Raw genomic sequence first — 72,089 nt, 5'->3', positions numbered from 1 at the left:
TTCAAAATAACCCATGACTCCCCCCACAGCCTTCATTTGCTGTTTCAAATGTATTAATGGTCTGGAACTTTCTGTATGATCTTGGACCTCTCTCTAATGAAAACGCTCTGTGCTCGGGTCTCAGTGCGGTAATCAGCTGAGGCCTCGATCTGCAGCAGCCGGACCGCAGCAGCGATGCAGTTCTGGCCTCTCACATCCAACATTATACAACAATCATAACATCTGTCCAGCTCCTTGAGATAAACCCATGACAATCACTGTAGCGCTCTGCTCAGTGGTAAGATAAACGCTATTAACCTGCAGAGCAACATGAGCGTTCAAACTCCTTGAATCTGAATTCACTTCAAAGACAGCAAAACATGTTGATGTAAAGTTCCTCAGACTCTGTTATGTCTTTCAAAGCAATCAAATGCTGACCATCAGGTTCACTGTGCTGAAGTTCTTCTCTCCAGTGGTGACCGTTTGGTGGTAAATTTCACTGGGGTTTTTTCTTCCCAGTAACATTGGATTCTGTTGCTTCACCTATTGTACGCTCCAGGTGAGAGAGACCAGATGTGGACAACAAAAGATCTCCTTTTGTTTGGAAGTTGCTCTTTCTGAGCTCATGAGACTTAAAGAAAAGTTCACCCAAAAATGCAAATTCATTATTTACTCACCCTCATGCCATCCCAGATGTGTACCTTCTAAGGCAGCATCCTAATACAAATGGGACATAAAGGTGCACTCAGTAAGATTCCATCGGTCCCAGTAGTACTTGTGGTTTTGGACTCTGACACCCATCCTCCTGGATACTGGAAGTTTGTTTACTGAGTGCTGCAGCTTTACACTGAATATGTTTGTTTGTCTGCTGTTTTGTTACTTTTAATCTGTGTTTTTCTCCATCTCATAATACACACATCCCTATAATGAACATATACATCATTTGTGCCTACATGTAGGCAGTTCACTAGGTTTTAGAACAGCGCTTCTGTGTTATATGGATGTAATCAAGTTTGTCTAATACATTTTGACATTTATGTTTGTACTTTTATGATGAAACCATTAGTTCTGGCTCTAAAATCTGATTGCATAACCACATTCAAAGCCATTGTAGAATTGTCAATATATGCATCCTTGTAACTACAACTAAATTTACATTAATAATCCGCTAAATTGCTCTTGCTTGGAAACCATAAAGAGCCTACAGTTTGACGAATGAACAATTTTACATGGCAGATTAATTGTTCATTGTTATTATTTTAATTAAGAAAAATAACGAATAGGAATAGTTCACCCAAACACAAAGATTCTGTCAATATTTACTCATGTTGCTCCAAACCTGTAAGATTTTCTTTCTTATGTGGAACACAAAAGGTGATTTAAAAAAATACAAAATAAAAAAGTCTTCACAGTGTTTATTTGCCATAATGACAAGTGAATAGTGACTCCAGTCTACCAAGATCAAAAAAGGACAAAAAACAAGCAAAAAACAACAACATAAAATCGCAGTATAAAGTAATAGATATGGCTCACACGTTGTATTCTAATTCCTCAGGAGAAATACTATCACTTTTGCAATGAACAGAACTAAATTTAAGTCATTCTTCACTCACAAATCAACTACAGGCTGTTACTGAAGTAAACCGTTTAAATCAAATATGGTGGCTACATCGATAGCTCATTGGGTCTTGCGACATGGTATCATGACGTTTGGTCACGAGACATGATGAGAACAAATAAGGTTTGGTGTTATCCATGTAACCACTATATTTAATTTAAACACTTTTTTAATGATTTGATTTGAAAGTAAACTTTTGATTTTGTCATTCTTTTCATTGCACAAAGTGATTGTATCATAAGAAAATAGTGCATGAGCCTTACGGATTTTTTTTTCAGACTGGAGTCACTGTTCACATACATTATGTCAAATAAACCCTGTGAAGACTTTAAAAATTCACCAAAAATGATTAATTTGCATCATGCCTAACAAAACCCATTTACCATGGAAATATCATGTAATGCACTCTCTCTCGTGGCTTATCGCTTTATTATATGCAATTTATTTCTAGTTAAAAGTGGAACCTATTTTCAACACATTAGATTATTTTCTTGACAACCTTGACTGACCTTAAAAACGCCGAAGACTGAACCCATCTGAACGACATGCTCGTGGATAGCAACCGCGCACCTCTCACTGGCTCTACCATAAAACCTGTTCTTCAGATACAACACGACTGTAATGTTCAGCAGTGCCATGAGTTCAGAATGAAATGTGGTGAAAGAAGATGAGAATGAAGTCAACGTGAAGCACATAAAATGTGTGTTAACATGAAGTCGGTCCCTCACCGCGGCTCCAGTCTGACAACTTGACGGACTCTTTAATAGTGATTCACTGCTCATATCTTGAGAGATAAAAATGGATTTCTAAAAGATATTTAATAAGAACATAAAGCATTTAACAGGTACAAAAGCCTCAGGGTGGGCTTCTAGGTGATGTTTGGTGAATGAAACTGAAGCGTTTTAAAACTTTCACTGACTTTCATGTAATTCGTCTGCTACATTTCACAGTGGAATAACAACCATGATCCAAAAAATTGTTTAAATTCTCATTTGAAGCGCTGTGACACTCTGTCAAACCTGATCCAATAAAAATATGATTCATCTTTACAAATATTCAGTTCTGCAAAAGCTCTGTTGAAGCCAGTGTCTTTTATGTGAGCATCAGGTCTATAGAGCTGGCATTTAAATGTTAATGTAAAACATCATGTAGCCATTTGCACGTCTGTATGGCAGATGAGTGTGTAATCCAGAGCTCTTATTGATCAGCAGCCTCATACTATATCTTTAATGAGGGGATTTAATACTTGTTTAAGAAGCACTAGTCTGGGTTTGAGTGCAGTTTGTTGCAGCAGCTCATAACGGTGGAAACACAGGCTAAAATCTCCTGCCGGTGAGGCAGCTCATTTCCAGGGTTGCTATTAGTGGATGATGTCATTGCATTCAGGCGAAATAACAACATGTGCATTATGATGAAAAGAAGGCAGTTTATGGAGATAATGAAGTCAACCTTTCTTTTCTTTTTTTTGGTAACAATTACACTCTGTATAAAGTGGTAACCTGCAATTGTTACCTTAAGGAGCTATTTCTACCTGATTTAACACTTAATATAAGTTCCCCTTCTGTCACCCACTCGACATTGTGTCGATGTAGTGACACTAGGGGTCACTCTTGGGAGCCCCAAACACCTCTAATCATTGAGAAAAGGGCAATGAGAATTGGCGAGTGGAATTTGCATGCCACTCCCCCGGATATATGGGTGTAAAAGGAGCTGGCTCGCAACCACTCATTCAGATTTTTTCTTCGGAGCCGAGCAGTTATGTGTCAGCGAGCTGCATTCCACTGCCGATCCATTCACCTCAGAAAAAAGCGTATGCTGTTGGATATACGGCACATTTCAGCGGCTTTCTCTCCTTCTGCATGCTTAGTGCAGACTACGCCCCTGGGGGCTTCGACAGCGCTACTGAGAGAGTATATTTTTCTGCAGAGTATATTTACCTCTGTCAGAGCAACACATTGATGTGAACGTCTTTTTAAAGATGTGTCTTTTTAAAGATGCCTTTCCGTCTTTGTGTGATTCCTGGATGCGGTCGTTATCTCTCCACCTCCGATGGCCACGGGCGCTGCCTCACTTGTCAACGTTGCGGTCGCGTCTTTCCTTCCTTCTACCTACAGGTACGAGGCCAGCCCGGCTGGCGCTGGAGGCAATTTGGGGATTCAATGGGTGCAGTCTTGCCGGGTAATTTCCCGCTGACCTCCCATTCCCCAGCACGCTCGTCTGCCCCCGTCGAGTTCCGAGACGAGACCAGCTCGCCTCACGGCCAACTTAACATCTCTTTTGGGGCTCGCGAACAGGATGAGTTCTCGATCACTGCGTCGGAGGGCGCACTGGCGATGTCAGACGCCGAGGACTCAACTGGGCTGCCACCTTTGGGCCTGCCCGCCCAGTCTGAGGCCGACGCAGAGCTGACCGCCATGCTTGCCTGGGTTGCCGCGAGTGTCGGGTTGGACTGGAACCCTCCACCCTCCCCTGAGCCCTCACGGCTAGATGACTGGTTCCAGGGCTCGGGGCACCGCTTACAGCCGTGCCCCCCCCCCCGGTCCCCTTCTTCCTGGAAGTGCATGATGAGCTGACAAGGTCGTGGAGGGCACCTTTTTCTGCCCGAACCGGACTTTCCAGCTCATCCGCTCTCACTACCCTCGAGGGCAGGGCGGCCCACGGGTATGCGGAGATCCCTCAGGCGGATAAGGTGGTTGCGGTGCATCTCTGCCCGCAAAATGACGTCACCTGGTAGGATCGTCCGGCGCTCCCCTCCAGGGCCTGTAGGACTATGTCGTCTCTGGCGACCAAAGCCTACAGTGCCGCTGGACAGGCCACCTCTGCCCTGCATGCCATGGCCCTCCTGCAGGTACACCAGGCCAAGGCACTGAAAGAGCTTCACATGGGTAGTCCTGATCCCGATGTGATGCAAGAGCTGCGCTCGGTGACCGACCTCGCCCTCCGGGCAATGAAGGTCACAGCGCGAGCACTCGGGCAGGCGATGTCCACCTTGGTGGTCCAGGAGCGCCACCTGTGGCTGAATCTGGTCAAGATGAGGGATGCCAACAAGGCTCGCTTTCTCAACGCTCCCATCTCCCAGATCGACCTATTCGGTGACACCATCGAGGACTTTGCCCAGAAGTTCTCGGCAGTGAAGAAGCAGACTGAGGCGATACAGCACATCTCGCCCCGGTGCGGCTCAAGATCCCGTACCCCGCCTGCATGCCGAGGGTGTCCCCCTGTGGCGGCGAAAGCCCCGGCGGCTCTGCTACAGCCCAAGCCCAGATCTCGGCCCCAGCGTAGAGCCCCCCGCAGGAAGCTGACACCCCCCGCCTCACGACTGGGTGCAAGGACCCGGAAGGGTCCTAAGCGCCCCTGAGATGAACCACCCAGGGAGGGAGATGTCCGCTGCTACCATGGAGCCGGTATCCAGACCATTCCGTCCCCCGGTGGAGGGCCGGGAGGTAAATCTTATGTTCTCTTTTGTTTTGTGTTCGCCACACCCCGAACGGGCTGCGGTACCCACATCTAAAAAAAAAGAGTGGTTTCCTCACTCCTTGGGTCACACACTCAGTGTTTATGACCGCCGTTATCACGGCGACCGGACACTGAGCATCTGCGAATTGGACGTCGCGAACGTGGGCCCCAAGCCTTCACGTGCGACCGCACCACACTCACACCCATGGCCAGGCGGTTGTGACAAGCTACGAAGATGGTCAAAAAGTCCCTCCTCCCCCGTCGCCGACCCCCCCGATGCTGGGTACATGGAGCAAGGTAAGTACTTCGAGGGCCCCCTCAGCGCAGCCACGAGTTCGAGACAAAACAAGGCTCCTCGACGTGGTGTCCCCTGCTCCCCCCCGCTGCAAGGCCCCACCCACAGGTACGTTAGACGCGATTGTCCCCTTAGTGCCCCTTGCCTGGAGCTTGGACGTGTGTTTAGCGCTTTCCAACCGCGATCGTGACCCTTCTGCACAATAGAGCCTGTCCCTCCAGCCGAGATGAGGAAAGGGTTCTACAGCCCTTACTTAATCGTTCCAAAGAAAAGCAATGGGTTGCTGCCAATCTTGAACCTGCAAGTTTTGAACCGGGCCTTACACAATCTCCCATTCAAGATGCTCACGCAGAAGCGCATTTTTGCGTGCGTCCGGCATCAAAATTGGTTCGAAGTTGTAGACCTGAAGGATGCGTACTTTCATGTCTCAGTTTTACCTCATCACAGACCCTTCCTATGGTTTGCTTTCGACGGTTGGGCATATCAGTACAAGGTCCTCCCCTTAGGCCTGTCCCTGTTCCCTCGCGTGTTCACGAAGGCCGCAGAGGCAGCTCTTGCCCCATTAAGGGAAGTGGGCGTCCGCATACTCAACTACCTCGATGACTGGCTGATTCTAGCACACTCTCGAGAGTTGTTGTGCGCACACAGGGACCTGGTGCTCAGGCATATCAGCCGTCTAGGGCTTTGGATCAACCGGGAAAAGAGCAAGCTCTCCCCGGTTCAGAGTATCTCTTTTCTCGGCATGGACTTAGACTCGGTCTCAATGATAGCGTGCCTCACAAGCGAGCGCATGCAGGTTGGAGTCATTCAGGCAGAGAACAGTGGTTCCACTGAAACACTCTCAGAGGTTCCTGGGGCATATGGCATCCTCGGCGGTGGTCACGGCGCTCGGGTTGATGCATATGAGACCGCATCAACACTGACTTCAGACTCGAGTCCCAAGATGGGCATGGCGCTGTGGCACATATTGCGTGGCTATCACGCCACTCTGCCACCACTTATTCAGCCCTTGGACAGACCTTGCGTTTCTGCGGGCAGGAGTACCCCTACAGCAAGTGTCCAGACGCGCCATGGTCACCACAGATGCCTCCAAGTTGGGCTGGGGCACTGTGTGCAACGGGCACGCAGCCACTGGCTCCTGGACAGGACCACGGCAGTGTTGGCACATCAACTGCCTCGAGTTGCTGGCTGTACTGCTCACCCTGCGGAGGCTATTGCCGTTGATCCAGGGCAAGCATGTATTGGTTCGGTTGGACAACACAGCAACAGTAGCATATATAAATCGCCAAGGCGGCCTACGCTCTTGTCGCATGTCGCAACTCGCCCGCCATCTCCTCTGGAGTCAGCAGCGGCTGAGGTCGCTGCGGGCCACTCATATCCCAGGCAGCTTCAACGCCACAGCGGAAGCGCTGTCACAGCAGGCGACTCTCAGCGGAGAGTGGAGACTCCACCCCCAGGTGGTCCAGCTGATTTGGAGTCGATTCGGCAAAACACAGGTAGACCTGTTCGCTTACTGGGAATCCTCCCACTGCCCACTCTGGTATTCCCTGACGGGAGCCCCCCTCGGGACAGACGCGCTGGCACACAGCTGGCCCCGGGGGCTGCACAAATACATGTTCCCCCCAATGAGCCTACTTGCACAGACCCTGTGCAAGTTCAGGGAGGACAAGGAACAGGTCACCCTCGTGGTGCCGTACTGGCTCATTCAGACTTGGTTCTCGGATCTCACGCTCCTTGCGACAGCCCGTCCCTGGCAGATTCCCCTGAGGAAGGACCTCCTCTCTCAAGGACAGGGCACCATCTGGCATCCGCGCCCAGACCTTTGGAACCTCCACATCTGGCCCTTGGACGGGACACGGAAGACCTAAGTGGCCTGCCACCAGCAGTGTTAGACACGATCACTCAGGCCAGGGCTCCCTCTACGAGGCAGCTTTATGCCCTGAAGTGGCATTTGTTCGCGAGTTGCTGTTCTTCCCGAGGTGAAGACCCCCAGAGATGTGCAGTCGGGTCAGTGCTTTCCTTCCTGCAGGAGGGAAACCTGCAGGGTTGGGGACCTGCAGGCATTCTCTGTCAGCAATACTTGCCTGGAGTTCGGTCCGGTAGACTCTCACATGGTCCTGAGACCCCGACCGGGCTATGTGCCCAAGGTTCCCACGACCCCCTTCAGGGATCAGGTGGTGAGCCTGCAAGCGCTGCCCCAGGAGGAGGCAGACCCAGCCCTTTCGTTGCTGTGTCCGGTGCGTGCTTTGTGCATCTACTTGGATCACACGCAGAGTTTTAGACACTCTGAGCAGCTCTTTGTCTGCTTCGGCGGACAGCGGAAAGGGAGTGCTGTCTCCAAACAGAGGCTTGCCCACTGTATCATGGATGCCATCACTCTGGCATACCAGGCCCAGGCCGTGCCCGCCCCTTTGGGAATACGTGCACACTCTACAAGAAGTCTGGCATCCTTGTGGGCACTGGCCAATGGCACCTCTCTAGCAGACATCTGCAGAGCAGCGGGCTGGGCAACACCCAATACCTTTGCGAGATTTTACAATCTTCAATGTTGAGCTGGTTTCATCCCATGTTTTGTCAGGTACGAACAGGTAAGTTTGGTAATACGGAACAGCTGGTCAGGTGTATCGCTTGCGTATAGCACCTTTCCCCTCTGTGAGGCCAAGACGTGCGCTTCTTCTCCATGTGAGTTCACGAACCGTGAACCCTGGATGTCCTTCCTCCCTAGCCCTGTGGCTCACGAATTCAGCAGAAGAATTAGCAACTGGACCCACTACAGGTACTAATATGCCCTGTACTGTAATAGGTGCTCCACAGGTGCCGGTTACTCCGGTAACCCCCTGTGATGTATTTTCCTCTCCCTGTCGGCAGACCCGCGTCTCCTTTGGGCAGAGCCCTCTCTGCCCCCAGTTGCTGTATTTGTAGAGCCTCTCCCCTTCCAGGCAGGACCTACCACGTGCCTCTTCCATGTGCGGCTGGTGAGCCCACGTGACGTATTGCCACATGTTACCTCTCCTTCGGGCAGGATGTGGTCTCCGTGGGGTCTTTTCCCCTGAAAGAATAGGAAAGGAAAAGAACACCTTCCCCGGCGAGTGTAATAGCGTCAGATGGCCCCAGCCGAATCTAATACTCTGTGGAGAGAAAACATAGAGAGTTACGTCGCTTCCCCCTCTCTGGGATGTGGGGAACTACATGACGTCTTGTGGGGTGTTGGGGGAGGTTATGTGCAGACTGATGCACCTGCTATTATGCACGCAGCAGCTTGCTTGCACTTGCGTCGGCAGTTCACGTAACACGGTCCAGCTGTTGTGGCGTTTTTCTATAGAGCCCCCTAGTGTCACTACATCAACACAACGTCGAGTGAGTGACAGAAGGGGAACGTCTTGGTTACTGTTGTAACCTCCGTTCCCTGATGGAGGGAACGAGACATTGTGTCCCTCTTGCCACAACGCTGTACTATCTGCTGAAATGGCCGGGACCTTGTCTCGGCTCCTCAGCACAAAACCTGAATGAGTGGTTGCGAGCCAGCTCCTTTTATACCCATATGTCTGGGAGAGAGGCATGCAAATTCCACTTGGCAATTCTCATTGGCCTTTTCTCAAAGACGTTTTATTGGTTTAAGATTGATTCAGGGATTAGATTTTTTTTTTTTTTTTTTTTTTTTTTACTTAAACCAGTTAATTTACCACATGAAGCACATTCTTTAGGCACTTCTGGAGTCTCAGTTACAGTATTTAAGTTTTTATATTTCATTTAAGTATCAACTTTTTCATATGTTTCTCCTACACTGCAGAAATTCACTTTATTAATTAGTATTTTTGTCTTGTTTTCCAGTAAAAATATCTAAATATTCTTAAAACTAGATGTATCTACTTGACAAGTTTTTAAGTCTTGTTTAAAAAAAAAAAAAAATCTGATTTTTTTTTTTTTTTTTTGTGAACTTTAGGCTTAAAACAAGAAAACAAATTGTTAATAGTGTTAGAAAAAATAACTTGTTTTCCTTTTGAATTAAATGTATTTCTCTAACCCCACTGGCAATTTTTTTTTTTTTTTTTTTTTTCAAAACTTAAAATCTTATGCAATCAAAAAAATATATATATTTTTAAGAATGTTTAGATATTTTTACCGGAAAACAAGACAAAAATACTGGTTAAGAAAATAATTTGATGCAGTCTAAAATTCCTTAAGGCAAATGATACACGGCAAAAAAAACAAAAAACAAAACTCTAATCTTACTAAGTATTTTTGTCTTATTTTCCAGTAAAAACATCCAAACATCCTTAAAACAAGAAAAAAATAAAACTAAAATACTTAACAGAATGGCAAGGTATTAAGGCTTGTTTTCAGAGAAATAAAAAACTTAGTGAGGTATATGTTTAAAAAATATATATTTGCCCTTGGGGTAAGAAAAATAAAAAACATTTCCTTATCCCATTGGATTTTTATTTATTTATTTATTTATTTTTATAAGCATGAAATGTACTAAATTGTGTAAACAAGACTTAATATCTTATGTCATTCTGCTTCTCAGATCTGAGCACAGTTTGAGACATTGTTGAGATCTCTTGTGAAACTCTTGAGGAGATACGTGTGAGATTACTGTAGTCTTTTTCTCAGGAGAAACATCTGAAAAGCAGCAGACTTCAACAGAGGTCTCCATTTGCTCTTCATTTCATCTTATTGATGTCTAGGAGAAACAATTGAGGTATTTAAGCAATCTCATTTGTGCTTATTCTTTCCTATAGGTACGGTCGAAATTCATAATCTACTTGGAAGGAAACATTTTTGCGAGCAACAATACAAACAAGACGATGACGTATGAATCTGGCAGATTGCGGCATTGTGTATATTGAGTATAATCAGTGAATTAAAGTCATAATGCAGAGCGGTGTATTGATTATCTTCATATCTCACGTGTGAGTTATCATCAACAGCATCATTAGCATCTGCTCTGCAGTGATATGGCAAATGGACCTACTATTGATCCAGAAGAGCAGATGGAGAGAGAGAGAGGGGTCAGGTTTGGTGGGGCAGGAGGGTAAGAGGGCATGAACATCATGATATAGAGGAGATCTCCTTTGGGTTTTGCTCTAATGTGACATCTCCTTCACCTCAGCAGAGAAACCCCTCAAGACATTAGGACTGCTCATATGACAGACTGCTCTGGATAGTACACAGAAAGAAGTGGTTTTATTAGCTTAAAGAATTATTTCTATTTAACCCTTAACATTAGTTGTATTTGTTTACCCTAATGTGTTTATGTTAAATAATATTTTTGACTTGAATAAACCAGTTAATTTAGATGTTACCACATAAAACATTTTTTGTTTAGGTTTATATTTTAAATCAAATCAAATCAAATCACTTTATTGTCACACAGCCATATACACAAGTGCAATGGTGTGTGAAATTCTTGGGTGCAGTTCCGATCAACATAGCAGTCGTGACAGTGATGAGACATACGCCAATCTACAATAAACATCAAATTAACACAACACAATTTAAACATCTGTTATACATAATTAAACTCGACTTAAAACATCAAATTAACACAGCACAATTTAAACATCTGTTATACATAATTACACAACTTAAAACATCAAATTAACACAACACAATTTAAACATCTGTTATACACAATTACACTCAACAATATACAATAATAACATACATTGCACAGTATACAATATGCTGTTTTTGTTTTTTGTTTTTTTTTTTGTTTTTTACTATATAGATACTATATAGATACACATTATTCAATAAAAATTAAAATATATATGAAAAAAGTATATATATAGAATGTACAGTATTGTACTGTATTGACATTCAGGCTGTCGGTTGATAGTCAGTTGTTAAGAGAGACATAATATAATGACAGTAATATAATTTATGACAGTCCGGTGTGAGATAAAAGAGTAATAAAGTGCAGGGATGATGTATTTTGATCGTGGGAGATCAAGAGTTCAGAAGTCTGATTGCTTGGGGGAAGAAGCTATCATGGAGTCGGCTGGTGCGTGTCCTGATGCTGCGATACCGCCTACCTGATGGTAGCAGTGAGAACAGCCCATGGCTCGGGTGGCTGGAGTCTCTGATGATCCTCCGAGCTTTTTTCACACACCGCCTTGTATATATTTCCTGGAGGGAGGGAAGCTCACCTCCGATGATGTGTTTGGCAGTTCGCACCACCCTTTGCAGTGCTTTGCGGTTGTGGGCAGTGCTATTGCCGTACCAGGCGGAGATGCAGCCAGTCAGGATGCTCTCCACAGTGCAGGTGTAGAACCGTGTGAGGATGTGGCGGTTCATTCCAAACTTCCTCAGCCGTCTCAGGAAGAAAAGGCGCTGATGAGCCTTCTTCACAACGACTTCAGTGTGGACGGACCATGTGAGTTCCTCAGTGATGTGGACACCCAGGAACTTGAAGCTGCTGACTCTCTCCACTGGTGCTCCATTGATGGTGATTGGACTGTGTTCTCTGTCTTTTCTCCTGAAGTCCACCACAAGCTCCTTTGTCTTACTGACGTTGAGGGAGAGGTTGTGCTCCTGACACCAGTGTGTCAGAGTGTGCACCTCCTCTCTGTAGGCTGTTTCATCATTGTCAGTGATCAGACCTACCACCGTCGTGTCATCAGCAAACTTAATGATGGCATTGGAGTTATGTGTTGCCACACAGTCATGTGTGTACAGGGAATACAGTAGTGGGCTGAGAACACAGCCCTGCGGGGCTCCAGTGTTGAGGGTCAGTGATGAGGAGATGTTGCTGCCTATTCTAACCACCTGGCGTCTGCTTGACAGGAAGTCCAGGATCCAGCTGCACAGCGAGCTGTTTAAGCCCAGAGCCCGGAGTTTCTCATCTAGCTTGGAGGGCACTATGGTGTTGAATGCTGAGCTGTAGTCTACAAACAGCATTCTCACATAAGTGTTCTTTTTTTCCAGGTGGGAGAGAGCAGTGTGTATTGTAGATGCAATGGCATCATCAGTGGAGCGGTTGTTACGGTAAGCAAACTGCAGCGGGTCAAGATTGAGTGGTAATACAGAGCAGATGTAATCTCTGATTAGTCTCTCAAAACATTTGCTGATGATGGGGGTCAGAGCAACAGGACGCCAGTCATTTAAACAAGTTATTTTCGATTGTTTTGGAACAGGCACAATGGTGGATGTTTTAAAGCATGTGGGGACTACAGACAAAGAGAGGGAAAGGTTGAAAATGTCCGTAAAAACACCAGCCAGCTGGTTCGCGCACGCTCTGATGACGCGGCCCGGAATGCCGTCTGGACCCGCGGCTTTGCGGATATTCACCCGTCGGAATGATCGGGTTACATCCGCTACAGAGACGGAGAGTGAACTAACCTCTGTAGCTTGGCCGTGAGAGCTCTCTCCGCGAGGGCGGTGTTATTTCCCTCGAAACGAGCATAAAAAGTATTTAGCTCATCCGGTAGAGAGGCAGCGGTGTTCATGGCGGAGTTTTTATTCCCTTTAAAGTCCGTGATGATGTTAATTCCCTGCCACATGCTTCTAGAGTTGGTGGTGTTAAACTGTCCTTCAATCTTACACCTGTACTGGCGTTTTGCTGTTTTGATAGTTTTTCGGAGGGCATAACTGGCTTGTTTATGCTCCTCCGCGTTCCCGGAATTAAAAGCGGAGGTCCGCACATTAAGTGCTGCGCGAACATCGCTGTTGATCCACGGCTTCTGATTCGGATAGATTCGCACAGTTCTGGTCGGAATCACTTCCTCTACACACGTTCTGATGAAGCACATTACGCTATCAGCGTAAAGCTCGATGTCGTCATCAGAGGCGGACCGGAACATCTCCCAGTCCGTGCGATCAAAACAGTCTTGTAGCGTAGAGTCTGATTGGTCCGACCAGCACTGGATCGTTCTGAGGGTGGGTGCTTCCTGTTTCAGTTTCTGCCTGTAAGCGGGCAGAAGCAGAATGGAAGAGTGGTCCGATTTTCCAAATGGTGGGCGGGGGAGGGATTTGTAGCCATCCCGGAACGGAGAGTAGCAATGGTCCAAAACCCGGTCCCCTCGTGTGTTGAAACTAATGTGCTGGTGATATTTTGGTGCGACTGATTTTAAACTGGCTTTATTAAAGTCCCCGGTCACAATGAACGCGGCCTCAGGGTGCGCGGTTTCCTGCTCACTTATACTCCCATACAGTTCCTTGAGTGCCCGGTCTGTGTCGGCTTGTGGGGGGATGTACACAGCAGTGATAATGACCGCTGTGAATTCCCTCGGTAGCCAGAATGGTCGACACAGAAGCATAAGAAATTCCAGATCAGGAGAACAGAAAGACTTGATAGAATGTATGTTCCTCTGATCACACCAGGATTTGTTGATCATAAAACATACTCCACCACCTCTGCTTTTACCTGAGAGGTCTTTCGCTCTGTCCGCTCGGAGCATGGAGAACCCCGCGGGTTCAATGGCTGAGTCTGGAATCTCCGCAGACATCCAAGTTTCCGTAAGGCAGATAACGCAGCAGTCCCTCGTCTCTCGTTGGAAAGAGATCCGCGCTTTCAGCTCGCAGAGCTTGTTATCCAGAGACTGAACATTTGCCAGTAGAATAGTGGGTAGCGGGGGTCGATTTGCGCGGCGTCTTACTCTGATGAGAACGCCGGCTCTGTTTCCCCTTTTCCTCCTGCGTTTCCGCGGCCGTGCTGCCCAGACAAAGGGCTCCGCTTGCGTGTTTGTAAACAGCGGGTCGGCATTGAGGAATGTGAAGTCCGGTTTACGGTGTGAGATCGCTGAGCCAATGTCCAAAAGTGTTTGTCTGTCGTAGACAATTTTAACAGAGAATTGTCAATATAAAAATGGTTTTGCTCAGACATACTTGTGGTTGCTGAGCAAAACCAACATACTATTATTGTACAAACTAGGTTAGCGTTTTTCACAACCACTCAGAACACCTTAGATACCTTACGTTTCTTCAAACTTCAAAACTGCAAAAGTATCAAAACTACATAAGGCTTTTATAACCGTCCAGCTACAAACTCACCTTCCAACTCTTTTTAACTGTCAAGCTGACATTTAAAGTCTGGACAAGCTTTCTTTTTCTAGTTAATGAGCTGTCATTATACACACACAATCCCTCAAACGCAGGTATCTGTAGAATTAAAATAACTTTGAGAAAAAAGATAGGGACACAATACTTCCTGTGAGGAAGGGGATATCCTGAGGCGCTGTGATCTACACCTCAAGTGCTGACAAATAATATCTTGTGTTTTTCCCACAGTGCCTTTTCAATGTACTTCTGGACAAACACAGAGTTCAGTGACCATCGTAAGCTCAACTCTTTTCATAATACACACGTCCATGTTTAAATGTTCATTGTTTGATGTTTGTACACATGCTCTGAGTAAATCAGGACACATTTCCTTTGACATCATCTCATCCAGCAGCCAAAGTTACTCCTTTATTATTTCTCTGTGCCCGTTTGTTTTGTAACGCTTGATTACATGAGAATGTTCACAAATACACGTATTGTTTCCGCACCATGAACGGTGTCATAAATATTTGCTGTGCTCTAAATATTTTCGCAGGCAATCAAAATCCTTTCAGCGTGGCAGATCCATGTGAACAAACACCAACACAATAAATGTCTCTAGCATGCTGGTGGAGGAAAACACGTCAAAGCTGTGCTCATCGAAGAGTTCCTGCCTGTCAGGTAAAGCTGACTGGAGGCTAAGATTAGTGAGGATTTGTTTGATGTAGCAAAACCTCAACACGGGATAGTGAAATAGTTTCATGCAACATTCCAAACTTGCTGTCTGTCAACTCCTTTTGCCTAGGACAGATGATTATCAATCCAGCGGTCTAAGGTGCAAATCTGACAGCAAACAAACCCTTGTTTTGTCAGTCATGTAAAAAGTATGGGTTTACTTACTATCTGTCTTGTGGCCAAATAAAACGAAATTGAACCCCACAGATGTTCAAGAAATGCCACAGTTGGGCTGGGCCAAAGAAAGTGATTTTACTAATAATTTCATCGTTAACTGCACAAGTCCTTCCTCTCATGACACAATCCTATGAGAAGTCCTTGAGTGAGAGCCACGATGAAGCATCCAGCTGCAGAGGAAGTGCCCTCGAACCCAACCTCAATTTTGACTTTCTGCTGGTTTGAGTCGCTGCAGGTGGATCCTCTGTCTCAGCTGATACCATAAGCTTGTCGTTTTATTTTTGACAACACTGGATATCACTGAATTGTGAAAGAGAGGTGATGTGAAACTCAAGAAAAGCAGGAAACACATTTTTCAATACAATTAATTTCGGGAAGCATGTTTCACAAATGTCTGCATTATTAGTTGACCTCAGAGAGAAGGTCAAATTTCACTAAATGTTCAAGGCAGAGGAAGAGTATTAAGGAAGGGTGTCGTTCAGCCCATAGGAAAGAAAAATCACAAACAAGATCACAAAAAATCTTTTTCATATCTCAGTGTTTTCTCCTAGATAGTAATGAGATCTCAACAATGTCTCAAATTGTGCTCAGATTGTCAAGACACTAAAGTCTGCAATCAAAAGTCAAAGATCTTAATGTATTTTCAGGACCATATGATCTGAGCTATGCAATGCAATTTTTATAGCTTTATACTCTTACTATACTGTATGTGAACAATTGACTTATTTGTGTCTATTTTTATTTCTCCTAAGGGAGATTTATCTGAAGCAATGTAAAGTGAAACATTACTGCAGAACTCTATGAACTCTCTTGAGCTATGAAAGAGCAACCACTGATCAGTAAAATATTCCTTTGGGAGCATGCAATGCATCAAGACAGAATCAGAGAGAAAGAGAGAGAGAGATTTGTGGAATAATAAAATGTTGGTAAATGTTATCTCATGTTAAACAATCTGTCAGCAGGGGCTGTGGTTAATCTCAGGTTGAGCTGGACAGAGGACAGGATGGCGGACGGTCACAATTGTGCAACAGAAGGAGACTGTGGATATCAGGTAACCTAAATACAGGTTTGCTTCTGGGTTTATTTCTATAGTATACGTAACCTGAGAACATAAAACGAGATACTGAGATGCCTCTGTAGGTAAGCGACACATTCACGTACTGTATCTGTGTAAAGGGAACTACTACGAATCAGATGACTTGCTCAAAATACAATTCTGAGAGTCATTACAGTTGCCAGGAAACAGAATTCCATACCGTTCCTCATAAGTTTTTCCACTTGAGTTGAGAGGAAGTATGTGTGTTCTGCCACAGGAAGTGAGGTCGGCCCTGGTTCTTCACACCCCACCGGGTAATGAGTGGATGTTTGGGTTTCAGCACTGATCCGTGCTCAAGTGTGGCCTTTCACATGAGGGCAAATGGAAAAAAAATGAATTACCACCTCATAAAACGCTGTTATTGTTAATAAGGGGATGAGGATAACAAGGTTAAAGTGAGACGCTGATTGAATGTGCTGCTAATGCTTGTCTGCGGGAAGTCAACAGAGATGAATCAACAGCAAGGAAAATTATCAAGTGAATGTTAGACCTACTTGATGTTGGATGACTTGACACAGGTACAAACTCGTTGAGTCAGAAACTGCCACTAAATCTCCACAAAGACTGGCAATTCAATAAAGGACATGGTGGAACAGCCACTCTAACGGGAAACTGGGCTCCGTATTTCCCTCAGGGGTCTGGAATAAAGTTGTGCTGTTTGAGCCATGAGAGCAGCCCTGACAGGCACTGGCATCTACTTTGACATCCCCTCATCTGTCCCATGATGCCATAGGGGTCTTTGGAGGTCTTGAGGGGAGGACACAATTAGGAATGGAATCGCCTGGTGGCCCAGCAGGCCTGATGAATATGCATGCTGCTTTAACTAAATGGGGCATATTCATCAGAAAACTGACAGTGGCACTTTGACTTCTCAGGACTGTCTACCTGTCATAGGCATTGATGTTTGAGGGGATGAAACCATAGAGATTGGACAGACATGCTGTATGGGGAGACACAGGAGCCTCAGGGATCTGATTAATAACATGCTCTGTGCACATACTGTATGAAAGCTTCATCACTTTAATATTTACTGTGGAGAGAATGAAGTTGAATTGTAATGTGAGGCATACATGCATATTTCCTGACATGATCATTTTTAGTAGACATGGGGGAAAAAGGAATCTTGACGATCGAGATGTTGGCAACAGGCTTAAAAACTACAATCAGAAATTGCTGAAACTGGTGGTCCATTATTGATTATACAAGACATGTTTATGCAAAAGGGCTTCTGTATGGTTCTTTAGATTGACCTTACTATGTTTTTGAAGGCAGAGCTATGGCTCTTGCACTGGAGAAAGCACTGATGAATTGTTTGACGGGTAGGAATGTGTAAGATCCTTTTTGAGGGTGTGCAAAGAGCCATGTCAGTCATGTACCATGAATTTGATTTCCAACTGGACTCACCTATCTGAAATTCTTATTGATCAACGGAAATGCATCAAAGTCCATTGCAGCAAAACAATTTTACAACTTTTGCTTGCATGAGACTCTTTCACAAACACTTTTTGCAGTATTCTCTGATGTAGAGTAAACTCTAGTGTGTATGTTCCCTTAATTATTATCCTCAGAGTGCAATTTTGATGAACTCTGTTCGAAATGCTGTTTCATGAAGTTTGTTGGTAAAACTTTCTCTGGGACTCTTTATGAAGAATATGTGCAAAATTCTAATGATTCTTTTTGGATCCTCCCTTAACGTGAAACTCAACAAAGTTGCCTTCTTAAGAAAATACATGGTGATAAGCAAGACAAGAGAGAAACAGAAAGACAGACAAAAATAGGAATGGGGTGTCCTTTAACTAAATGCATGTCACATTGCGAGGTACGACATTGGGCACTTGAAGCATAGACCATTTAGTTGATTTCATTGGTAGTGGTCTGAGTTGTGTGTTTTGTGTTTGGGTTGTCGAGTTGAAAATTGTACTTGGTGAGGACATTGTCCTGCTCCTGCAACATCTGACGTTACTGGTTCCTGGTTTAAGACCCATACATTTTTTCAACCCAGTTCTGTGGAAATGTACAGAACAATTGGGCCTTTTTTAGTGAAAAGGGGATAAAATAACCCAACTACCCTCTTATTTGTGTCATTTAAAAGAAAAGTCCATGAAAATACTCCAGAGATGCTCATGGGTGTAGAATTCCCCTGTGGTAGAGAGAGTCTTGGCACTCATAGTTCAGATTCCTGGGCATACGTTAGAAAAGACAACCCCTTCAGTCTAAATCAGAAGGGAAAGAATACTGAGCACATTTTAACCCTTATCCCTTTCTCCATTGCTTCATAATTTGCTGTACTTTTGTACCACCTCCACCACTCCTCCCAGAGTCAGGATACTTTCCTCAAGCTGATTAGGGTTACTTCAGCGGACAATGAGTGAACCACTGGCCTTTTGTTCCACATCATGTTCCTTCGAGGGCTTTAGCGAGGACGTGAGCTTTCGCCTCATAATAATAATATTTACCAGATACACATGTGACTCAACATATGGTATCACTCTCTGCCCGGCTGCATCATCAGCTTCAGCATTCCCTAAAATCATTCCTCAGTTTTTCCTCCTTACAACACATAATCATTTGAACACTCTCACACAATTTGTTGCCTTCTTTTTATTTGTGATGTGAACATTCTGGCTCGTAGTGAAATGGATCTCCTGAGGTGTCGGTTAATGGGGGGTCAGGTGAAGGCATTGACTGGCTGAGATGACCCGAGATGCCTGGATATGTGTTTGATCAGGTGATGTCCAGCTACACCGAATGCAGGTGCCATGATCAGCCTTTCAGTTCTGCAGGAAGTGTTACCGCCTGGACTGTATGCACCAGGGAAACATTGATGCTATGGATCTTGTGTTGACATGTTAATTGTGTTTCTCTGTAAGGATATGGGAGGGGACAGGAGTTCAACACATAATGTGACACCGTCTTTGCAGTGTAAAGGTAGCTTTGATTAAATATATGCAAGAAAGAAAAGACTACAATTAAATATGCAAATCACTTGATGACGTAACAATTTGAATGCATTCTATCAGTGTGGGTCAAAGGGAGATTTTCAAATTGTAATCTTAAATTTCTTGAAAAGTGTAGTTTACAACAACAACAACAACAACAAAAAGCTAAATAGCACACAAATAGTTAAATGACCGATTAAACAAAGTTTTAAAGGGTGTCTTTGAGTTAAGTGGTTTCGGCTTAATTAATTGTTTAAGTTTAATATTTAGGTTTAGGGGTTTTGAACAAACCCTCACCAGAATGTTTATTGTGAGCAATGTAAATTATATCTCTTTCCATTCAAAGTCACACACAATGGCAGACTCAATTAAGTCATGAAATGAAAGATAGGAAACCAGGACAGACAGGACAGACAAAAACCCTCTGTTGATCTATGCTCCTCTAATATGCCCGTCATTCTAGTGGCACCGACCCAAGCTCTGCCCCGAGTCCACTCAGACCCCTAGAGCGCCGGGAGAGGGAGTCTTTGGTTAAGCCAGCCACCACTCATCAAAGAGAGCGGAAATGTCAGATTGATGACATCATGAATAATGTGATGGATTTATCTTCCAAAATGCTTCCATCTCCTCCACCGCAGAACTGCGCAGCATATGTGAGCGAGCACTTCCTCTGTAACATATTTGTTTGGGTCGTTAGAATATCTGCCAGCAAAATATGGTCAAAAAATTGCCAACCTCTCCTGTGGTCTTTCATGACTTCATCAGCTATATATGCATTGTGTTTGACCTGACCAGTGGATCCATATTTCATGCACTCAGTATATTTGCCAAGCACTAAACTTGTTAGTTGTTCAGGGAAAATATTACTCCAGAGAAAATAAACCATTCAAAGATGAGGGCAAATATTTTGGAAGAGGATCTGGATCCGGGCCAGACATGTGGGAATGCATGCGAGCACAGGCTGGAGCAGCTCCTCGTGTGGTGTGATTTGAGAAGTTGAGCTCACCTGTGCCTGAGGCAGCGCTGTCACTCCAAAACATCCGCTGAATGGGTGTTGAATGAAGCTGTCTTGTTTGAAGCGCTGCAAAAGCTTATCTGCCTTGTTTATAAATGCACATCCATCATTATTGTGTGGCAGGAATCATTAGCACTTGAGGGTCAGGAAGGAACGTAAAGCCAGGGGGTGCTTAAAGGGTGGTGGAGGGGCAACTGGTATTGGTAACAGGAGGGGTAAAATGGTTCAAGGGGAAAGAAACAGAGTGCTCATTTTGTGTTCTATGTCTGAGCTGTGAAAGTTGTCATTGCTTTAAACAGTTCAGTTTTTCTTTTTTGATTATTGACTTCTGCCTCGAGTTAAGACCAGTATTAGGGTGTAATTCATTTATAGTAACACACATTCCATCAGAAGTCTTTTTGCAAGTAATGAGTGAAGTTATGTTTTCAAATCATTAAACTGTGTTACTTTTCTTTCCTGGATCAACATCTTTTGTTGTTCCTTGAACAAATACTATCAATAAATGTTGTTGAGTCAGGAACCCATCCGGTTTGGCAAAATTACAGTCACAGTGGTAAGATGTCTATACATCTAGATGGCTATAGTGACTTAAATCTGAAGGATGTCATTTCTGCAACACTAGTGCCACCGAACGGAATTGCAAAAATAAACAATGTTTTCAAAACAGCTTTCCAAATATGCCCCTTGTCTGCTGTTGTTTGAACCATCAGATAGTCCCGGGTCTAAGCGGGTCTCTCAAAACAAACACAGGAATTGTATAGTGCCACTGAGACAAAGCATTTAAAGTTTTAGAGAAAATTAACCTCTGAATGATTTACTCATTTTTGTCTCTGCATATTAAGCTGGGATAGAAGGAAGTATTGTAACACTGAAAAAGTTACATACTTGAGCTTTAAATTGTTGTTGAGTGCTAACATGTCTGAGCCATGAACACTTACAAAACAAAAAACAAAAACAAAAAAACACTTGCTAGCCAAGTTCCCATACTGACGGTGAGAAAGAGGAACACAAAAGTAATACAGTGCTTTCTGTAAAAAGTATCAATGTAATGTAATCAGTTACTTTTTTTGCACCATGGCTGGCTGAGCCATTACATTTTTACAGAAACCAATCTCCTCTATTTCTGTACTGGTGTGGACAGGGGCAAACGTAAAAATTTCTAAAAGTGGGGGAAACATGTCATATCGGTTGCTATACCCCTAAGTGTGGAGCAAGCACGTCAGACAGAATGAGTAAAATGAGTCTGGGAACACAGTGTTTTTACCATACTGGGCATTATACTGACCAGCCTGTCCATTCTGAGCATAACTGCTGGATGTAGAAATTCCGTTCAGAATGAAACTGTAAGACCCCTGTGGGATAGCTCACCTTACTACAGTAAAATCACAGCCAAACCTTCTACTGTCCAACCATATCACAGACAACATGTCAGGGCAACCGCTAGCATGGGGACTAGTTTAACAGCTCAGGTTTAAGTCAATATGAATTATACGGTATAAAATAAGCCTCTTTCAGTGCTCCTGACTTCTGCATGAACACACTGCATGTAATGATTAAAATGGTATGCATGGTTAAATAGAGCTCATTAATTCTGTTTGGAGAAAAATAGTGACTAGCTCTGCAGAATAATTTGAAGTAGCGTGAGCGCTATGATACACATGGAGGACCATGAGTGACAGCACAAGACAGGTCTGCCTCTCATTACCTTCACCTGTGTCACACATACACACACACACATTTGCTCAGCTATCGAAATAGGGACATACCATAGACTACTATTGTTTTTATATAAAGTTTTTATATAAATCTGTAATTAGTATAAACTTACCCTAACCCACATCCTAAACCTAACAGCAAACTTTTTGGATTGTCTGCATTTGCTGACACACACACACACACACACACACACACACACACACACACACAAACACAAACACAAACATTTGTTTAAAGCTAATTATAATTACTAATGACTAATCCTAATACAAACCTAAATCTACCCCTAAAAGAAAACTTTTGTATTCATAAAATATATTAAAAAACAGTATTTGGCTGGAGCTCATGCTGGACCACACCCTCAGCAGGTATCACTCTATAGACCTGTTTCATGTGTCGTCACTGTATGACCGCGCTGCCATGTTTGTGACCAATATTCCATGTACATTCAATGTGCTGTGCTGTGGGATGCGACAAAAAACTTCTTCAGGAGTTAAAAGCAGCTCCTACATTCATACAAACGGGATCATCACAGACGTTTTTAAATACTGTGACTAAATCAGACCAGAAAATAACACAAAAACATTTGTAATTTCTGAATGAGAGATATTTACGGTGATGTGCTGGTGGGCGTGTGTGTACTCGCCAGTCACACATAAGACTCGCCATGTACAGAGATGAATCGTGGATAAAATATTTTTAAATGTCTGCGATAGTTCAATTTGCCAATATTTGTGCTGTCTTCAGACCTGTATGAACCTTTCCTGGGACTTGGCATGGACCAAAAGCCATTTTTTATGTTTTTCTTGATATCGTATTTCAGGTGTTTTTCCATTCACCGCCATTGTTTCCTCCCGCTGATGGTCACAAAAATGGCTGTTGCTGGAAAAATGTATGTCACTGAAACAGGTCATTACACACTGTGTGTGTGTGTGTGTGTGTGTGTGTGTGTGTGTGTGTGTGTGGGGGGGGGGGGGGCTATCGTATGACTTCAGAACATTTGGAAAATAGCACATAAGTCACATAGCACACACTTTATTACTTTTTAAAATTTGTTTAATCTTTTTTTGGCACTTGACTGCATTCATCCAATTCTGTGTCATTTTGTGGAAAAGAGCAGAATGACCATTCTGATAAACATCTCCTAAAGGCCCACAGGACACTGCCGTAAAACCATGTCCTCTGGAAATCTGCCTGTCTTAGCTGAAGAAGAGATGTACATATGAAGAATAGATCTATAGTTGAAGAAGAGCCGTATAACTGAAGAATGGAGGTAAAGAAAAGAAGAGACAGCAGAAGAATGGATGTATAAATAATGAATGTATTACTGAAGAAGACATGCATAGCTGAAAATGGACATACAGATGAAGAACAGACATAGCTAAAGAATGGATGTGTAGCTGAAGAATGTACGTATAGCTGAAGAAGGGATGTATCGATGAAGAAGGGATGTTTAGCTGAAGAATGGACGTAGAGATGAAGAAGGGATGTATCGATGAAGAACAGATGTATACCTAAAGAATGGATGTATAGATGAAGAAGGGATGTATTGATGAAGATGAGATGTGTAGCTGAAGAATGGATGTATAGATGAAGAATGGACATACAGCTGAAGAACTGACATATAGCTGAGAAATTTACATATAGTTAAAGAAGAGACGTGTACCTGGAAAAGAGACGTATAGCTGAAGAATGGGCATATAGCTGAAGAATTGACATAGTTGAAGGATGGACGTAAGATGAAGAATAGATGTATAGACGAAGAAGAGATGTATAGCTGAAGAATGGAAGAAGAGATGAAGAATGAACATATAGCTGAAGAACAGATGTATAGGTGAAGAAGAGAGTTGAAGAAGAGACATAGCTGAAGAATGGATATATAGCTGAAGAGTAGACAAATAGATGAAGAAAGGATGTATAGATGAAGAATGGACGTAAAGCTGAAAAACTGACATGTAGGTTTAGGGTTAGCATAATGAAGTGACATAAATGCATAAATGAAGAGACGTATAGATGAAGTAGAGACATATAGATTAAGAATGGACAAATAGATGATAGAAGGACATACAGATGAAGAATGTAAATATAGATGAAGAATGAACATAAAGCCAAGTCTCATAAGCAACCAAATTGGCCTGGATGCTAGGGGGGGTAGAGTCACATGGGATAACCTCCTCGTGGTCGCTATAATGTGGTTCGCTCTCAGTGGGGTGCGTGTTGAGTTGTGCATGGATGCCGTGGAGAATAGCATGAAGCCTCCACATGTGCTATGTCTCCATGGTAATGCGCTCAACAAGCCACATGATAAGATTTGCAGATTGACAGTCTCAGACACGGAGGCAACTGAGATTCGTCCTCCACCACCCGGATTGAGGCGAGTCACTATGCCACCATGAGGACTTAGAGCACATTGGGAATTGGGCATTCCAAATTGGGGAGAAAAAGGGCAGAAAAAAATAAATAAAGAAGTATTGCTGAAGAATGGATGTATAGCTGAAGAATGGACATATAGATTAAGAAGAGACATATAGCTGAAGAATTGACGTATAGATGAAGAAGATACAAATTGCTGAAGAATGGACATTTATATGAGACTGAATGCATAGATGAGTGACATATGGATGAAAAATGGAAGTATAGCTGAGGAATGATTTATAGATAAAGAAGAGATGTGTAGCTGAAAAAGAGATGTATAGAAGAAGAATGGACATTTAGATGAAAAATGGACATATAGGTTAAGAATGGACATATAGATGAAGAGACAAATAGATGAAGAAGAAACATATAAGTCAAGTCATTTTTATTTCTATAGAGCCTTTCACAACACACATTGTTTTAAAGCAGTTTTAGAGAAGATCAGGCATTAACAAAAAACAAGACTAATATCTATAATGTCTTAGAGTCATCATTGTGTAGCTGAATATAGCTGAAGAATGGATGAAGAGATGAAGAATGAACATAAATGAAGAAGAGAGTTATAGCTGGAGAATGGACCTATAGCTGAGGAATGGAAATAGATGAAGAGACATATAGATGAAGAATGGACATGCAGATAAAGAATGGATAGATGAGGAATAGACATATAGATGAAGAAGATCCATATAGCTGGAGAATGGACATTTACTGTAGATGATGAATGGATGTATAGATGAGGAATAGATGTATAGATGAAGAAGAGATGTATAGCTGGAGAATGGACATTTACTGTAGATGAAGTATGGATGCATAGCTGAAGAATGGACATTTAGCTGAGGTGTGGTAAAGCAAAGAAAGAAGGAAGATTTAAAATTTCCGTTTCTCACTGTCATGTTTAAATGTGTTTTTTTTTTTTTTTTTTGCTCATGTTTTGTTTTCATGCCTTTTATTTTGAAATTAGTTTACTTCCCATACCTGTTTCTGGTCATGTGTCCTTGTCATGTGATTTCCTGTTCCCCTCATTTGTTCCTGTTCTGTGAGTATCTGGTTCCCTATCTGTCACTCACTCGACATTGGCGTCGATGTAGTGACACTAGGGGTCACTCTTGGGAGCCCGAGACACCTCTGGTCTTTGATAAAAGGCCAATGAAAATTGGCGAGTGGTATTTGCATGCCACTCCCCCGAACATACGGGTATAAAAGGAGCTGGTATGCAACCACTCATTCAGATGAATACTACTGTTCATTCACCTCTGCTGGATCTGACAGCGCATTTCAGCGGCTTCTCCCTCCTCTGCACTGGTGCACTGCAGAGAACGCCCCTGGGCGCTTCGGCATAAAAACTAGAGAGTATATTTTCTGAAAGAGCATTTTTCCCCTATAAAAGAGTATATATTTCTCTAAAAGAGCGCACACACGGAACGTCTTTTTAAAGACGCGTCTTTTTAAAGATGCTTTTCCGATTGTGTGTTATTCCTGGTTGTGCTCGTTATCTCTCACCTTCTAACGGTCACGATCACTGTCTTTTGTGTCTGGGCACTGCTCACGCGGAGACAGCGTTCGTGGATGGTCATGTTCTCATTGCGAGAATATGTCCATGGCAACGTTGCGGTGGCGGCTCGTCTTCGTAAGAAAGCGAGCCACCCCAGAGGCTCCCGCCTCGGTCCTTTTACCCACGGGTTTGAGACCAGCGTGGCTAGCACTGGGGGTGATTTGGGGACCCCAATGGGACCGCCTCCGCCGGGTATCCCCCCGTGGACCTCCCATTCCCCAGCACGCTCGTCTGCCCCGATCGGGCTTCCGGGTGAGTCCGCCGGCTCGTCTCACGGTGAGTTTGACCTCTTATTCGGAGCCCGCGAAAGTGATGAGCTCTCGAGCGCAGCATCGGAGAGCGGGCTCATCCAGTCGGAAGCCTCAGCTGGGCTCCTCCCTTCGGGGTCGATTGCCCAGTCACAGGCTGACGCGGAGATGACGACATGCTTTCCCAGGCAGCCGCAAGCGTCGGTTAGAGTGGATTTCACCGCTCTTCCCTGAACCCTCACGGCTCGGTGATTGGTTCACCGCTCAAAGCCACGCCCCGCCCCCGTTCCTTTCTTCCCGGAAGTGCATGAAGAGCTGACAAGGTCGCGGGAGGCACTTTTTACTGCCCAGTCCCGATCTTTTCAGCTTCCCCGCCCTCACTACCCTCGATGGTGGGGCGGCCAAGGGTTATTCGGCAATCCCCCGGTGGATAAAGGCGCTCGCGGTGCACCTATGCCCGCAGAGCGCCGCCACCTGGCGCGGGTGCCCAAAGCCCCCGTCCAAGGCCTGTAGGTTTACGTCGTCTCTGACGGCCAAGGCCTTCAGTGCCGCTGGACAAGCCGCCTCCGCCCTGCACGCCATGGCTCTCCTGCAAGTCCGCCAAGGCGCTAAAGGAACTGCACGAGGGTAGTTCCACCCCGGGATTGATGCAGGAACTGCGCTCGGCGACTGACCTCGCTCTCCGAGCGATGGAGGTCATGGCGCGGTCTCTCGGGCGGACGATGGCCACACTAGTGGTCCAGGAGCGCCACCTTTGGCTCAACCTGGTCAAGATGGGTGAGGCCGACAAGACACGATTCCTTGCTGCCCCCATTTCCCAGGCGGGCCTATTCGGCGACACCGTCGAGTACTTTGCCCAGCAGTTCTTGATGGTAGAGCAGTAGATGGATGCTAGCCGGCATATCCTCCCCCGGCGCAGCTCAAGATCCCGCACCCTGTCTACTCATCGCCAAGGGCGTCCCCCACCACAGCCCGCCCCTTCGGCCCGGCCCCGGCGTGGAGCCCACCGCAGGAAGCAGACGCCACCCGTCTCGCGGCCGCCCAGAACCCGTGAAAGGCTTCAAAGCACCCTTGAGACGGGCGACCCAGGGACAACGAAACCCGCTGCTCTGGATCTGGTAAGCAGATCTTCATCTTTTTGTTACCTTTTGCATTTAATTGCGCTGCATGCCCAAGTGGCTGCAGTACTCAAGAGCTCAGCAAGAGCGGTTTCCTAGTTCCCTGGGTCACGTATCCGGTGTGTACGGCTGGCATCACGACCACCGTCCACCACTCCATTTGGCATGTTGGTGCTCCAGCGGCGGTCTCCCGCCCCTGAGCGCCCAGCTGTGGCACAAATCCGCCCCCGATGTGACAGTCTCCACGGGTCATGAGGACAGGCCTCTTCCTCCCCTGTCCCAGGCTGTTCCGGGGGTGGTCACAAGGAGCCAGGTGAGTGCTTCGATGTCCTTAGACTCAGCATGGCCACGACGTGGTGTGGCACCTCGAGCTCCGCCCCGCCACGAGGCCCCACCTGCCGGTACATCCGATGATGTTGTCCCTTTTGTCCCCCTTGCGCGGAACTTGGACACATGGCTTGCGCCTTCCAATCCATCACGAGGGCTGGTCCGGACCGTCCGACTCAGCTGCGTGATTCACTTCGCCGGGCATCTGCCCAGGTTCAGCGGTGTCCACTTCACCTTGGTGAAAGACGAAAACGCTGCTACCTTGCGCGGAGATCGCTACCCTCCTACGGAAGGACGCGATAGAACCTGTCCCTCCAGCTGAGATGAAGAAAGGGTTTTACAGCCCCTACTTCATCGTACCGAAAAAAGGCGGTGGGTTGCGGCCAATCTTGGACCTGCGAGTACTGAACCGGGCTTTACACAGACTCCCGTTCAAGATGCTGATGCAAAGACGCATTCTAGCGAGCGTCCGGCATCAAGATTGGTTCAGCGTAAAACCTGAATGAGTGGTTGCATAACAGCTCCTTTTATACCCGTATGTTCGGGGAAGTGGCATGCAAATACCACTTGCCAATTTTCATTGGCCTTTTATCAAAGACCAGAGGTGTCTCGGGCTCCCAAGAGTGACCCCTAGTGTCACTACATCAACACCAACGTCTTGTTCCCTCGATCAGGGAACGGAGGTCACACCAGTAACCATGACGTTTCATGTGTCTTGTTATCTCATTATCAGTTCTGTTTTATTATTGGTTAATGTTTCATTGTCTTGTTATCTTGTAATCAGTTTTGTATTTTCATTGGATGTCTGTTAACTTGTTTACCCATTCTGTGTATTTATAGCCCTCATATTCTATAGTCCTTTGTCAAGTATTGTTGGTGTAATGTTGTTTGTAACAGTCAAGTCATTTATGTTTGTTTTATTTCACATTTTGGATTTCCACGTCTTGTAAATAAACTGCACTTGGGTTCTTCACATCATCTCGTCTTCATCTTGCTCCTGTTTGCCTGCCTACAATGTTACTGAATACTCAACTGACAAAATGAACCCAGCAATTAAACTTCTGCGGTTACGCCAGGGGAATCGTTCCATCGAGGAATATGTGGAGGAGTTCTGACCTCAGCTATCAAGTGGACTTTAATGGTATTGCCCTCAAAGATATTTTTCGTGTGGGCTTAAATGAGCCAGTCTGCTCCAGGATGCCTGGAGTCAATTGGACTCTTTCCAAGTATATTGACTTTGCCCTGTTAATGAGTGGTTTGGCCTTTACTGTTGGAGTAGTGGATAAGGAACACGGCACTCCTACACTGGCCACCACATCCAAATCCACCTTGTCGGAGCCCACCACCATGCCTGCCACGGTCAACGAGCCAAAGGCCACGCCTGCCACGGTCAACGAGCCAAAGGCCACGCCTGCTACGGTCATCGAGCCAAAGGCCACGCCTGCCACAGTCAACGAGCCAAAGGCCACACCTGCCATGGTCAACGAGCCAACAGCCACACCTGCCACGGTCAACAAGCTAATTCCTGAAGCCTCGTCCATCCCAGAGCCAGCGTTGCCAGCCTTGTCCGTCCCAGAGCCAGCGTTGCAAGCCTCATCCGTCCCAGAACCAGCTTCAGCCCTTGAGAATTTTTTTTTTTGGGGGGGGGGTTGGGGTGGGCACTATAGTACCAGTGGTCTTTGAGCCACCTTCAATTGAGACCACTTTCTCCTCAGCCTCAGTGGTCCTAGAGATTTCCTTCATAGAACCTCCCATGGCTCCGACCCTCAAGCCTCCCATGGCTCCGCCTTCCGATTCTCCCACAGCTATGCTCACGGCCATCAGGAAGCAGAAGAGGAGAAGGGCTCCTACTCCACAGGCACTGCCCATGCTCACGACCACGGAGGTCATTCCCCTGTCACTGCCAGTGTTCATGGCCATGGAGGCCGTTCCCCTATCACTGCCAGTGCTCACGACCACAGAAGTCGTTCCCTTGTCACTGCCAGTGTTCATGACTATGGAGGTCATTCCCCTATCACTGCCAGTGCTCACGACCACAAAGGTCATTCCCCTGTCACTGCCAGTGTTCACGACCACGGAGGTCATTCCCCAGTCACTGCCAGTGCTCACGACCATGGAGGTCATTCCCCAGTTGCTGCCAGTGCACACGGCCATGGAGGTCGTTCCCCTGTCACTGCCAGTGTTCACGACCACAGAGGTCGTTCCTCTGTCCCTTCCTGTACTCACAAGCCATAAAGGCTATTCCCCCTTCAATGTCAGTGCCCATGACCATGGAGGTCGTTCCCTCATCACTGTCTGTGCTCACGATCATGCAGACTGTTACCTTGCCACTGCCAATGCTCACAACCACTAAGACTTTCCCGTCACGGCCAGTGCCTGAGCCATCCACGGCTTTGCTCCCTGAGCCTTCCACGGCTAATTATTGCTGAATCTGATTATCTGCCACTCAATTCATGTGTGTCACTTCTTGTATATGAATATCTGAGACAAAAGCACTAGAGAGTAGAGAATAGATGAAGAAGAAATGTATAGCTGTAGAAGGGAGGAGCTTGTGTGTGACTGGCAGAAGGATTACTCTGCAGCATTCTATAACAGTAAGAATATCCTGCTGCAGATGGAATGCCAACAGAGCCTCCAGTTATGGATGATTGTAGGGCTCAGTTCACCAGAGAGGGAGAGACTGATGAATTCTCTGGACAGTGGTCCTTGTGGGTCTGTGCTGCAGATGAGATAGAGTTCTTTTGCAGGATGTCCTGATACATTGGTGTGCCGACGAGCAGAGCAAAGACAAACTGAAGGCGTTTTCTCAGAGATTAAGCCACTTTTTTATGGTGTAACATCATAATTTCTTCTAATAACACTTATTAAGCATTAGGCAACTGAAGACACAAGTTTGTTAAGTTTAGCAAGCAATTTTCCCACATTCATCCATTATGTAGGTCTTCAACTGCACAATTGTGCGGGGTCTTCGTTGCTGTATTTTGTGCTTCATAATGCACCACACATTCTCAATTGGAGACAGATCAGGACTGCAGACCGGCCAATCTAGCACCTGCACTCTCTGTTTATGCAGTCATGCGCTTGTAATCTGGGCAGTATGTGGTTTGGTGTTGTCCTGCTGGAAAATGCAAGGACATCCCTGGAAAGATGGTATCTGGATGGCGGTATTTGTTACTCCAAAATTTTTACATATCTGTCTGCATTAATCGTGCCCCCACAGATGTGCAAGTTACCCATGCCATGGGCACTGACACACGCCTGGCCCATACAGACAATGGCTTTTGGACCTAACACTAATAACAGCTTGGATGTTCCTTTTCCTCTTTGGCCAGGAGAACATGATGGATGTTGGCACTTCTGGACAGTGCTGATGTAGGGCTTCTCCTTTGCATTGTAAAGTCTTAACTTGTATCTGTGGATGCAGCGGCGAACCTTTGGCTGACTGACAAAGGTTTACCAAAGTATTCCCGAGCCCATGTCATTTTATCCATCACAGACACATGATGGTTTTTAAGACAGTGATGTATGAGGGATCAGAGATCATGTGCATTCAGAACTTGTTTTCAGCTTTATCCTTTACGCACCAAGATTTGACTCGATTCCTTGAATGTTTTAACTATATTGTACACTGTAGAGGGTGAAATGCCCCAAATTCTTCCATTTTTTTCTTTGGGGATCATTGTTCTCAAAGTGCTGGATTATATGCTGATGCATCTGTTGGCAAATTGTCGAGCCTTAACACATTCTTGCTCTTGAAGAACTGGGCTTTTTTTGGAGGCTCCTTATATACTATGACACAATTGCCTCACTTGTTTAACATCTTCTGTTTCTCATCACCTTGTTATTTCAACTCGTCAGATTGTTATTAGTCCTAAATTGCCCCTGTCTCAACTTTTCTGGAGTGTGTTGCAATTATCGATTTGAAATTAGTGTTTATTTTCAAAAAACAAACAAACAATTAAATTCAAAATGTAAAACATCAAATAATGTGTTGTTATAGTGCTTTCAATATAGCACAGGGTGAATACACTTACAAATCACTTCTTTTTGTTTTTATTAGTGTTTTCTATACTGCCCCAACTTTTTCTGAATTGGGGTTATCTGTCTTTTATGAATTATATATAAATAAAAAAAATCACATTTAACTGCATTTACTTTATAAAGATGGGTTTATATGGAAAAACTGGAGATACAAAAGTCAAGATGGCTTGTTTCAAGACTTTTTTTAAACCTGCAAAACAAATAACAGAAATTTCTTTCTCGATTGGGCCGTTTAGGAAATAAATCACTTTGTCAATCAATATTCTTAATAATTAAATGCTTGGCAGTCTGTTTTCTGTTTGCAGGCTGCCAATATGCAGGATATTTATGACTACAGCAAAGCAGGAAATCAATTTTTAGTGCTATTCAATTTTTGGCTGGAAAGCGAATAATTTGAATACGGCCATGAGAGCTCGATTAGAGGATTTCTGAATTTATTCTGTATTCTCTCTCAGGGCTGATCAATGCATTGCTCTGCTGTAGCTCAGACAAAAACACTCTCACAGATGGCTGCTGTATATTCAATCGTTTTCCTTCTAAATAAAATAATAGTGTGTTTATTTGTGTTTTATTGGTCAGATTTGTGTACAAGATATATTGTGAATATACTAATATTATTCAGTTTATTCACAGATATATTCTAATATCTGATTTCAACAGAGTGTAGACATCTATGATTGACTCTGATCTCCAGCTGTGTACACATTTTCAGAACTGATTCTTGTCCACGACTATACTGCAAAAATACCACAATCAAATATAACATGATCTGTTACTCTTCACTGCAAAAAAAATATTTTTGTCTTGTTTTCCAATGAAAAAGATCTAGGCATCCTTAAAACAAGAAAAGAAAATTAATTGGGAAGCAGAATGGCATATGAAGTCCTGTTTTCAGATAAATCAAGCAAAATTTCATGTGGTTTATGCTGAAAACATGAAAAAAACATTTGCCAGTGGGTTCAATCAACCAAGTTTTTTTTATTTATTTTTTTTTTACCCCCAATGGCACATTTTTTTTATTTTTATTTTTTTATATAGGCATTAAGTATTACAAAATTTTGTTAGATTTTTTATAACAAGACAAAATATCTCATGTTACTTTGCTTCTCAATAAATGTATCTTGTTTTAAGAGTGTTGTTTTAAAAATGAGACAAGTAAAAAAATATTTTTTGCAGTGTAGTGAATTTTAAGTTTTATAGCTGTCAATTTATTTAAAAAAAAATACATTGACTTAAATAATACACAGATGAATTAATCATATTAATATGAAATAATTACATATATCTATATTTGCTGAGAAAAGCACCAAATTGAAGATAATTCAAGACTTTACATCATTGTGTCAGATGTGTAAATCATAGAATAGACATTACAAAAGCTGACTTAGAGGTCAATATATTGTTTGTTTTATTTACATATCATTAAACAAGCCTTTCACTGGCCAACTCAAGACAGCAATCCATTTTGCTATTGAGTTTGTTTATTCACTGTTTAGTGTTTACAATGCGTTTAGGCTATGCATTCCGTTAATATGGAATTCACATATGGTCAGGGGACATGATTAAATGCATTCATAATTTGTTTATAATTAATTGTACTTTTTTAATAATTTTCACAAATGTATTGAAGATGTGACATGAATTACAGCATGAACATGCTGTATACTCAGGGTTGGGGAGTAACGGAATACATGTAACGGGATTACGTATTTAAAATACAAAATATAAGTAACTGTATTCCACTACAGTTACAATTTAAATCATTGGTAATTAGAATAGTTACATTCAAAAAGTATTTTGATTACTGAAGAGATTACTTTGCATTTTATTGTAATTTGTTACATTTAATATTTAGTCCTTTCAGATGGAAAACATTTATACATATAAATGATGCGATTCAAAGTGCATTTGAACAGCGGCGAAACACTTTCTTATGATGTGTTACATTCATACGAGCAGACAGAGAAGTAAATTTGAAGTAAGTTTGGAGCAGAAGAAATAGAAATAATTTTATCAAGAAAATTCACGTGGGATCACCTTTGATATTAGGGCAAAAATCGTATTCTTGATAATAATTTTTGTATTGTTTTCCTGTAAAAATATCACATTTTTTACAAATGAAATTTTACAGCATGTATTCTGTAATCTGTAGCAGAATACATTTCAAAAGTAACCCTCCCAACCCACTGCAATCAGACATGGAGTTCATGCTGCTAAACAGCCTAGCGTGTCAATACAGAGCAATGCAAATGTACAACTGCTGCAGTCATCAGACGACACGGAAAACAAATGCTGAGTGCTCGCGTTCCAACGCAAGAGTTAAAACAGCAGAGTTTTACTGTCAGTACTTTATTTCTGACCCTCTCAAACTCTTTATTGGAGCTCGACAGGAGAAAAAAGAGCTGCTGATGGAACTCAGCCATTCCTATGACCCTGCGACCTCTCTGGCAGGAAGACCGGAGACAGGTAGATATATGGCCAGTTTGTTATTGTGAATTCCAGATCTGGTGGTTATCTGGGAACGTTTTTAATCTGGGATTCCTGAGACGGTTCACGTGGGGTGTCGCTGCAGCCTCGCATTCACCTTTCCCTGACCTGCGGGAAAAAAGATCGAGAGAGAAGAAAAAAACGGCACCGTACAGATTCCAAGGCCAGATCGGGTTTCGTTTTAATGTCCGTTTGCATGTGGGCCAGTTGCTGGGGGGGAGTGGGGGGAGGGGTGTTCCCACATCAGCCATTCACTTCACAGAGCTGCGGTGATGTCACAGAGCCTGACGAGAAACAGCCGTATGGAGCATTCCAGTGCATTTATTGTTACTGTTTACAGATGCATCGAAACGCTCGACCTCTCCGAGTGCATGATGGACAAGACAAACATGCGTCGCCACAATCGCTCCAATCAAAGCCAGAGTGCTGCGTCCACACAAAGACACGTGCATCTCTGTGACCTGAGAGCTTTGATTGAAACCAGATAAGAGTCAAATTGAAGTGTAGCGCACAGTAATGAGATTCTAGCAGTATGTTTTTGGATTAGGCGATTACAGACCCCCTCCATTAATCCATTGTCCAGGTTTCACTCATGAGTTTACATGTGCTGAAATACACACAGTACTCCATAAGAGACTTGAACATAAATAAAAGGAAAATGTAATAGGTTATGAAAATATATGTATATGTATGTTTAAATGTTGTCTATGTACTACACAATCTCACTTTGGTTGCTTCGCGTCTCATTAGTTCCCTTTCGTGGAACTCGAGTTGTTTATGATCGCTATGGGACACCAGCTGAGTGTCACGTGGTCTGAAGCCCTAATACAATCATGCCAGTTTATTGGCTGATGGCACTTAAGCAATGCCCCCTAGGGAGCTACATCACAGGCTCCATAAAGGCGCGTGCTTTTGTGCCATCAAGTCAGATTTTCTGTTCTTCAGTGCACAAATTGTCTAAGCCCATGTTTGTTTCTAGCGACTCATGTCGAAGTGAGGATTATTTTCCTCCTTTTTGAGTGACAAAAACATAAGGACATCATTTCAAATCAACGAGGACAACGGCGCTTCGTCAAGACTCGCAATTTCTCACCACGAGGCATTATCCCCACTTGTTCCAGTTCTATAGCCCCCACATTTGGAATTCCATGTGCTGGAGACGTTTGAGAATTCAGCTTTGTGTCTGAAAAGATAGGAGTGTGAACGGACACCGGAATCCTCCTCGTGTTTGTCGCCCTCCCCCTGAGCGAAAGCGTGAGTTTCATCGGACATGTTCTGAGGCCTAGCTCAGTGGCTATTTTCCGATGAACTACGTGTGTGAGAGGTCATGCTCGTCGTGAGCCATCACCATTAAAAAACACTGTATGAGAGAATTCATCGTTGAACGGTAAGGAAATAAAATGGGCCTCTTTGTCCATATTGTCTTTTTCTGTGTCATTCTGGGAGAATTTACATGAATAAGGCAATGGAGGAGCTGCCTCAGCCTCTCTCTCTCTATCCTCCCTCGTGAGCCCAGCCGCAGAATGAGGGTGCTGGAATGAGAGAATATTCCCCAACTGAGTGATGGCGAACCAACGTGCGGAGTGCTTCGTCGGTGCCATTTTTCTCTCTGGTATTTTTCGGGTACTCACTTCAGGGTATTTTTTATACAGGACATGCCTGGATATAATACAGGCAAAACATTATTTACTCTCAGTCAATCGCCGCAGTAGTGAAGGCACAGGGGTCTCCTTCTGCTGTGCCGCTGACTGTAGAACAGTCAACAAAAGTAAGCCAAGAGCGCCATCTAGTGGTTATACTTTGCACTACAGGAGAGAGCCATGCATTAATTCCTCTGTATGCCCATCTAGCGGCTTGGCAGTAGTTACAAAACATTTTGAAATGGGTCATTCGAACAATAGAGCATGGTTAAATCACGGCGGCTTGTGTCCCATTCTGGATTTGAGATTTTTAAATTTCACTCTAATGAAATTTCAATTCAGAATGTTGACGCAGAAACAAATAATGTCACAAGTACAGCTGGGGGACTGGTTTGTGACAGTAGATTTGAAGGATGCTTATTTCCATATTCAGATTGTGCCGAAGCACAGGCACTTTCTCAGATTCGCTTTTGGGGGCAAAGCGAAGCAATTTTCCACCCTTCCGTTTGGACATACTCTGGCACCACTCACTCTTACGAAATTCATGGATGGAGCTCTGACGCAATTGAGGCTTCAAGGCATCTGCATTTTGAATTATCTAGATGATTGGTTGGTGTTAGCTCACTCAGACAGTCTGACTGCCCAACACTGAGATGTTGTTCTCAGCCATTTGAGCAATCTAGGGCTGCGAGTGAACCTAGACAAGAGTGCCCTGTTGCAAGGCAACAGACTATGTTTCTATGTATGGAGCTAGACTTATTGGAGATGCAGGCGTGCCTGTCTCCAGCTCACATTCTGCTGTTATGCCAGCATCTAGCGATGTTCAGAGTGGGACGTGTTCTCTCTGCTAGAACATTTCACAGGCTTTTGGGACTCATGATCACGGCGTCCACTGTCATTCCCCTGGGCTTGCTGCATGCAAGACCTTTTTCAGTGCTGGATGAACTCCACAAAGGGACTTCAACCACTGAGGCATGCGCTTCGTCCCTTCAGAGTGACGCATGGGTGCAACCAGGCTCTGTTGCCATGGAAATGGACCCGTTTTCTGATATCGGGCATTCCATTGGGACAGGTGTGTCACTGCTAAGTGGTAATGACAGACGCCTCCTCCGTGGGTTGGGGCACTGTATACGCCAGTAGCTGGATTGAAACATACACTGTCTAGAGATGATCACGGTGCTGCTATGCTAAGACTAGCACATTGCATCCTTCTGTGGGCACAGAACAATGTACTGTCTCTACAAGACGTACATGTTCCGGGCCGGTTGATTTTAGGGGCGGATCTCCTGTCTAGGCAGGGTCTGTTTCCTGGAGAATGGACATGACATCCTTAGATTGTAGAATAAATCTGGAACAAATCTCTGAAGTTCAGCAGAGCGGAAGTGGACCTGTTCGCATTGAGCGAGACGCACTGTCCCATCTGGTTTTCTCTCTCGCCCTTGGCACCGCTGGGCATTGATGTGCATTTATGGAATTTATGGGTGTTTCCCCTCAACAGGGTGCTTTTTTGAATGATGGTTTATCCCCCTCTGTGGTTGATACCTTTCTAAATGCTAGAGCTCCATCAACAAGGAGGCTATATACATTTAAGTAGCGTATTTTCACTTCTTAATATACAGCACAAAGTGAAAATCCAGTTATTTTGCAGGAGCATTTCTGAGCCGGGTTACCCCGGCAACATTTAAAATCTATGTTGCCTCTATAGCGGCTGAATTTGCGCTTATCAATGGAGTCTCTGTTGGCAGACATTCTCTTCTCTCTTGTTTTATGTGCGGGGTAGGCAGGTTTAGACCTTTTCGTCCTGTACGTGTCCCTTTATGGGATTTATTTGTTGTGTTTGAGGCGCTCTTGGGTGCCCCGTTTGAGCTCTTGACAACAGCTATTGATAAGTTTTTGACTCTTAAAATGGCCCTGCTAGAGGCATTGGCATTGTTTATGAGAGTAGGTGATTTGCATGCCCTGTCGATCAATACCTTGTGTATGGATTTTTCACCAGGGTGTTCAAGGGTTGTGTTAAGACCTCATTTGGACTATTTGCCAAGGTTATTTCTATGACATTTCATGTAATTTTCAGGCTTTCTCTCCTCCCCATTTGCGTCGGAGGAGCATGAAAGGTTACATATGCTTTGCCCAGTTCGGGCGCTGCAAGTTTATGTTGACTGTACTAGCCAGTGGCATAACCCAGAACAGCTGTTTGTGTGCTTTGGTGGCTGCAGCAGAGGTGTTTCGGTGTCCAAGCAAAGACTGTCACATTGGCTTATTGATGCAATTTTCGAGTGCTTATGAAGTGCACGGTTTACCTTTGCCTTTGGGTATTCAAGCCCATTCTACAAGGAGCATGGCATCCTCATGGGCTTTGGCTAGAGGTGCGTACTTGGAGGACATGTGTATGGCAGCAGGGTGGTCCTCTCCACATACATTTGTTGGATTTTATAATCTGGACAAGGGTTTGACTCCTGCTTCACAAGTTCTCTCTGCTGGAACAGGATGATATTCATATTTACTTTTATTTATATGCTTTAGCTCGCTTGTGCGCCGCTGTATGCTTGCCACATGGGCTTAGACAGTTGGCAGCTATTGTTCACGTGGTGTGAATGTAATTCATTCCCATAGCGATCATACACAGCTCGAGTTCCATGAAAGGGAACGTCTCGGTTATGTACGTAACTTTGGTTCCCTGAGGGAAACGAGGCGCTGCGTAGCTGACCATACTCTCTAGCACCTGCATAGGCTCATACCTTTTGCAGAAAATCGGACTCGATTTATGGAGCACGTGACATAGCCCCCTAGGGGGCATCGCTTAAGCGGCATCAGCTAATAAATTGGTGTGATTGTATAAGGGCTTCAGACCACGTGACACTCGGATGGAGTCCCATAGCGATCATACGCAGCATCTTGTTCCCCTCAGGGAACCAAGGTTACATATGTAACCGAGACGTTTTCAGCATCTCAAGTCATAAACAATGTGTTGATGATATGTCATGTAATTGTAGTTTGAAACTCGTCTTATGATCCCTGCATTCTGTTGTGTTCAGTCCAGCTGTTTTCAGGGGTCGTCTGTGGAAGGTGCTGCTTGTTGCTCGTACTGGTTTTACGAGGCGTGTTGCTCTTTACAGCTGGAGTTGCACTGACTGCCTCCCGCTCCTAAAGATCCATAAAACATACCTGTACATCAAGCTTTAATTGCTCTGTTAGCAGGAAATTTCCTTATAACTGAATTTATGTTCGGTTGAGGGTACGATTAATTCAGTTTTTAACGTGTTATTTTTATATAACTAATCTTACTAAATTAAATTATTAAATTGTCAGTCCTAAAAAATAGTCCATTCAAACTCTATGGTATTTTACTGTCAATTCATCTTGTCACTTGTTAGAAGCTAGCCATTTTAAACAGATTATAACATGTAGGATATGACATGCCCTCACTCTTGAAAATTTTAATAAATGTTATGACCAAAGACATTTCTATCTTTTGCACAATTCACTACTTTGGTACTGTGTTGTCTGGGTCCTGAGGCTTTTACGCAAGTACACAAATGTGAATGCTTGGACAATGCATTACAAACCGTAAGTGTAAGCGATAATAGCCACTCTGAAACTTCTGTGGGACTTAACTACGTCTTACAAAGACACTGGCTGTTTTTCAGTGTTCTTACCTTCTCAGGCAGAAAGTGCATCAAACTCGTCTGATGGCTGACCAAAGAATTTGATGGCGGCTACATTTTTGTTTGCTTATTAATGTTAACAAATGTAGTTAACTAATGTTTACAACTGGAACCTTATTTTTAAAGTGTTACCAAAATCTAAATACTATGTTTTTCCTTTGAATCAAGTTTTGTTATCTTACCCCATTGGCAAATATGCTTTTTTTTTTTTTTTCACTCAACATGATCACACAGGGAGTTGGCATGTTGTTTCTGGGAGTTCCAGTACCCTAGGATTGGCCACAGTATGCTGATTTACAGATATGCATCATTTCCCATCAGACAATTTTCATTGGCTCCAGTGTTTTTATGGTGGTTTGGGGGTGGGTGGGTCAGTTTATAAAATATGCATTCCTCTTCACTGTATTACAGCCTGTACAGCTGAAAACAACTCACTTCACAACTCACATTTTACTGGAAAACACAACAAAACACAGTAAGTAAATACATTTTTGCATTGATCACTTATGAAGAGTCTCCAAAAAATTTTGCTCTACCATGACATTCGTTGACCTGAAAGAGAAAACTGACTGTAGAAGAAAACAGTTTACACGAACAGCCTGTCTACACCAGACATGAGTGTTGTGTCACGTCAAAAGAAAAAGAACCCCATATATAATCAATGATGCTGTCTACACTGAAAGCGTCAATTGTGGTATGCCCATTGTTGCGCGTCTGTTGTGCCGACAATAAACGGGTGCCGCGTTCCATTTTGCACTGCATGCATTGGTGCTCCTACACAAATTAAATGGTTTAGAACGTTCTTGTTGACACGTCCAGTGTAGACAGCCTCAAGCTGTTGCTTCTCATCAACCGATGCGCCCCGTGTAGACAGGGTGCTATGCGCGCTCTAGCACCCCTTGAGGCAATGCTGAGAATGCAACTTGTGTTGGGTTATGAATTGTGTTCTGAAACATTTCAGAATGCAACAATGAGAGAAACTGAATGTATTTTTGTATTTACTAGAGCATGTTTCTTACATTATTTATCCTGTAGCATCCTTTGAGAAATTATTTTAGGTTAAACTGTTTCTGACTTCATCACACCTTGTAAAAACTAATGTTCTAAAATGATCTCTCCAGGTTCTTCAAATATGATGAAGTCTGTTTACGGAAAATTCTGCTTCCTTCAAGATCTTTTTTCCTAAACTATGAAGGTTAAATATCTATTCCAATTTAATCCTGCCCTTTTATTCCAGGGTGAACATATGGAAAATTGGAGTTAATATTTCATTTGGAATTATCATATCAAAGTAGATTTTAAAATCACCATAAGACTGAGGTTGACATTGCCTCACAAGTTGGTTTTTACATAATATTTTCTCTTGGATCTGGGCTTGACATAAATAGTGCTATACTGACACATTTAAAGTTTGTTGGCATGTGAATGCAGAGAGCCACAGAATTCATAATTTAATGGCATCCGTAACTGCAGGGACATCGTCGCGAGTGCAGCCCGCAGCACACTTCAATAACAGCACATGTGAATATTGTGCCTTTGAAAAGTTTGTCAGCATGACAGCGTCACTGGTGTTTTTGACACCATCTGTCAGACAGAAGATCACTGCCTCTGTCAGCGCTTATCAGCTCATGTTCCCCAAGTTTGTGCGTGCAAATATTCCACCAAATATTAACATTCTTCAAGCCGTCTGGGGAGAAATATGAAAATGTTCAATAATCTCTCTCTCTCTCTCTCAGTTTTATCTGCAAGCATCCATCATCCGAGAGCTTGACAACATGGATTTTCATCCCTCACTCAAATGAAAAAGAAGGATATTAATGTTTTGATGCTCATCTTTTTGAAGACGAACTACCGCTGATCATCTATGACAAGCCGGCCGATATGATTCTTTGCTTAATATTCACCCAAATTATTTAATTTCACCGCAGGTTATACAGTGGCGTCAAAGCTGACTGCAGATTAATTTGTTTTGTGTGAGAAACAATAGTGTGGGGCTGCGGGGGCAGCTTACATGCGCCGTTTAATTGCATTACAAGACCCACATTTAAGAGAAGAATGCAAAATAGCAGAGGCGCGATTTTACGGACGCAAACAAGGGCGTCGATCTCAGATCGATTTGAGCATATCAGTCACAATGCCCTATCAGCGAGGTGCAGGGTAACCTGATTTCAGTGAGAGATGCAGAGGGGCGGAGGGGTTCCACGTGCAAACAAAAGCTCAGAGTTAATCGCTGCTTGGAAAGCCAATTATGGAGCAGTCGCTTGACTAGGAAATGATTCCACGATCCACCAGCGATGTTTTCCTGCGGCTGTACTTGTCAGGTGTAATCATTTTGTTTTGCTTAATGTTTTATGCAAATGTGCTCAGGGTAGATCTGGTGAGGGGTTTGTGGGTGTGCGATTCTTGTGCATCAAGGGGGTGTGTTGTTGTTTTTTTACTGCTCTGAAAAAAATATTTGCATTCCTCTGAACACTTTACCCTGATTATTTCCTGTTTGCATCAAGGATTTGAGTGTGTGTGTGTGTGTCTGTGTCTGTGTGTGTAAGAGAGATCACAGGATGCATCAGAGGTCTTCCCTGAAGTATGATGTTTTACTAGCTTAACGCTGCAGGTTCCTGTACTCACCTGATGAATTGTACTAACACCAGCCTCTGAACATTCACTGATAAACCTGTACTGCAATGATGACATGTCCACATATCTGATATATCAGGTGTTATTCCAAGGTACTCTGATGTATAACATGATATATCCTAATATATACTGAATAATTACCATATTGATGTACCATATGGTACTCCCAGGAATACCACTTCAAAGAATACCATGGTACATGTCTAAAACCAAAAAAAATGTGGTATTATAACAAGGTTGACAAGATTGGGTTTTCCAAGCATCTTGGAGATCTTACAGAACACAGTTATATGTATTTAGGCTTCTGTCTTATCATGTAATCTCAGACTGACTCAGTGATGTTGAGATCCATCTGTTGCAGGACTCCAGCAGTGTGTTAATATTTCCTATTGACATGCTAAAGTAGAAGCAATAAAATAACCGTCTTATGACAAATGTTTTTGTGAAATATCTAGGGCTCTATTTTTGTGAGCATGCAAAGCACAGTGCTACACGCTACAACCGTGCGCTAAGTCTTTTCCAATGTTTGTGAGAGTGCTAATTCTAAGCACAATTTTCATTCCAGCGCAAAGCGCAAGTGGGCGTGGGTGTTTGTGTTTGCACTATCTGTGTGTGTATGTGCACAAACTATGGGTGTATTGTATGTTAATGAAGTGGCACAAAGCATAATTTGCTATTTTCCAGAGAAATAGTTCATTGTTTTAAGACGTTTCAGCAGCAGGTCTGTTTTCAGCACAAAGTTTAAACTCAGTTCCTGCATTTGCAGTTTGGAGATTCCACCAGCAGGTGGTAATAAAGTTCATGTCCAAACTCTGAAAATATGGTGGAACATCAAATTATGTCCCAGACAATCACTGTTGTTGATGTTTTATGAAACAAACATTTATGAGATTTGTGTTAAACTATCTATAGGTCATGGTTTATTTTCAATTATTATGTTTATATTTACAAGTGTATTTATGATCTACTTTATAATGGGATTTTTCCTCCTGTCGAAGAGTGATTTTTAAGTCACTGCAAAAGAGGCTGGTGGAAGAAGTTGGAGAGAGTAAAATGTCTTGATTTGGTATGATTTTTTTTACCGTTATTTTTGGTAAAATTTTTCGTGTTTCAGTAAATGAATACAGTTTTTAAATCGACCGGTAGAAATGAGGTGCGAGCTGATACAATCACTGTTAATACTAACCATGTTTTGTGTGTCACTTGATCAATATGATTAATAATACTTACAATCTCTATAATTTAATTTAATAATACTTACATTCTCTATTCAAATCCTGATGAGAATCACATTTTCTATGCATATAAAAGAAGCGAGTCACTGTCATAGAAATATGTCTGATATTCAACAAGGACACAGTTAATGCACAAAAGAATGTAAGTCCATATTTCTATTCTTCTAATTCATTGCACACAGACCATTTACACTACCAACTTCTTATGAATGTGCTGTCTTTGTTTATATCGCTGGTGTTTGAGGGAATGGACTATATAATAGGATGCAGACAGTGGAATAACTGGAGAAGAACCTCAGAATTAAATTGCACTTGAACCAGCCCATTAATACTCTGTTCACACAATTTTGCCAAACCCACTTGCGCCTAGATTTCAAACTTCATGGCCATGTGTACTGACTTTGCATGTATGATTATTGCATAGCACACTTAAAATAGGGCTTTTGCACAGTATTGTATAGAATCTGACAGGACTGACCAGAGCAATCAAAGCACTGAATTAATGGCTAAACCCAATTATTTCGCTGAATAAATAGAAAATAATGATCAGTTAAAAATAGGGCTGCAACGGTACACAAAATTCATGGTTTGTTACGTACCTCGGTTTTGGGGTCATGGTTTGGTACGGTTTCGGTACAGCAGGGAAAACAAAGAAACTTTCTTTAAATTATTTATTTTGAAAACACTGTGGCTAATGGGCAACAGTTCTTTTTGTGAATGCTCATTTTTACATTACTGCACTTTGCATATTTCTTCAATGAAATTACAATACAAAACTTAAGAGCCTCTTATATGCACATTGTATAAAAACATAAATAATAATAAAAATAAAAAAGTGCAAATATAATAATTGTAGCAAAATTTTACCTTTCAGCTCACCACTTATCACTCAATTGTCACTTTTTTTTTTTTTTTTTTTTTTTTTTTTAGGGAGATCAGAATATACACATTATCAGAGAAGAGGGTGGATCTGTTAGCATTGACAATGTCCCTGCTGGACAACTACAGCATGCATGCTTATATAGAGCGGGCACTACAGAATTGCTAAAATGCGTTCTTGTAGGAACTTTATAATGGGACTCAAGCACGTTGTCATGAATCCCGCCTTTGTTGTTTCTCCCAATCACCACCAGAGGGCTCCATCACCTGAGGATTGACTTTAACACTCTGAACTCCATTTCCCATAATCCCCGTACCTGGCAATGATTACCTGTTCACCTGTTTCCAATCTATTCAGCTATTTAAGTCTCACTCTCACTCACTGTCATTGCAAATTCTTGTTTTGCCCTGGCTGACATTTCTAAGCGTTCTCTGAGTTTTCTGTATTATCTGTGTATGATCCTGGTCCGTTTACCCTGTCTTGACCCATTGCTGACTATTACTGCCTTGATTTCCTGGATATAACCTGTGATTGTCTGCCGCCTGACCTGACCTCTTGCCTGTTTATTTACTACCACTCTGGACTTCCTTTGATAGTACTGTTGCTGGTGATTGAACCCCTACCTGTCTGTATTACTCCGTCTATTATGATTAAAGCTGCAAATGGATCTCAACTCCGTTGACTTATCATTACACATGTTAAGCAGGTGCTTAAATCCTGTGTTCTTGATGATTGAGTATGGTTGCATATCTGCAGCAAAAAATACTTTTATGGTGTTCATTATCGCTTTAGCTCTGTCTGAGCTTGCAGTAAGAGGCTTCTTGAACGTCGTGGTGAGGCTAACTTGCACAGGCTGTTTATGCTTTGATCCTGTCAGCTCAAGTGACACATGTGGATGATGTCACCAACAATGAGTCATCATGTTAGATGTGCTTCGTGATACATACCCGACTTCGGGGAAAAAGAGACAACATAGCCTTCGTCCTGTTCACTACTTGTTGCCCAGTATTACTGTAGTTTACTGTGAAACCATAATGCTCCCAATCAACAGATTTTAAAGATGGTGGTGGGTCTTCAATCTCTGGCTTATTTAAATCTGACAGATTTGTATTTTGTTTAGTTCCATCACAGTTGGGAAAAATAGCGAGCTAGCTAGTATAAACTTCACATGCATTTATCTGATTCGCAGTTTCTAGGGTACTGTTCTGTTAGGTTTTGGTTGCGTGCTCCACAATCTTTTTCATTTTAGTTCTACATGGTTTGTGTTGTCGTTATAGATTGTTTTAATATTGGTTTCACACATGCTAAGATATGTAATCATTCGTATGACTGCATGTACCGTACCGAAGGCCCTGTATCTGGTCGGTTCAGCGTGGATACGTGTACTGTTGCAGCCCTAAAAAGCAATTAAGATGAAAATATCACAGGCTCCCAGCAAATGTAGAGAATACGTCACAGGTGGATGGGCGGGTGCTGACCATGTGCTTTAAAATAATTTCCTCCTCTTGAGGAAACGTTCAAAGGTGTTTTCAGGACATATATGAACATGTTCCTGCTTCTCAATGAAGGTTTGATTTGTGGAAAAAAAAAACATAGCGAGTGACTCGACTCACTCTGAACTCAGCCATCAAAGGTCCATAAAGCAGTCATTTTTGGGTCCATTTAACTGCCCTATTTGGGTCCACGAGGTGTTACGTTAAATCATGTTAAGATGAATTTCACTGTAACACACTGTGATGGTTCACGTTCTTCTGAAACCGTAATGAGGGCAGAGAAACGTGTGTAATGACATTAGATTCCTCATGTGATACGGAGGCTTGCCATTACGGCTCTGAAACGCTGGTAATGACATTGTGGCTGGATTCATTCCACTAGTAATTTAATAACAAATATGAGACCATTGATTAATGTCTGCAGAGTGTGTGTGTGTCTTGAAGTACCAGTTAAATCTCTTGATATTGCAGGTCATTTATCATCTCCTTCTGACATGCTCATAAAACAGAACATACAGTAATTAATTTTTGCCAAAGACTGAGAGAGAGGGATTTGTGAGGGGGAAGATAAGGTGTGTGTTTCACTTCAAACAAATGGACAGTTATTATACTGTCACAAAAGTTTTAGCACAATGTTGGCATATGTCTTATAAAAAGAGAAAAAGTCATTTTTAGATGACAGTGGTGTTAGTGAATTGATGCTGGAGGCTTCACGTCACATCCATTTGTGAACTTATTTGACTCATGAACTGCAGACATCAATGGAAATGGCAGACTACATAACCCAAACTGATATAAACATAAATGCTGAGAAACATATATTATGAGTCACCAGTGCAAATATCACTGAAAAACGTAAAGAGTTGTCTTGTGTTTCTGAGCTGTAATACATCACTGGATATATGCAGGACAGAAACACTTCTCTAGATTCTATTACCAAATGGAAATCCCATAAGCCTGAAAATATCACTGAGGAAAGATAAAAATGTCTTTTCTTCACTTTCATATCAAACCGATGTGCTGGGCTTTGAAGCTGGTGAACTGCTGAAGACACAAATGTTTTGAACCAGAATGTCCTCCAGTGAGATGGCAGAGATCATCTTTGTTGAGATCATCTGGATAAGAGGATGTTTGTTTGACACTATCTTGTAGTTCATAATTATTTAGCTCAATAACCTCAACCCTATGAACAGTTCCCTATCTGTCACTCACTTGACGTTGTGTCGATGTAGTGACACTAGGGGTCACTCTTGGGAGCCCCAAACACCTCAGCTTTTTGAAAAAAGGCCAATGGGAATTGGCGAGTGGAATTTGCATGCCACTCCCCCGGACATACGGGTATAAAAGGAGCTGGTATGCAACCACTCATTCAGATTTTCTTTTCAGAGCCAATCGGTTCTATTCATTGAGCTGAATTCACCGAGTTCATTCACCTCATCTGCTGGATTTACGACGCATTTCAGTGGCTTCTCCCCCTCTGCACCTGTGGACTGCAGAGAACGCCCCTGGGCGCTTCAGCAGAACAACAAAAGAGAGTATATTCTAAAGAGTATATTTTCAACTCTAAAACAGCGGCACACACGGAGCGTCTTTTTAAAGATGCCTTTCCGTTTGTGTGTTATTCCTGGTTGCGGTCATTATCTCTCCGCTTCTGACGGCCACGATCGCTGTCTTATGTGTCTGGGCGCTGCCCACGCAGAGACTTCATTCGTGGATGGGTCTTGTCCTCATTCCGATAACATGACCATGGCAACGTTGCGGTCGCGGCTTGCCTTCAAAGAAAGCAAGCCACCCCAGCGGCTCCCTTGGTCCTTCTACCTACAGGTATGAGTCCACGTCAGTTAGGACTGGGGGCGATTTGGGGACTCTGATGGGACCACCTCCGCCGGGTAACCCCCCACGGACCTCCCATTCCTCAGCATGCTCGCTTGCCCCAGTCGGGCTCTCGGATGAGACAGCCAGCTCGTCTCAGGGTGAGTTTGACCTCTTATTCAGGGCCCGGGAAGACGATGAGTTATCGAGCGCAGCATCGGAGAACAGGCTCATCCATTCTGACATGGAGGCTTCGGCTGGGCTTCCCCCTTCGGGCATGGTCGCCCAGTCTCAGGCCGACGCGGAGATGACAGACATGCTTTCCCGGGCAGCCGCGAGCGTCTGGCTAGACACCCGTCTCACGACCGGCCGCCAAGAACCCTAGGAAGGCTTCGAAGTGCCACTGAGATGGGCGACCTAAGGGCGAGGAGACCCGCTTCTATGGAGCTGGTAGACAGACCACTCCATCCCCGGTGGAGGGCCTGGAGGAGACCCCCCGCCCCTGCGCGCCCAGCTGTGGCACAAACATGCCCACACCGGTTGGTTCCAATGGACTGCAGGGACGATGTTCCTCCTCCCCCCTCCTCGACCAATCTTATGGTGGGCGTCAAGAGCCAGGTAAGTGCTTTGAAGTCTCTGGACTCAGCATGGCCACAGGGTTTGATCCCCCTCGACATGGCGCCTCAGACTCCGCCCTGCCGTGAGGCCCCACCCGCCTGTACGTCCAACCTGATTATTCCCTTGGTCCCCCCCGCCCGGAGTTTGGACGCGTGGCTCGCGCTTTCCAACCCATCGCAATGGCTGACCCAGACCGTCCAACTCAGACCCTGTGCAAGGTCAGGGAGGACGAGGAGCAGTTCGTCCAAGTAGCACCCTACTGGCCCACCCAGACGTGATTCTCAGACCTCACGCTCCTTACGACAGCCCCTCCTGGCGAATTCCCCTGAGGAAGGACCTTCTTTCTCAGGGACGGGGCACCATCTGGCACCTGTGTCTAGACCTCTGGAATCTCCACGTCTGGCCCTTTGACGGGATGCGGAAGACCTAAGTGGCCTACCATCCGCGGTGGTAGACACAATCACTCAGGCTAGGGCTCCCTCTACGAGGTGCCTGTCTGCCTTGAAGTGGCATCTGTTTGCTAAGTGGTATTCTTCCCGACACCAAGACCCCCAGAGATGCACAGTCGGATCGGTGCTTTCCTTCCTGCTGGAGAGGCTGGAGGGGCGGCTGTCCCCCCCCACCTTGAAGGTGTGAAGGTGCTGCCATTTTGGCACATCATGAGGCAGTGGATGGTAAGTATTTGGGGAAGCACGACTTTATCATCAGGTTCTTGAGAGGCACTAGGAGGTTGAATCCCTCCAGACCACACCTCATGCCCTCGTGGGACCTCTCTGTAGTCATTCGGGGTCTATGGGGTGCTCCATCTGAGCCCCTGGAGTCAGTAGAGCTTAAGACACTCTCTTTGAAGACTGCCCTCATGATTGCGCTCTCTTCCATCAAGAAGGTAGGGGACCTGCAGACGTTCTCTGTCAGCGAATCGTGCCTGGAGTTCGGTCCGGGTTACTCTCACATGATCCTTAGACCCCGACTGGGCTATGTGCCCAAGGTTCCCACGACCCTGTTTAGGGATCAGGTGGTGAACCTGCAAGCGCTGCCCCAGGAGGAGGCAGACCCAGCTTTGGCGTTGCTGTGTCCGGTGCATGCTTTATGCATCTATTTGGATCACACGCAGAGCTTTAGAAGCTCCGAGCAGCTCTTTGTCTGCTTTGGTGGACAGCGGAAAGGAAGCGCTGTCTCCAAACAGAGGATCGCCCACTGGGTCGTTGACGCCATTGTGATGGCATATCCCACTCTACTAGGAGTGTAGCGGCCTCCTGGGCCCTGACCAGTGGCGCCTCTTTGGCCGACATCTGCAGAGCAGCAGGCTGGGCAAAACCCAACACCTTTGCGAGGTTCTATAATCTCCGGGTTTAGCCAGTTTCGTCCCGTGTATTGTCAGGTCCGAACAGGTAAGTTCTGGGACAGCTGGCCAGGTGTACCACTTGCGCATAGCACCCTTCCCCTCCCATGAGGTGAAGACGTGCGCTTTTGACTCCCAGTCGTGTTCACAAGTTGTGATCCCTGGATGACTTTCCTCCTTAGCCCTGTGGCAGACGAGTTTGCGGAGAGACTCGCTGCTGGCCCAGTACGTGTGCTAACTAGGCCCTGTACTGAGGTAGGTGCTCCACATGTGGTGGTTCCCCGTAGGTGACCCCATGTGATATCTTCCGCTAAATCGTTTCCCTTTCGGTAAACTGCGTCTTCCTTGGGCAGAGGCCCCTCTGCCCCCGGTCACCATGTTTGTAGAAACTATCTCCACTCAAAATACCCCCACCCCTCTGGGCGGGGTGTAGTCTGCGGTGTCTTCCCCTTCAGAGTGACACCCCCCCGACATAGACATTTATGGCCCCCAGTTGCTTAACAAATTCCACTCTTTTTGGGGAGAAAAAGAGGAAAAGAGGCCACTGCTGGGCTAGCCTGTCCCTATTTTTTTGGGCAGTTAACTTGTTCCCGAAGGACCGTTCGACGCTCATGGGGGAGGTTACGTTATGGCCTGGTGCACTGGCTACGAGGCACACAGCGGTCTGCCCATCTCGCACCGCCAGTCCACATAACACAGTTCAGATATTTGTGGTGTTTTTTATAGGGACCCCTAGTGTCACTACATCGACACAACATCGAGTGAGTGACAGATAGCGAAAGTCCTGGTTACTTTCGTAACCTCCGTTCCCTAATGGAGGGAATGAGACGTTGTGTCCCTCTTTCCACAATGCTTAACTACCCGCTGAAATGGCCGGGACCTTGTCTCGGCTCCTCAGCACAAAACCTGAATGAGTGGTTGCATACCAGCTCCTTTTATACCCGTATGTCCGGGGGAATGGCATGCAAATTCCACTTGCCAATTCCCATTGGCCTTTTTTCAGTGTTTGGGGCTCCCAAGAGTGACCCCTAGTGTCACTACATCAACACAACGTCTCGTTCCCTCCATCAGGGAACGGAGGTTACGAAAGTAACCAGGACATTTTCAAACACACTTAGAACTAGTTTACACTGAGCCAACAAACACCAATCTCTAACGTTGTAGTTTTTTTTGAACGACTGAACATCAATTGGTGTTTGTCAGGTTATGGAATGGTTTTTCAACAAACCCTGATGTAATCTGACTTGATCACAAACCATGGCCATGATTATGATGTAAGAGCCCATGCCAACTCCATAGAAATTAAAGTCTTAGTGGAGCCAAATGAAAATGTGTAGAGTGTCTTTGAATCAGAACAGTCACCATCTGAAGCAGATCCTTAAACCGCTCAGGGGCAAACCGAGGAAAATTCTGCAAACTACATTTCATCTTGTGACCACAGTTCATGGCAAAAAAAAATTAAATAAGCTCTTTTCCACTCATCATTTACTCTTCCTTTCCAATCTTTTTCTTTGAAGGCCTACATCAACATGGAAAGACACCAGTTCTAGTGAAATTTTGAGCCAGATTAAAAATGCTTTTAGATTTTTACTCAGACTTATTTTTTCTCCAGACACTTTAAAGCAGTTTGTTAGTGTTTGTTGGTTGAGTGTGAACATGAACAGTTCTGTTCTCCAACACTCTAAATCCAAAAGCCATCTTTACAATGTTTTAAATGCTGGTGTTTTTGGGGGCTGTGTTAACAAGGGGTTGCACTGAGTTAGATTCTGTGACAGCAGGACAATTCTCTCCGTCGACAAACTGTGTCTCAGTGTATCTGCATGAAATTAGCTTTAAATAGTAACCTGTTATGAGCAAATATATTTGGAATTACACAAGAAATCAGAGTGTTTGTTCCCCAAAAAATTTATATGCAAATTCAAACACGATGTGTTGAATTCTGGACAAGTGCTACCAAGTGGCGAATGCTCATGCTCCAAATCACTCACCTCCCTCATTAGCAAGGACGTAAGTAAAAGAATGCTGTTTTGGTACTTTTAGTGTTTGGGTTAGGAGTAAAGGTCTGCGCGGGACTGTTTTTTCCATCCCGCTCCCTCCAGCAAGTTTCAAGTTTCTACCCGAACGCTCCCACTGAATTATTATCCATGTTCACCCGCTCTCTGCCCACAGTGATTTTCTTTCCAACCGCTCCCGTTCCCGCAACCCCGCATGTGTTTTCCACATAGGGCAAAAGCCGCACAAATAGACAGCAAGTGTACAAAAAGAAAATTGTATTTTTCTGTTATTCCTATTATCAGATGATGCGTGACATGATGCCCATCTGACTTGCCTGAGGTTGGTTTCTTAACACTTAAATTGACCGTTTTCCAATCCCAGTTTCACATTCTTTGATAACACAGTGTGTCCACCCTTTGCTCTGCCATTCTTGTAAAATAGATATCCACAGCAGATTTTTCAGGCTCTTCTCTGATCGCGCGCTCCCGCAAACAACTCATGGACATACTGTCTTTTACCGCTTTCAACTCGAAAATGTAATCCCTTGCTGCAAGAAATCTGATCGGGTCCTAGACCTCTAGTTAGTAGTATAGTAATGTCATTACAACAATGCAATGCGATCAACTATGGTACCAGCTTCGGCCACAAGGAGGATCAGTTCGGAAGTTCTCAAAAGCAGAGACCAATTTTAGCCTACAAAATATTCAACCCCCTGTCACTGATTTCTCATGAGGTTAATCTGGTTTACACACGTCATAATTAAACCACGCTATGGGACATCTGAGATAGTCTGAATTCATTTGGAGTTTCACATACAAGGCTAAATTATTGTGAAGCACCCTGAGCCAGTTGCACAGACATTCTCTTTGCTAACTATCTCTGTCAACATGGTGTTGAACTCTCCTGAAATCGCAAAGACTTCTGATGTTGCACTGAGGTAAACACAGACCCACCAACAGAGTTGGGTGTAATCGGATACACAGTAATTAGGGCCCAAGCACTAAAAGTGCGGAGACCCTATTGTTCTTCTAAGGTTTATTATTAGGGCCCAAGCATTGAAAGTGCGGAGGCACCATTGTTTGAATAATGCTGCCTATTTATTCCCTGACATGTAGAAAAAAAACTTTCTTAACTTATTTGACATTTTCCCCCAAGCTGTACTTTTAAAACATTTAACACCTTTAAATGGCATTAAAACAGATTTAAATTTTGCCATACAGCATCACAACATGTCCACATTGTTTTCAGATTATTTTATGAAAATAAATATTAACATCAAGACTAGGAGTACAATAAAGTTTATTTTTCCGATTAACACTTTTTATTGATTCTAACACATGAAACAGAAAAGCAAAACATAAATGCACAGAATCAACTTTAAACCCCCATTATTATCCCCAAAGAATTGAGACCTGGAAATCCCAAAATGTTGAACCATATTTTCAAAGGATCTCAACACTCCACTCTCATATAGGTCACTGAGCGTATTAACCTCCTTCTGTCCAGCAAAAAGGGGACTTAATACATAACTTTGGGTTCAACCATATGCTCGAAGCAACATTTAAATAAATGTCTGAATTAAACACTGGACACTTTTGTCCATATCCACAAATGCGAGAAAATGGGGTGTAACATTTTTTTCTCCCCTTTTCTCCCCAATTTGGTATGCCCAATTCACAATGCGCTCTAGGTCCTTGTGGTGGAGTAGTGACTCACCTCAATCCGGGTGGCGGAGGATGAATCTCAGTTGCCTCCACGTCTGAGACAGTCAATCCGCGCATCTTATCACGTGGCTTATTGAGCGTGTTACCATGGAGACCTAGCGCGTGTGGGGGCATCACGCTATTCTCCGCAGCATCCATGCACAACTTACCACGTGCCCCACCGAGAGTGAGAACCACATTAGAGCGACCACGAGGACGTTAACTGAACATGACTCTACCCACCCTAGCAACCGGCCCAATTGGTTGCTTAGGAAGCCTGACTGGAGTCACATGTAACTTAACTTCTCCGGTTAGTTTGATAGAAAGTCTTTGCAATGGCGAAATAGGGGCAAGAACTTCCTGTTCAATTCAAAACCAGGGAGGGGCTCTCTCAGGTGGAAGCAACCAATGATCCAAATGTCTGAGACCGAATGCATAATAATAAAACACAATCTTGGGTAGGCTTAGCCCACATTTGTCAATCGGCCTATGCAACTTACTGAAATATAATCTGGGACGTTTACCATTCCAAATGAAGGACTTCGCTATACTATCAAATTGCTTGAAATAAGAGAGGGGGACGTCTATAGGGAGAGAATTTTGGAATACAATTCATTTTAATAACATTAACCTTCCCAGTCATACATAAATGTAATGAAGCCCACCTGCCCACATCGCTCGAAGATTTTGAAATTATTCCAAGTAAATCACACAAATTTGCTGGGAGTAAAATACCTAAATACTTAATGCCCTGATTGGGCCACTGGAAGGCACCCGGCTGAAAAGCTGTTACTGGGCAGTACGCTGTCAGAGGCAAAGCTTTGGATTTAGACCAATTAACTTTGTATCCTGAGAACTTAGAAAATGAATTAATAATTCTTTGGAGGCAAGGCATAGATATTGTAGGGTCAGAAACAAATAATAAAATATAATCTGCATAAAGCAAAAGCTTATGTGCCACACCTCCCACCATCACCCCTGGAAATGGTTCCAGGCAAGACAAAACAACAATGGGGAAAGAGGGCAACCCTGCCAGGTGCCCCTATCCAGAGTAAAATAATCTGAAATTAATCCATTTGTTTGTACCGCCACTACCGGGTGTCTATAAAGTAACTTAATCCATCCAATAAAAATATTCCTGAACCCGTACATTTCCAAAATAATTTTGCTCAGTCGTCAGTTTAGGAAGTTTTAATGGTTCCACAAAGTTTCTAATATCTTCATCAGTAGACGAAGATGTGGAACTATAGAGATCAAGATAGAATTCTTTAAAAACATTATTAATGTCAATGGCCAAGATAAATATTTTACTACCAGCAGATTTCACTGAGGGAATGGTAGAAAAAGACCCTCTCTGTTTTATATATCTAGCCAGTAGTCTCCCTGCCTTGTCCCCCGACTCAAAGTATGACTGTCTTGTCCTGAATAGCCAAAACTCCACCTACCACGACAAAATAGTATTATATCTGTATTTCAGTCGGGTCAGTTCAGAGGCCATTAGACAACATTTGGCACTTCAGCTCTGCCTCAGCACTTTTAATATTCCCTTCCAATTCCACGAGTTTTGTGCTTTGGATTTTTTGGTGAAAGAGGCATACTGTGTGATCCGGCCCCTAAGAACCACCTCAAGTGCCTCCCAAGCCATGCCCACATAGGATACTGAGGACCAGTTGGTCTTCATATAGACACTGATTTCAGCCTTTAGCATTTGTTGGAATTCAGGATTTTGCAAAAGGGATATATTAAAGTGCCAACTATATGATTTATTTTTCTCTGTATGTGGCAACACCTCTAAACACACCAGGGTGTGATCTGAGACTAAAATATTTCCAATTGAGCAATCAACAGATGAAATGAGGGATTTGGATATAGCACCCCCTTGAAAATGGGCATGTAACGAGGGCTCTGTAGCACCCTCATTTTCACCTTGTCACCAAAATTGGTACATATATAGTTCTCATCAAGCTGAGCAACTTTCATACTCAGTCATTAGCTCCGCCCAACAGGAAGTTTGGATTGTCTGAAAATCGCAGGCACTGAACTTTTAAATACTCCTAGGTGATTCATGTGACTGCCACCAAATTTGTGCAACATCATGCCAAGACATTGTAGATGTTAAACTGCGAATTGACTTTTTATATTTTAAATGGTGTCACCATGGCGAAGCAATACATTTATGGCAAAAAATGGAAAACAGGAAGTGCCTTATATCTTCTGTGTGCATTGTATGATTTTGATGAAAATTTAGCTGTATGTTTGGTAATGTGTGCTGATCACATTTATGTGGCCATTATGGGTCACGGTCATAGCGCCAGCAATTGGCAGCAGGAAGTATGGCACTTTTAACAGACTTTGAAATAGCCCTCTTGTGTTTACACGAATTGCTTCAAAATTATTTAGAATAATGTCAAGACACTGCTGATGTAAAATTGTAAAGGAATATTTGATATCTTAAATACTTATGCCATGGCAACGCATTAATTGTTATTATTCCTTTCTTCCTACATTTGGATATTTTTGAGGCACTTGGCATGCTTAATTTCATGAAATTTTGCACACACATCATAGTTGTTGGCCATTAGGGCTGGGCAAAAGTTGCAGGGGGGTGCAGGGGGGGCTCTGTAGCGCCACTTTTAATATGGGCATGTAAGACGGCCTCTGTAACACCCGCATTTTCACCTACAGTCACCAAACGTGGTACATATAATAGTTCTCATCAAGCCGAACAACTTTCATAATTATAGTTATTAGCTCTGCCCAACAGGAAGTCGGCCATTTTGGATTTTCTGAAAATCACAAGCTGTGAACTTTTAAATACTCCTCCTATGTGATTCATGTGACTGGCGCCAAATTTGTGCAACATCATGCTAAGACATTGCAGATGCTAAATTGCAACTGATTTTTGATATTTTGAACGGTGTCGCCATGGCGAAGCAATACATTTATGGCAAAAAATGGGAAACAGGAAGTGCATTATATCTTATGTGTGCATTGTATGATTTAGATCAAAATTGAGATCTTTAGTCTTGGAGGCTAATCACATAGATGTGACTATTTTGGGTCACGGTCATAGCGCGACATAGTGTGGCTCTTACAACAGACTTTAAAATAGTTCCCTTATATTTACCCAAATTGCTTCAAAATTGTTTTGAATAATGTCAAATGCCAAATGCATGTGTCCACCTTGCATTGTTTTCCAAAAGCCAGTAGATGGAAAAGGACCAATGGTGCTTGGGCCCATCATCGCTGCTTGCAGCTATATTTAGTTACTGTAATCTAATTACTTTAAAAGTAAAAAAGTAGTGTAATGCAGTACATTTTAAATTCTTATAATTTAATTACAGTTACTGACTGTCAATAAGGAAGATATATTAACATTATTTTTAATTCATCAAGCAGAAAAGTGATTTAGAAAGTAAAGTAATTAGTAATGTGATTACATTTCCAAATGAGTAATCATTAAAGTAATCTGATTTAAATGTAAATATGTAATTAGTAATTTTTTTTGTGGATTACATTTTAATAGTAACTTACCCAACACTGCCCGCCAACTACTCACTGCTTATCTACCATATTTCAATGCATCGTTTGAGAAATTAACTTGCTAGACACGACTGTTTCCCAAAACTGTAAAAACTATGTCCCACATCCATCATTTGAACCATGTTGGTTCACAATATAGAGCTGTTGTTAATGGCGTTATGCAGGGGTGGACTAATGACTTCTGCGGAGATAGATGTGAAATTATAATAGCTCATTTACATGGACAACTGACAGCTGTTTAATTGCATGAAAGCTGCTTAAGACAGGATAATGGTGTTCATGTTTACATGAAATGTGTAAGTGGCAGCAACAATGTGCTTCAGTATTGAGGTTTCCCTCTTACATCATACTCCTGGTGCACTTGAGCCCATACACACATGCACACTCTTCAAAAACCTATAAGAATGCCGCTTATATGTTTACATACAATGGACACATGAGCTGGAGAAGGTGTGTTGAACCACTTTCTCTTAATCCCTTAAACAGCTTCAGAGGAAAACAGCATTTGTGTTTACATGATGTTTCAGGACGCCTCTTTCTGCAAGAACCCTGGAATAAACCATTATCTTAAGTGTATATAAACGGGAGTCAAAAGTCTTGACGGAATGAAAGAGAGAATAACAGATAAAGAAGCCTCAGCAAAGTCAAATGATGACAACATTGAAAACTAACAATATAAATTATGCTTCTAATAACAGGTGGATAGCTGGAGTTCTAACCACACAACTTGGCAATACTGTTTGTGAATGCTCGTTAAAACTCTGGTCTTGGGAGGAGTCACGTGATGCCATGCAAGGAGCGGAAATGTAAACGGCGAGCTCTGCACACTTTGCTAGTTTTTTTTTATTATTTTTATGTCATAAACCAGTGAGATTCGATACACCCTGCTACATATCTGTTATTTGAAGTCAACATGGCAAAGAATTCAAAATCACTGGGCTCTGGAGATATTAAAAGACACTTACGTGCTCAAGCTGATACCTCTGACAGGGCCGCAGATCAGGGACTCAGTTTGGACAGTGCGGCAGGAGAAATTCAACATCAACTGTCCAACATGTCTGTGATGCTGACGAATGTTGTTGCTGACTTAGAGGATTTTGCTGTAATATGTCAATAATTTACTGCGTTGGAAACGAAATTCTCTGAGTTGGTTACAAGAATCGGGGACGTCGAGAGACGGATCGATTATCTGGAGTCATCGGAGAGGGAATTAAGTGCTAATCCGCTAGCGACTCACGAGGCGAGGAGCAAAGCAAAGCTTTCTTGGAAGAATCACAGCATTTTCTTGTTCCCAGACATTGCGAATTCAAGAAGAGAGAACCGTGATCGATTCAAGGAATGCAAGAAACTCTTACATCAATGGAAGATAACTTTTGCACTGATGTTTCCGGCCAAACTGAGAATGGATACTAAGGACGACCACAAAATATTTACATGCCCACAGCAAGCATTGTCTTTCAGAGAGACAATGGGGTGAGTAAACCATTTGGTGATTTTCATATGGCCCCCAAGTGAGCTTGACTCGCTGAGCATGACTGTCTGAGGAAGCTGGGCACCTTTTTTTTTGTTTCTTTTTGTGTTGGTTCTGCCTAGCGGCTGGAGTTTGTTTTGTGGAATAACACTCCTTCAAGAAACTTGACAAAGGGTCACTTTTACACTAAAGTTCCCAGCCAAATTAATAAATAATAATACGTTTAATTTATACAATAGTAACACAATAATACATAAAGAACAGTCACAAAAACACAGTTCAGATAGCACAGTCATTGAGAGCGAATACATAACACATTAAGATAACACTAAGAAAACAAAAAAGTTTTAAGTTGAGATTTAAACTCAGAGATAGAAGAGATGCTGCGAAGAGTCATGGGGAGTGAATTCCATATATTGGGTGCTACTACGCTGAATGACCTGCCACCTATAGTAGAGAGGCGAGATCTAGGGACAGAAAGGAGTCCGGACCCAGAAGACCTAAGCGAGCGGATCGGGTTGTAGGGGAGAAGCAATTCACTAAGATAGTGAGGTGCCAGACCATGAAGTGATATAAATGTAAGCAGGATTAGTTTATATTGGATGTGAAACAAAACTGGTAACCAGTGAAGTTCAAACAGGAATGGAGTAATATGAGCTGAGCGCTTGGTATGTGTAAGAATTCTAGCAAATTGAAAATAGATACTAAGGATGGCCACAAAATATTTACATGCCCACAACAAGCGATGTTTTTCATAAAATCGATGGGCTGAGGAAGTCATGGTGTGTTTCTCACATGCCTCCAAGTAAACTTGTCTCACTGAACATACACTTGACCGTCCGAGGAAGCTGGGTGCCTTTTTGTTTCTTTTTGTGCTGGTTTCACCTAGCGCCTGGAGTTTGTTTTGTGGAGTGGCACTCCTTCGGGACAGTTGTGGATGAATCTGCTCATTCTTTGTTCTTATGCCTCCTATTGGCTGGAGTTTGTTTCGTGGAGTATTTTTTTGCAGGACATTGGAAGGATTAGGTCATCTGCTGCACTCATGAACAGCCGGCTCACTGAACATTCATTTGACTGTCCGAGGAACTGAATGGATTTTTATTTTTTTTATTTTGTGTGTGTGTACTGGTTCCACTAGCAGCTGGAATTTGTTTTGTGGAGGAACACACCTTCGAGACAGTTTTGTGAATGAATCTACACATTCTTTGTGTTTATTCCGCTCATTGGCTGGAGTTTGTTATATAGATTATTTTCTGTTATGTAATTCTGTCTCACTAAATTTGTACAGAAGCACCGGACTTGAGCAATCCAACGGCAGAGTTGTTGTGGGGGCTCTCATAGGCATACATGGCATCCTGCTTGTTTGAGTTTAGAGGGATGGACGCAGGTTGGCACTGTCGTGCACGGGGTTAATGTGCACGTTTTTCTTTTTTCTGTTTGTTTGGTTCTGGGGGAAGTTCGGGGTCTGACTGTGGCGCTAATGTTGAAATGTGGTCTTTATAATTGTATTTTTGACACACAATCTATTTTTTCTAATATGTCAAAATGTCAAATGTTAATATGAGTGTACTATCTCTCTCCACATGGAATGTGAATGGGCTGGGGCACACCATAAAAAGATGAAAGGTTATTTATTTTCTTAAATGTAAGAAATATGATATAGTGTTTCTTCAAGAAACACATCTTTCCCCGCAGGAAGCTGAAAATGTTGGGAAGATATGGGATGGACATGTTTTCTTTAGTGCTGGCTCGAGTAAGAACATGGGAGTCATTACATTGATAAGTAAGCATCTACAATTTAAATGTCTCAAACAGATTAAAGATAAATTAGGAAAAGTCATTACTGTTTTAGCAGAAATTCAGGGGCAAAGGTTGATTTTGGCTAATATTTACACACCTAACATTGATGATCATGGCTTTTTTATAGTTCTTGAAGGGATGTTGCTAGCTGCTGGCATCTCTCATGACATAATATTGGGAGGAGACTTTAATCTATTGATGGACTCAGTCTTTGATCTTAGTGAAGCAAAAGTGTGCAAGCCCCCTAGAGCAACATTGACACTTCACAGGATGTGTAAAAGACTTTTGAACCCATCTGGTAGGGACTACAATGTTTTTTCACCAGTACATAAGATTTATTCTAGAATAATTTTTATATATATATCTAAGTCCCACATTTCTTCTGTCGTTGATTGCTCAATCGGAAACATCTTAGTCTCAGATCACACCCTGGTGAATTTAGAGGTGTTGCCACATATGGAGAAAAATAAATCACATAGTTGGCGCTTTAATGTAACCCTTTTGCAAAATCCTGATTTACAACAAATGTTAAAGGCTGAAATCAATGTTTATATGGAGACCAACTGGTCCTCAGTATCCTCTGTGGGCGTGGCTTGGGAGGCACTTAAGGTGGTTCTTAGTGGTCGGACCTTACAGTATGCCTCATTCATCAAAAAATCAAAAGCACGAGAACTCGTGGAGTTGGAAGAGAATGTTAAAAGTACCGAGACAGAACTGAAGTGCCGAATGTCATCTGATGGCCTCAGAGAATTGACCCGATTGAAATACAGATATAATAATATTGTGTCACGGAAGGTGGAGTTTGGTTATTTAGGGCAAGACAGCAAGTCACATTTCAAGTCTGGGGACAAACCAGGGTAGATATATATAAAGCAGAGAGAGTCTTTTTCTACCATTCCCTCAGTGAAATCTGCTGGTGGTGAAATATTTACCTCAGCCATTGATATTAATAATGTTTTTTAAGAATTCTATCTTGATCTTTATAGTTCCACGTCTTTGTTAAAGAATGGAAAGCTTCCGTCAACCATGACACAAGCCCGAATCAGTCTGATTCTTAAAAAAGGACAAAGATCCAAGCGAGTGTAAGAGTTACCATCCAATTTCCCTGATCCAGCTAGACGTTAAAATTTTGTCAAGAATTCTGGCTAACCGATTAAGTTATGACATCTCTTATACATATAGATCAGGTGGGGTTTATTCGGGGCCGCAGCTCTTCTGATAACATTAGGAGATTCATCAATATCATGTGGTTAGTGGCAAATGATTGGACTTTGGTCGCTGCCATCTCCCTTGATGGCGAAAAGGCGTTTGATATGGTAGAATGGGATTATCTTTCTAAGATTTTGGAAATTTACGGGTTCGGGTAAATTAAAAGTAAAAAAATTTACTTTTATTTAATGGATTAAGTTACTTTATAGACACCCGGTAGCAGTGGTACAAACAAATTGATTAATTTCAGATTATTTTACTCTGGATAGGGGCAACCGGCAGGGTTGCCCTCTTTCCCCATTATTGTTCTGTCTTGCCATGGAACCATTAGCAGCCGTGATAAGAAAGGAGGATGATTTTCCAGGGGTGAGTGCGGGAGGTGTGGTGCATAAGCTTTTGCTTTACGCAGATGATCTTTTATTATTCGTCTCTGACCACATTAGATCTATGCCTTGTCTCCACAGGATTACTAGTTCCTTCTCTAAGTTCTCAGGATACAGAGTCCATTGGTCTAAATCCGAAGCTTTGGCTCTGACAGCATACTGCCCAGTAACAGCTTTTCAGCCGGGCACCTGCCAGTGGCCCAAACAGGGCATTAAGTATTTGGGCATTTTATTCCCAGCTAATTTGTGTGATTTAGTTAGAGTTAATTTGACCCTTTAATAAAAAGGTTTTCTAGTGATGTGAGTAGGTGGGCTTCATTACATTTATCTATGATCGGAAGGTTAATGTTATTAAAATTAATTGTATTCCAAAATTCAACTACCTGCTACCATCTCTCCCTGTATATGTCCCCCTCTCTTATTTCAAGCAATTTGATAGCATAGCAAAGACCTTCATTTGGGATGGTAAATGTCACAGATTACATTTCAACAAGTTACATAGGCCGATTGACAAAAATGGGCTAGGCCTACCCAAGATTTTGTTTTATTATTATGCATTCGGTCTCAGACATTTGGCTCATTGGTCACTTTTACCTGAGAGAGCCCCTCCCTGGTTTCATATTGAACAGGAAGTCCTTGCCCCTATTTCGCCATTGCAAAGACTTTCTATCAAACTAACTGGAGAAGTTAAGTCCCCCCCCCCCTTATCTCACATTTGCATGTGGTTTGGACAAAAGTGTCCAGAGTGTTTAATTTAGACATTTATTTAAATGTTGCCTCAAGCATATGGCTGAACCCTAAATTATGTATTAATAAGTCCCCTTTCTGAGTGGATTGTGAGGGGGGTTACTACACTCAGTGGCCTATATGAGAGTGGAGTGTTGAGATCTTTTGTGAATTTGGAAATTTTGGGATTCCCAGATCTCAGTTTTATAGGTATTTACAGCTGCGCCACCTGCTCTGTATTGTTTTTGGGAGTGGCACGCACCCCCCTAAAGTGGCAGATACTTTGGGAGAGGTGATTACTGCTTTTGGAAAAGGTCATTATGTATCAGTGTATTACTCCCTGCTAATTCAGAGTTTGGGGGACAGAGCTTTAACTTCTATCAAGAGATTATGTGAGAAAGATTTGAACTTGGTATTGAAGGAAGGAGTGTGGGCTAGGATTCTAAAATATGTCAAGACTGCATCTAGAGATGCAAGGGTTCGCCTTATGCAGTTTAAAATTTTACATAGATTTTATTGTACCCCCTCCAGATTATATAGGCTTGGTCTTAAAGACACACCCACCTGCTGGCGATGCCAATCAGAAGTTGGAGACACAACCCATGTCTTTTAGGGGTGTGTTAAGATCCAATATTTTTGGTTGAATGTTCAGAGTTATTTGTGTGACGTTTTGGGCACTCAAATTTTACTTTGCCCCAGACTTTGTATTTTGGGTGATGGGGCGGTCATAAATGTACAAATATATATAAAAATTGGGTTCTGACTAGTATTATGATTGGCTGACAAATTATTTTAAGGGGTTGGAAGTCAGATGAAGAGCCATCATTTCCAGAGTGGTGTGCAGAGATTGGGAGGGTGGCAGCTTTTGAGGAGGTGGCAGGTAGAAGGCTGGGGTTTGGGGACTTGTTTATCAGAAAGTGGGGTAGGTATTTGGTGATTTTGGGGGACTCTCAGGGAAAGGATGGGGAGAGAGAAGTTTAGTTTAATTGTGTATGTTTACTATATATTTTATTGATTTATTTATTGGTTTCTTTGTTTGTGTGTGTATTATTTTATGTAACCACGGGGGTGTTTGTTGGGAGTTAGGGTGGGTTTGGTGTTTGGGGAGGGATATTTGTGAGGGTTTAAAGTTAAATGTTGATTCGTTGTGTATGTGTTGTGTTTTTCTCTGTTGTGTTTTTTCTTTGAATCAATAAAAAATGTTAATTACAAAAACTCTGGTCTTGGGAAACAGCATATTGTTGGACTATTATGGTAATGATGGAACTTGTGACCATAGTTGGCTAATGACTAGTAAAAAGGATTAGTTCTGCAAGCCATAGTGTGCACTAGCCTTTTGACGACAGCTAGAAACCTTAAGGTCATAAACTCTGAAGACTCTGCAGCCATTTGGAACATCACAAATAATTTAGAACCCTGCATGTTTTTATACATTTGTCAGGATTTTGAATTCTCACTCTCACTCTTTGGTGTTTACAGGACAAACACATGAGACAGAACTTCATCACACTTCCTGCTTGTGTATTGGTCATGCTGGTGCACTGCTCTCCAGAACTGTGGAAAACTGGGAGATCCGAGGGGTTCCTCCTCGCCCGGCCACAGGTGTTTCCCATTTCTAAATCTCTCAATGCATCAGGGTTTTAAGTGACAGGATGGATGTATCGTGGTATGCCCCCCGTAGCAGTCTCTGACAGGCGTGGAGCTCAAGTTTATCTGCATGCATAAAACAGCATGACACGCACTACTGAGACAGCACATGTTTTTAACATCAGAATGTCTTCTGTCGCATGCTTCCAGCAGATCGACCTGTATCAGGACAAACCAGTGTTGGGGAGCTTTGATTCTAAGTTTATTGATATATTGGATTGTTTGACTATGTCATTTGGGTCATTGAGTGCATTAACATGCATTTTAAAAGTCCAGTTTCATTCAAGAAAGGCACATGGCTGTAAAGTTAGATGAACATCTTGCTGTTTAAGCGAGATGTCCTTAGCTGACTTCTTCAATGTCAGACATCAGCTAAGAAGAAGTCAGCTAAGAAGAACAAGCTTCTTAGCTGACTTCTTCGACGCGCTACTATGATGCAAAAGGGTAACTGGAAAATGTGTATGTCACTTTCTCAGCTGTCATACTTTATTTGCAGATTCGATGGCACATTGTGTCATATACTTTGACAGAGAAATGAAGATTGTAGCTTGACAACACGTAATCCCATGTTAGTTCGATTATAACTACCCATGTAAACATACTCAATGTTATAATAATATTCTGATACACTGACAACAGCAGCCATGTTTAGGATCATTTGTTCAGGGCCATTTCAGAGCATACGGGGACCCTACAAGAAATCCTACTGGGTTAGGAATACAAGGAATACATGAACAGAATAAATCACATCTGTTCGGGCCATTGCATACGGTCTAGTAGCTCAAGTTGAAATATTTCAGTGTATCCTAACCCTAAATCGCATCCACATATGGTCAGTCCTATTTGGGTTTTGGATGCATTTATCATTAATGCTTGGGTACTCTTAATACTGTATAGTACAAAGATGTGTTGATGGATGACACAGTATTGGTCTATAAATGTTAATGATGCAGTCCTGTACTCCAAGGTGGCTCCATCCGACTCTCCATTGGTAAAGACTGGTCTATCATCTGTCATTTGATGGATACGGTGAAAAGGCGACTTAACCATAAATCTTAAACCTAACAGTACTGAGACCAAAACAGTGTTCTTTTACTTCTTTGCAAATGTTGTATCTCACTAGCCGGATATCAAATGTAAGTTGTCAAAGTAGACCAGACTTTGCTGATCGGGAAAAGTGTGTCTATGCAGGACTAGTCAGAACACACTGAATCATCAGCATTCCCTGCAGTTTTATCAAATCAGCAGCTCTAATTGCATGCAATTGGCTCACATCTGCATATTAAACACCAGGACACTGTCAGTGATCTGAGGAATCCACGGTAGCGCTCACTTTCGAACCCCTCACCTTTCAGGCGCATGATCTCGGGTACACAGGAAACCCTGAGCTTGACACTGATTGCTCTGTAATTCTACCTTCATGATTGACTTTATGATCGTTGTCGTGACACAAGCTGTGGTTATGCTTTCAAGCCGTGCCAAAAGTTTCCTGTGAGAAAGTGTTGGAGAATGAAGCTGGAAGGAGGAGGGCATTTGTTGACTCTGTTGGAAGCGGCTCTCCTGCGCAGACGGCACTTTTAATGGCTCTGAATTACAGGCCTGCTGAAGGCAACAACTGCCTGAAAACACAAGATGTTGACAGCAGTGACACAGGCTCTTTCTCCGGCTCCATTAGTGCAGATTGTGGACACCCCCACCGCTCTTATCCACCTGACATGGACGTCAATGCAAATACTTGACCATTATCCTCTGACAACTCATATCGACATGTTTGAAATGTGGCAAGTGCATTTATATTTGTTCATTTAGCTGACGCTTTCATCCAAATGAGAATAATGAACAATTAATTCAAGGAAGAAAACTAAACAAACCATACCAAATCTCAACTGAATACTAGAATAGTGTAAATGCAGAACACTGGGATTTATAAAAAAAATTACAATTAAAAAAAGGCTTTTTAATTAGTTAAGTGCTCCCAGAATAGTTGGGTTAGGTGAAGGTTGGAGATCCATTCCATCACTAAGTAACACAGTGAAAATGTACAAATATATATTTGCAAATTACATTGGGACTGTATGCTCTGATACCACCCATGTGTCTTTATGGCAAAGCAGTTATGATACTAGAGCCATTTACTATTCAGTTTTATGTTTAAATTCAGATAAATAATAATAATTAAAAAAAAAAAAAGAAGTAAAACCAAGTCACACTAGAAAAATTAATTATTCTTACAAACTGCCCAACAGAGTGCTACAATACCAGCCTGATCTCATTATTATTTGTGGTACTCGTACATAACATTTACATGTACATTTTTGTACATTTCGATTGACGCCAGAATGTACGTACAGTATGGACATATTGATAGCATCTGAAATGTAAATGTTTTTATGGATTTACAACTTTGTAATGTACCAATATTTACAAATTATTAGAATTTTTACTTGTATTTTTACTATTTTTAGATTTTCTGTGTGCTCTGATACAGACTGCTCATACAGGTCTACTGCATACTTGATAACATCATTAAGACTTTCCTGAAAAATACCATCTCAGGACTGTGGTTCGACTCAGAAATCTTCTCGACTGGAGGATGAAATGTTTCCCTGAGTGCTGCTGAATATTCTGGAGGTGTGTATCAGCTTGACAGCCCATCAAACCCACAGAATCTGCTCTGTTTACCCCCTCCACTCCCTCACCAGACCAGCCAATGAGAGGAGTCTCCACACTGCACATAATCCATAATTACAGCAGAACAGATTAGTTACAAAAATACCAGGAATTCACTCACAATCCTTCACCTGGAAATACTGCAGGTAAAAAATAACAACCAGACAATGAATGTTTACAGTAGCTCCAACAGAGCGAAACAGTCTTGTTTTGGATGTAAAAATAAATGTATTTTTCTCCATAGAAAAAGAATTGTAACAGATTGTTAACAATAACTTATAAACCTTTAAAGACCAACCTATCGTGAGCTCTGTGGTTGGTAATAATCGATTGTATATGCTTCTGTAAAAAATAAACTCTGGTGCATTTTGTGGCTGCTACCTGCAAATCCAAATGTAAAAGCTCACCTTACGCACATACAGTGGACTAATTGCAAAAAAAGGGGTCCCATTTTACAGAAAACCCTTTTAGAGATTTTTAGTTTTCCCTTATAAGCATGTAATTCTGGTTCTGTTTGCTCTTTCAAACTGCAGAAAGTCTTATTTGATTCCATTAGATTGGCAATAAGAATTAGGACAAATATTTTTTTCCTCTATCACCTTCCATCACAATATACAGATCTGAAATGTAGGTGGCGCTCTAACGTAGAAAAGCACTCACACCATAGACATCCAGTTAATTTTGGATCACATTTATGTTCCCCACTGTTTCATAGAATATCTCGGCCTCTGAGTGGACTAGAAGCTCAATCTCTGTGTCATTGGAAGTGGGTTTGTGATTATGTATTACATTTCATTATCAACAATAGATAACGTATTTTTCTGATAATTTGTTTATCTTGTTTTTTCACCCTGACTGCAAATATTTTTGGATTATTTTGGATTATTTAACCAAGGATTGGATTATTGGATTATTTAACCAAGCAAGCTCACAGACAAGTAAAAATATGGAATTAGTGGCTTAAAGAAGCAGTGATCGGAGCAGACATGAAAAACTTTTTTATTCATATGCATATTTCTACATCATCACCTCTAGGTGGTGCTCATTTGTGACATGGCAGACTTCAAGCTTTATTTGGTCATTTTACATACCATAAATGCAAAAGTAATGGTATTATTATGTGAAGTGTTCAGATTCTAAGCTTTCAAATGATACCAAATATGTGTCATGTATTCCCTGTTTTTGTCTAGACTTTTATGTTGAAATTCTTGCTCCAAGCCATCCACGGCTCCCTTGCTCCAAGCCATCCACGGCTCCCTTGCTCAAAGCCTTCCATGGCTCCTTGCTCCAAGCCAGCACCCACACCTGCCACGGCCAATGAGCTGGAAGCCTCATGCGTCCCAGAGTCAGCATTGCCAACTTCGGCCAGGAGGAGGAGAAGAAAGGCTTCTGTTCCCACGTTTCTTCCCATGTACACGACCATGGAGGTTGTTTCCAAGTCTCTGCCCATGTTCACGACCACAGAGGTCATTCCCGAGTCTCTGCCTGCGTTCATGACCACAGAGGTCGTTCCCGAGCCCCCAACTCCACCTCAGCCCTCTGAACCTCTGGCTCCGCCTTGGTCCTCCGAGCCTGCAGCGTTGCCCTGGCTCCGCCTTGGTCTCAAGCCTCCCTGACTTTGCCTTGTTCCTCTGCTCCCCTTGCACCTTGTGCCCCCTTGAACTGCCTGTTTCCCCCTTCCCCTCACATCCCATGGGCAATTTTTTATTTTTGTGTAGCGTCTGGAATCCACTCCTTAAAGGGGGGCTCTGTCATGTATTTCCTGTTTTTGCCTAGACTTTTATGTTGAAATTCTTGTTTAGTTTCCCGTTCCTGTTTTCTGTGTTAGTTTTGTAGTCCTTTTGTAGTTTTATTTCATGATTGGCTCTCCTTGATTGTTTCCCCAGGTGTTCCTTGTTTTCCCTTGTGTATTTAAGCCCTTATTTTCCCTGGTTAGTTTGTCAGTCTTCACATGTGTTTGTTATGCTCTGTACTTGGTTCCCTGTGTTTTGTTTTCTTTATATTCTGAGCTACTTTATCTTTGTTTATTAAAGCTACGTTTAGATCCTCATTTTTCGCCTGCCTTGTTACAATATGAGTGACTTTTGTATTCAAGGACATTACAGTTTAAGGCCTGTTCACACCAAGTCCATTTTTTTTCAGTACGGATGTTTGTTCCGAACGAGATTTATGGTAACAATGCAATCCTATGGCGCTATGCACATCAGGAATCCGAAGATATTTTTTTTTTTACGGAGAGTGTTCTGTTTTTTTTTGTTTTGTTTTTTCTTCAGATTGTGATTAAAACTGACTGACCAATGAGAAGACATTTTTGTCAGTTGCTGCAGCTAATCAACTGGTAAACACTGGCATACATGCAGCTGATACACTCCCCCAAATATTATATAGTTAAAAATAAATAGTTGCAGTTCATGAACTTGTACTGCAAATATAAACCCAGTCTGTTTTTGAAAGTCTGCTTATGGTGTTTTATTTTAATGTACATTATTTAATATGTATATCACTGTGCCTGTTATATTCTCATGGCATTAAAAATAGCAGCAAGTGTAGAAAATCTCAAAAAAAGACTCTTTTTCATGCAGTACTTTACTGTAGACAAACGAATTGCAGAAACACACTGCTATTTGTAATGCAAGTGTACCACAACAAAGTATTGCAATAATTTTAATAAAGACAGAGAGCCAAGGATATTCTTTTATATTTGTATATTATGCATCACATTTTATAATATACCTGTTATTCTTAATGTATATTATTCCACGTGTATTTATATCACTGTTATATTATTCGGAAATTAATTCAGGCATTAAAAAGAGAAGTTGATTTCAGGTGTCCGTTTGTAATATAATCATAGCAAAATACATGTGCAAATAAATATCAAACAGTCTTTACTCATCTCACTCACATAAAAAAACACATATTATATACTCCTCAGAATGCATCAACACCATGGAAAGAACATAATGACACAGTTATGCCGAATTAGGTAAATAAATGGTTTAACAGTGTTCGTTATATTAATCTCTAACAGCTGAAGGTGCGGACAGGAGACTGGTATAACAACAGCACTGCAACAGCAGAAATTGTACAAGTAGTCTCTTTCAAAACATACAATTTATATTAATGTTTATGATGGAAGAAAGAGAAACAGTGAAATCTTTACAATTTATGGCAATTTATCATAAGTTTATCCCTTAACCTATACCCCAAACGTAACCATAACCATAAAGTGCAATACTGTACCGAAACCCAAAACCGAACCACGATTTTAAGAGAAAAGTCACTGTTGTGTACCACATAAGGAAGGAGAAGAGGGAGTTATATTACAGGTTGTTCACATACACCTTTTTACTGCATATTTATAACAATATGTTTCACAGATGTTACCTTTATTAAAAGAAAGCATACATTGCATCGATTTGAAATTGTGTTTGTTGATTGGTCGTGAATTGTGTATGTGAATACAAATTGTACGTTTGTACGAGCCAACTCATTTTCTTATTGATTTGATGATGATGATGATGATTTTGCCATCTTTTACTATTCTTACGAACTGTCATGAGACTGTGTTGGAATTTTTGGTGAAGAACTACACAACCCATAATTCCGAGGGGGAAAGTCCACTAATCAGAAAATCAAGTCAAAACAGCTCAGCAGCTCCGCCCACTCCCATGATGCACTGTGAATGACACTCTCAAGCTACTTATATATAATTGCATAAAGCTGAATATTTTACAATACAATTTAAATATATTGTTGTTTCTTCTTATAACCAAAAAAAATCAAACCAGTAATTTTCTGTATTCGGTCGTTTTAATTACATCATTCGCAATGCTTCATGGGATTGTAGTTCCTTCCCTCACGAAAGACAGTAAGTACATACTCTTGTATCTTTGTCTTTTTGTCTGATTTTCAAACAATGTTTTGCCTCACCTCATAGATGGTTGGTTTGGTTCATGGTGCACACAACTCTTTTATGAAGGATTTTATGAAATCTCTATAGAAAAAAATGAATGGGAAAAACACTTCTGGAACCAAGACGGCTGAACTAGTGGGCGGGCACTGTTGCGCTCTACAGACTCAATGATGAGCAGAAGCTCTGACAGCTGTCGATATATCCACAGAAAGATTTTTGATTTTCTGCACTTACAATTTATTTCTGCAGTATACACACACACACAAAGGACAAACTCCTAAAAATACAGAAGCAATGTGTGTACACACACATAAACAAAACACATCACTTGAAAAATACATGAAGCAGCAAAGTCTTTCTGTAGTGATGTGTGAGAGGTTAGCATGTCATGCTGCAGAATGCGACAGATTTGAGCTCGAGATGTGTGGATGTGTTACAGTCTGCGATGAACAAGCTGCTGTCACTCATTAAATATCACACTGTTAATACTGTTTGTGTGTTTAACATCATCCACACAATTAACACGCAGGAAAAGCAGGAAATGGTCAGACTGCTGGAGTATTAACAGACTCAGAATCACAGCTTGTCTCACGAGAGCTGAATTTCTTTTTACAAATGGAAAAATGAATTATTCATCACTAAATTAAGACGTGCTTCCCATTGTATAGAAAAAATGAATTTATAGTCTTTAAAAGATGAAATGCAGGAACTATATATGGCTAGAAGACTTGCTATATTTACTTGCTCTGGGTTGTATTGTTATCTATTTAAAACTGCAGTTAATCAATGACTATATTATATAATCATTTGTAAAAGGAAATGTGAGTGCGCAGCTGAACTAAAGAAATGAGAAGAGAAAATTAATAAACTCCGTAAGATGTGCTTTCAGTCTATGATACATTTTAACAGCACAAATACAGACTAAGGGCCCAAACATACTTCATGCAAGTACCGTGAGCACTTCGCCAGTGCGTGGTCCCGTTGTACATACATTACGTGCGCTCTTGCATTGCTCTGGCTGTTACAAACCTTGGACCACAAGGGGGCGAAATCATTTTTAGGCACCATGAAACTGGTTGTGGTGGAGTCAACATGTCGACAGTTGAGGAGTGTGTGCTTTTGTATTTTCTGAAAAGACGACAGAAAAATGTGTTTGTATAATCTAACTCGTTCAGCTAGACTCTCCTCAAATTGCTGCTCCACCATGACAGTTGTTGATTGAAAAAAGAGCATTCGCTGTAGCGGCAACACTGAGAATACAGCGCATACTTGCTTAAGGTTATGAATTGCGCTATGACACATTTCACAACGCAATGACGCGTGAAATCCAGCTTGCATAGCAAGATGCGTCTGCATTCACGCACTTATGTGGAGAGTATGTTTGGGCCTTAACAAACCCCTGTTTCTTGAGTCACACACTTTGTTATTCTTCAAATCAACTTGAAATCTAAATTCACCCTATTTATTTTTACAGTGTTAAAAGTTTATTTTTATACATGTTATTCCAAATA

At 42.7% G+C, this 72,089-nt stretch overlaps 1 long non-coding RNA gene across 1 annotated transcript; it reads left to right on the top strand.

The window, feature by feature from the left end:
• Nucleotides 1–39,920: 39,920 nt before the first annotated feature.
• On the top strand, nucleotides 39,921–69,414 carry LOC127411009 (uncharacterized). Its single transcript, XR_007892202.1, has 4 exons — nucleotides 39,921–39,976; nucleotides 63,825–63,947; nucleotides 66,458–66,623; nucleotides 67,853–69,414. It is a non-coding gene; the product is annotated as an uncharacterized LOC127411009 (long non-coding RNA).
• Nucleotides 69,415–72,089: the final 2,675 nt, after the last annotated feature.

The sequence above is a fragment of the Myxocyprinus asiaticus genome, chromosome 20 (assembly GCF_019703515.2).
Source record: "Myxocyprinus asiaticus isolate MX2 ecotype Aquarium Trade chromosome 20, UBuf_Myxa_2, whole genome shotgun sequence".
Taxonomy (NCBI): domain Eukaryota; kingdom Metazoa; phylum Chordata; class Actinopteri; order Cypriniformes; family Catostomidae; genus Myxocyprinus; species Myxocyprinus asiaticus.
Note: the sequence above shows the minus strand (reverse complement) of the source record. Positions and strands in the feature narration are given on the sequence as shown.